The 72,089-nt window shown below is 44.1% G+C and overlaps 1 pseudogene; it reads left to right on the top strand.

The window, feature by feature from the left end:
* Positions 1-42,670: 42,670 nt before the first annotated feature.
* LOC124717456 lies at positions 42,671-42,788 on the top strand (annotated as a pseudogene).
* The last annotated feature ends 29,301 nt before the right edge of the window (positions 42,789-72,089 follow it).

Raw genomic sequence — 72,089 nt, 5'->3', positions numbered from 1 at the left:
TAAAATTCTGATCATAAAATGTTTTGATAGTGGAAAATAGTAAAACACCCTGAAGCTAATTTGGTAAATAAGAATACAGTATACTGTGAATTTGTTTACCAGTAATAATTAAACTCAGATAAATTTGCATCTAATTATGAATGAATGGAAATATGACGTTAAGTGGCATGTAAACAAAGATCGCGTACTTTGACAGCTGTTAGATTCAATGTTCCCTCTAATACGTTTACTTGAACCCATGGCGAGTAAGCTCCTTCTTTGTAATTGGTCGGTGTAAATAATGGCGGGTCTCTCAACTTAAACGTCTGGACACATTTTACAGTACAACACACAAATTCTCCTATCTAAACGACTGCATATACACGTGGAAGCACACCCCTCCAAAAGTCACACACAACGCATGCAAATACTAGTACAAATACACTGAAAAGCAAAATAAATAAATGATCTAAATAAAACTGTTAGTGGTGGAGTCGACAATCGCTGAAGGTGAACAGTATTTGCAATACACTACTTTTAAGCGTATTTACGGACAGAAACATTAAGAGACAGTCTGTTACAAAGCAGAAAGAGAGGAAGTACTAGCAGAATTGAAGCTGTGAAGACGTGCTTGGGTAGCTCAGATGGTAGAGCACTTGCCAGCAAAAGGCAAAAGTCTCGAGTTCGAGTCTCGGTCCCGCACACAGTTTTAATCTGCATGGAAGTTTCATATCAGCGCACACTCAGCTACAGAGTGAAAATTTAATTCCGGAAAGATCCCCCATGCTGAGGCTACGCCATGTCTCCGCAATATCCTTTCTTCCAGGAATGCTAGTTCTGCAAGGTTCGCAGAAGAGCTTCTGCGAAGTTTGGAAGGTAGGAGACGAGGTACTGGCAGAAGTGAAGCTGTGAGGACGGGTCGTGAGTCGTGCTTGGGTAGGTCATATGGCAGAGCACTTGCCCGCGAAAGGCAAAGGTCCAGAGTTCGAGTCTCGGTCCGGCACACAGTTTTCATCTGCCAGGAAGTTTCATATCAGCGCACACTCCACTGCAGAGTGAAATCTTATTCTAGAAAGAAATTAAACTGGTTATAATATTGTGAGTTTCTCCAAAGGAGGAATTGCTTTTTATCCGCTCTGGGTTGGCGTGATGTGGCGACGGCGGTAGAAGCAGTTTGAAGTTGATGATATCTACATCATACTCCGCAAGCCACCTAATGGTGTGTGACGGAGAGCACTTTCGGTACCACCATCTGATCCATTCAACCATGTTCCACTCGCGTATAGTGCGTGGGAAGAATGATTGTCGGCAATCTTTTGTATTGGCTCTAATTTCTCGAATTTTCTCGTCGTGGTCAATACTCGAGATGTATGTGGGAGGAAGTAATGTGCTGTCTGACTCTTCGTGAAAAGTGCTGTCCCGTAATTTCAGTAGTAAATCTCTCTGTGATGCATATCGCCTATCTTGTAACGTCTGCCAGTGGAGTTTATTTAGCATATCCGTAGCGCTCTCTCGCCAGCTAAACGATCCCGTGACAAAACGCGCCGCTCTTCGTTGGATCTTCTCTATCTCGTCTATCAGTCTTACCTGATAGGGATCCCAGACAGATGAACAATACTCAAGAAACGGGCGAACGAGCGCCTTATAAGCCACTTCTTTCATCAATGATTTACATTTCCTTAAGATTCTTCCGATGAATCTGAGTCTTGTGTCTCCTTTTCTTACTATCTGCTTCATATGGTCATTCAACTTAAGGTCGCTCTGAGTAGTTACGCCTAGATATTTTACGGCAGACGCTCTCTCGAGCTGTTTGTCACCAATAGTGTAGCTGTACAGTAGTGGATTTCTTTTCTATGAATGCCCAATATGTTACATTTAATCCTATAGGTTCATCCAGTCGCGTCTTGACATTAATATATCTTCTTCCCTTACATCCTATTGCGGATGGCGGTGGTAGTAATTTGCGGAGCATCCATTTGTCGTAGGCCGGAACAAATAATTGTTTATGCACCACTTGAAGGTAGTATTAGATCAGGTGAAACTTTCAGACACAGTAGTTTGGGACTGTCCATAGATCGTGTTAAAATTAACATTATTCCATTTGGTATAATTTGCTAATTGCTGAGTTAGACAATCCATCTGCTTTTAACATTCATGCTTCACGATAACACTGTTCCCGCGAAAACAGTCACTTACGTAGCAACACAGTTCACAGTTTATGCATTGGCGCTTAGTGTTTTAGCACACGTCATGTTTCGTTGTCAAGCAAAATGAGCAATATTAAATTCACAGTTTAATGCGGCTCAGCTCTAAACCGACGGCAATACTGTCTCTTAACGAATGCATTGTCACTGCCGCAAGCATCATTCTGCAAAAACCAACAACGCTCGCGTAATATAACGACCGTTTAGAATGCCCATCATAAAGTCAAATTTTAAACCGTGTCCAACACACGAAATTCATGTATTAATATCGCGTTAAACGTACACCATTACTGCACACATTACTAGCTTCCGTACCGCCACGCTCAAGCACCATCCGCGACTGTCTGCCACACTGTTGGCCCCGACAACTATCGATACCTCTGTCGCTCCACATGTTCTTACTTGACTACTTACAGCCCTTTGCATTCCGTCTCACACAATACATTTAATAAAACTTTTTGAAAGATTATCAGAAAAAAATCTGAAACTTTACACAAGGAACTCGCATAGAAAACACCAAAGTAAACATTGTCACATTTCGTGTTCTACACTATATAACCAAATGAAAAATATTGTACTTCATCAGAAATGTATCTGTGAAGTACAAGGTAACAAAAGAAAGGAATAAAATTATATCTCGTTATTAGTCATGACATCACAACTTCAAATGTTTGAGAGCGGTTCTCATTGGCCAATGTATTGTATCAACGTGACTTCTTTTCTTCCCTTACCAAGTGTAAATTTACAACAGTCTTTTCGGTGGCTTCACCATTCCCGGAGCCAAATATCCCCTCATCTGACATATTCTCCTTACTACGACTGCTGTCCACAAAGTACATTACGTTTTGGAATTAAAAATAAATAAAGTATTGGAATTTTTTTAAATTATATACAGATGAAATGCACACTTAAATACTACTTTTCTACATAGTTGCCACTTAAATTAAGGCACTTCTCGTAGCGATGGACGAGCTTGGAAATTCCTTCGTCGTAAAGTTCGGCCGCCTGCGTCTTCAACCACGAGGTTACCTCTTCTTGAAGCTGTGCGTCGTCATCAAAACGCTGCACAGCCAACCACTTCTTCATCGTTGGGAATAAGTGGAAATCGCTCGGTGCCAGGTCGGGACTGTACGGCGGATGAGGAAACAACTCCCACTTAAAAGGTTCGAGAACTTCACAAGTGGCATTTGCCGTGCGGGCCCGGGCGTTGTCGTGAATCAGCAAGATCTTTGAGCCCAACTTTCCCCTACGCTTGTTTTGTATTGCTCTTCTGAGGTTGTGCAGAGTTTGGCAATACCTTTGAGAGTTTATTGTAGTGCCTCTTTCCAGGAAATCCACAAAAGTCACACCTTTTCTGTCCCAAAAGAGGTAACCACGTGGTTGAAGGCGCAGGCGGTCGAATATTACGACGAAGAAATTTCCAAGCTCGTCCATCGCCACGATAAGTGTCTTAATGTAAATGGCAACTACGTAGAAAAGTAGTATTTAAGTGTGGCTTTCATCTTTATATAATAAAAAAAAATTTCCAATATTTTATTTATTTTTAATTCCAAAACGTAATGTACTTTGTGGATAGCCCTCGTATGTTACATTGTTCTGGTTAACACATGAGCTGTGAAGATCGTTTCTCTTGTCCCATAGGCTGTACGCACCAACTTGCTGAGTTGTTTAAACTTCTCCCGCACAGGTGATGAGACCCCAAAGGTACCGACTGGCTGCCGTGTCTTCCTCAGCCCACAGGTGTCACTGGATGCGGACACGGAGGGGCATGTGGCCAGCACACAGCTTTCCCGGCCGTATGTCAGTTTCCGAGACCGGAGCCTCTACTTCTCAATCAAGTAGCTCCTCAGTTCGCCTCACAAGGGCTGAGTACACCCCGCTCGCCAACAGCGCTCGGCAGACCAGATGGTCACCCATCCAAGTGCTAACCCAGCCCGACACCGCTGAAGTTTGGTGATCTGACGGGAAGCGGTGTTACCACGGCAGTAAGGCCGTTGGCGCTCACTTGTTTGACTGCCCCACTACCCAGCCACAAGTTATCCAAGATTATTACAGAATATTTCCATGCTTTTGCCTTTTGTCCAACTAATAGTAAGCCAGTATCGTACGTTTTTTACCTTTGCGGAAATTCAACTGTAGTTATCTTCCTACTTCGTGTCGAGGAACCGTGATTTACTGGAATGCGGCAGAAGAGGAAGATTCAGATGGAAGAACTCCCATGTATGAAACAGATTCAAACATCTGATTACTTTACAAATCAGGTAATGCGTTGAATATAAGAAGTTAAGATGGATCGAGAAAATGTAGTTCAGGTTTGATATTATGTTTAAAATTTGTCGTAAGTCACTAAGTGGTCTCATTATCAAACACTGGATGTTTATAGTCTAGGAAATTTGTGCTAGGTTTTCACACTTCTCAATGTTTACGTTGTCCTATGTTGCGAACTGTAGGTCTTAGAGCGATATAATTTTGCAGGCACATTCAGTGGTATATTTGAAAGCTGTCTACAAAATGCGTTGCGAATTTGCGAATATATTTTGTAGTAATGAAGAGATAAATCAAAAACACCGTGACTGATGCTGAAGTCTTATTGCTTAAACAGTGAAAATGTAGTAGGTGTAAGTGATAATTTGTTTTCCGTTCGCCGGCCGGTGTGCCGTGGGGTTCTAGGCGCTATACTCTGGAACCGCGCGACCGCTACGGTCGCAGGATCGAATCCTGCCTCGGGCACGGATGTGTGTGATGTCCTTAGGTTAGTTTGGTTTAAGTAGTTCTAAGTTCTAGGGGACTGATGACCTCAGATGTTAAGTCCCATAGTGCTCAGATCCATTTGTTTCCCGTTCATTGTTTTGTGGGATGACGTCGGCAAGGAAAGGTTTCGAAAAGATTTTAAATTATGTGTAAAATTTGTTAGAAGCTATTACGTACTCTCGTTGTCAAATACCGAATGAATATAGTCCGCGTAATTTGGCGCCGTTAGATGGGCTGCATCAAGATTTACGCACAGTTTCTGACTTTAATATTTGACTGATTGTCTTAAATCATTAACGCACTACTATACCTCATAATGAGATAGGTTATAATTGTATTTTGATCAATAATTATTTGAAATACCTAAAATCAAATTTTTGTTGCCCCTGGAGGCCGTTAGATAGGCATCCGGCAACTAGGAGGTGCTGACTGTTTTGGCCGTTTCACAGTTGTGACTTCAGTGCCATATTATGATAAAAAGTGGTACACAGTACGAAGTGTACAAGTGTGAAACCGGATTTTCCCTATAGATGGGGCTAGTCGTCAGTGTAGGGCCCGTGAGACCGCGTCTGCAGCGCCGTCTGCTTCCTGTAACGGCTGTCGACGAATGTCAACACACTGTAACCCAACTTCCATAAATCGATATCTGTTTCAGACCTGTAAACGTACTGAGTTTTGTGCCTACGACCTATTATTTGCAGATCGCATTGGTTTTCTGTTATAATTAGAAGAAAACTGCTGCAGAATCGCATCGAATTTCCTTGTCAAAGCTTTCGGTGAACATGTTCTTGGGAAAACAGTGTTTCGAGTGGTTGAAATAATTCAAAAGTGATGATTCTGGCGTGAGAAACGACGAGTGCGGGAGACCACCGAAAAAGTTCGATGACAACGAATTGCAGGCGTCATTGGAGCCGGCCGCTGTGGCCGAGATGTTCTAGGCGCTTCAGTCTGGAACCGCGCGATTGCTACTGTCGCAGGTACGAATCCTGCCTCGGCCATGGATTTGTGTGATGTCCTAAGTTTAGTTAGGTTTACGTAATTCTAACTCTAGGGAACTGATGACCTCAGATGTTAAGTTCCATAATGCTTAGAACCATTTGAACCATTTGAGCATTATTGGATGAATACGATACTCAAATTCAACAGGAACTCGCGGAACAATTGAATGTGACGCAGAAAGTCGCTTCTCTTCGGCTGAAAGCTATAGGAAAGGTGCATAAAGTGAAAAAACGGGTTCCGCATGAACTGAACGAAAGACAGCATGCAACTCAAAGGACCACTTGTGAAATGCTGCTCACGAAGAGGGGGAAAAAACTCGTTTCTCCATCAAATAGTAACAGGTGGTGAAAAATGGATATATTTTGAGAATCCCAAGCGTCTTAAATCATGGATGAATCCAGGAAATCCATCAACATCCACTGCAAGACCAAATCATTTTGGAAAGAAGACAATGTTCTGCATTTGGTGGGATCAGAAGGGTGTCATCTATTACGAGCTGCTAAAACCTGTTGAAAGCGTTAACACTGATCGCTACTAACAGCAAATCATCGATTTAAATCGAGTATTACGTGGAAAACGACCGGAGTATGGAAAAAGGCAACACAAAGTTATATTGTTCCATGATAATGCCCCATCACACACAGAAGAACGGGTCAGGGAAACGATCGAGGCGTTCGGTTGGAGAATTGTAGTTGGGTTGGGTTGTTTGGGGGAAGAGACCAAACTGTGAGGTCATCGGTCTCATCGGGGTAGGGAAGGACGGAGAAGTAGGCCGTCCGTGCCCTTTCAAAGGAACCATCCCAGCATTTGCCAGGAGCGATTTAGGGAAATCACGGGAAACCTAAAGCAGGATAACCGGATGCGGGATTCAACCGTCGTCCTCCAGAATGCGAGTCCAGTGTGCTAACCACTGCGCCACCTCGCTCGGTGGAGGATTCTAGGGCATGCGGCTTATTCTCCAGCTCTGGTCGATTATCATCTGTTTGCTTCACTGGGACACGCTCTCGCTGAACAACGCTTCAATTCGTATGAAAATGATTCGCTGGGTGATTCGCTTCACAAGTACAAGTGTTTGTTTGGCGTGGCATTCATAGTCTGCCGGAGAGGGGGGAGAAATGTATAAATAGGAATGGAGATTAGTTTGAATAAAGTGTTGTTTATCGCTTTCAAAGAACAGATGTGTAATTATCGCAACCAAATTCCGGGTTTCATACTTCCACAACTGGTCACTAGTTTGTAGTGACATGAAGGTTAAGAGAGACAACTGGCTAGATTCAATAAGAGAACAATGTGAAGATGGTGGTGATGATTCACATGGAAGATTAATTTTCCATCTAGTCGAGGCCACTGGAGAACGAAGTAGGCCGGCCGTTGTGGCCGAGCGGTTCTAGGCGCTTCAGTCCGGAACCGCGCTGCTGCTACGGTCGCAGGTTCGAATCCTGACTCGGGGATGGATGTGTGTGATGTCCTTAGGTTACTTAGGTTTAAGTAGTTCCAAGTATAGGGACTGATGACCTCAGATGTTAAGTCCCACAGTGCTTAGAGCCATTTGACCCATTTTTGAATGAAGTAGAAATGGGCAAGGTCTGGAAGAATATCTGCCCTCTCCTTTTAGAGGAACGATTGCTTTATTTATAGCAAGTGACTGTGAAACCTCGGGAAAGTTAAATATGGACAGTCTCACAGAGATTTCAACCAACACCCTCTCGAATCCGAGCCGAATGCCTTACCACTATCTTAAGCACCTCTCTCTTTAATTATAATTGGGAACTTCGAGTGTTTACGTTTGTACAAACGATGTTCCCTGGATGTATTTTCTCGTTGTATGAAACTTTGCACAAGGTAACCCGATGGAAAAAATTACATAAAGAAGCGAGACGGAAGAAAGTAAGAGAAAAGAGTATAAAACTCTTTTACGGGCTCTGTATTTCCGTGTAATAAGTCCATTTTCGCGCGGCGAAACAAGGAGCGTTGTTGGCCTGTTTCTTGTTTAACGTCCTCTCCCATAAAGGGGAATGCCCATCTGTTGTAATAAACCCCTCCCCCCCCCCAGCCATACGCAGCGTGGCCACGTCTAGATTAAGGTAATGGAAATGTATGTTTACTTTCTCATAAAAACCTGTACTTATTCGGGATGGAACGATATCAGCTTTACGAGAGCGTCGCTGAATATTACCCCGCGTGAGAGTGTGCGGACAAACTGTCGTCTGAGGCCGTGACGGGGGAGGAAGGTGGCAGTTTGTGCGGAGCATCACGACCGCGGCTTTTAGTAAATGCGTTTGTGGTGGTTACACGACAAGTAAATATGTGAAATACAGATCATAAGGTCGTTTAAGTGAGCGATTTCTGAGTTACGTATTGCATCTAATAGCTCGGCAGAGATTTGCCTGTGGAAAAACAAACCACGTCCTGGCGTGAGTACTGCCCCGTTAAGAGAAGTCGGAAGTCTAAGAAATGGGACCTTCCGCTGTCTAGTATGACGCCTACTGAGAGCTGAAAGTGGCGGACTATGATTTAGGTTTCCACAACTACAGTGACTCTAGAGGCGATAAAAGGAAGTAAATATGCTACATTGCGATTTATGTGTAGTTAAATAAGAAATATTCGTGCAATTTTAACATACCACTTCCTGTATGATCTGCATTCGAGGTTTTTTTCTGTGAAAGAGTGTGGCTGCTCATTGAGGAATGGGCATACACTCAAGGTTTTAATGGAAATTCTAATGTGCCTCTCCATGTTTCAGAGAAACTATACCTGCCAAAGACGAGACGAATTTAAAATCGATAAGCAGGTTGCAAATCTAAAATCACAGGATGGCATTAATGAAAGGGTCGAGATAATAATGATGATGATGAAGATAAATCTTCAGTTCCAGTGCTGCTAATGAAGGAAATCAGCGATTTCTCAAATGTCTAGCTATGCCTTCTATACAAGGGATTTTTTTAAAAAATGCTTTCAATAAATGGGTAGGATGTGTAAATGGTACAGTTCTCCTTAAAATCCCATCTTTGTACGAGGAAAGCCCATACTTTTTTTTAGAGGTATTATAATGCAAAACTCGTACCTCCAAATTTTGTAATGCTGATTTTATTCTGACAAATTTATTAGAACGATGTTTTTGTGTAAGCTAATGGATTGTCTGTAACAGACAGGGAAAATTAAGTTAGAGAGTTTTTTCAATTCGCAATAAGCGTTCTTCTGCCTGAAGTAGTACAGGGTGGCCATAAAGTCTCGTTATATTTTAAAAAATTAGAACGTGGAAAGTATCAACTTAAGAGGATCGTGGCTTGTGTTTCCTATTGATGTGATGTATATTGGAAGCTTATTCTAGGAAAAAGAGTGGCAGCTGACTAAGGAATAGGCGTGCAGGCAAGGTTTTAATGGAGATTTTAATCAATCTTTCCATTTTCCAAAGAAACGATAGTTATCACACATGAGATGAATTTAAAATCTGTAAATAGGTTGCAAATCAAAAATCACAGGGTGGCATTAATGAATATAATAATTATACTTGCAATAAATATGTATGACATGTAGATGGTACAGTTTTCCTGAAAATCCAAGCACTACATAATAAATGTCAATACCTTTTTCAAGTAGTATGAAGCAAATCTCATTGTAGCTTTAAATTTTGTACCGATAATTTTATCATAAATTTATTAAAGCTATGTTTACGAGCATGATAATGGAGTATTAGTAACAAAAAGGGAAAACTACATGAGCGCGATATTTTTAAAGTCTGATTATGCGTCCATATGCTTGAAGTACTACAGGGCGTACATAAAGTTCCGCTATCATTTCAAAAAAATCATAAGGTGGGACGTAGTAAAAAGTTTAGCAGCTTGTAATCTCCCCACGGAAAATAAGGTGGGACGTAGTAAAAAGTTTAGCAGCTTGTAATCTCCCCACGGAAAATTACCCTCTACCACGCAATAATTAATAATGGTCAATCAAATCATCCACATTTATTCACTTTTGAAAAGTATCTGATCGGAATTTCTAGTAATATATGCGCCGACAGCTCGTCGACGCCAAGGTATTTTCAAAAACGGCTCTGAGCACTATGGGACTCAACATCGTAGGTCATAAGTCCCCTAGAACTTAGAACTACTTAAACCTAACTAACCTAAGGACATCACACACACCCATGCCCGAGGCAGGATTCGAACCTGCGACCGTAGCAGTCCTGCGGTTCCGGACTGCAGCGCCAGAACCGCTAGACCACCGCGGCCGGCAAGGTATTTTTCTAGTACGTTTATTCTTTGGAATAACAGAGATACATATATGTATTCTCCATGGTTATTATAGAATGGTAACGAGGACAGCTTCGGAAGTATCTGTTGGAAGATTGTCGGGTTGCTAAAAGAGACATATTTGCTCTTCTTCTCGCTAAAGCGAGCTATTAACGTTTGTGCCACTAGCGGGTTATTTGAAGAGAGAGAAAAACTGTAAACGCAAATTAAGTAAGACTGGGAATCAACAGAAAATGGAACATGTAATGGAGATGGATTGAATATACAATTTTCCTCAGAAATAAGGTTTGTGACCCTTTTATTCTAGAGTGAATGACGAATGAGTTCTCTGTCTGAATCATTGATGATTGTCTTGGCCCTGTAATTAGTGGCGAAGTTTCAGTTGTGACGAAGAGAGCCTGCAATCACCGAGATTTTAAAAAATCGTCCAAAAAGGCTTCGGACACATCTGAAATTCTAAATCTGTCGTAAAATGAACGAATTGTTCAAACGATCGATTTTCCCAACTGAATGCAGCGCTTAACAATAATAATAGATATAAAGATCTTTTACAGCAAGCCAGCCGCTGAATATTAAGACGAAGGGCTCCACCAGAGATTCTATTGGGCTGAGTTCACGCAATGAAATATTATATTTAAAACTGTATATAGATAAAGGACAGAGAGAGAGAGAGAGAGAGAAAGAGAGCGAATGAAATTAGAGAAAATACGCAGAATCCTCCATTAGTATAATTGTTTGCCTGTCTTATCACGAATCAGCCTACAAGATAAAACAGGAGGCCCTTACTTTACTGTACAGGTTTATGTGTGAGAGACATATTACACCAAGTTAGCGGCAAGCTGCGTTCACATACTTTCATCATTTACAGTATAATCCATTATAAGCTCTCAAAGTATTTTTCCTGTTATGCCAGAATTTTAGTGTATGGCCCAATCAACTGCTGTAGAACATCGAGCCGATATTCGAATTCTGCCAATGCAATGGTCAGTATTGCAGCATCAACAGTCCTGACAGCTTTGCGGATTCGTGCACGAAGGCTACCAACGTCATCGACTGTCGTGTGTACACGCGATCCTGGACGTGACCCCAGAAAGGGAACTGTGCTGACGTGACGTCGGGAGAGCGAGGGGCCTTTCGATGGTACCACCATGACCCATCCACATCTCAGGAAACGTTTTACTCAACACATCCCGGACGTTCGAACTCCAACGTGAGGATGGACCATCAGGCAGGTAGATGATGGACGACTGAAGATCTTTGATCTGCGGTTGTAGGAGCTGTTAGACCATATGCATAGTAGCAGGAACTGTGTCCAAGTAAACATTCACGTTTACGACGATTTCTTCTGCGAAGATAAATGAGCCTATGACTTGTCGCGCAGTGGCCACACCAAACATTAACCTTCGCGTGTCTGGGATGAGTTTACGTGTGCTGTGTGGGGTTTCAAAACCTCATAGTCTGACGTCACGGGGCTTCACAGGTCTAGAAATGAGAAATGTCGCTTCAGCTGAAAACATGCAGTTTCTCAAGTAGCGATTGTCAGCACATATCGCCATATGTGCAACACGCGAATGCATATTGCAGAAGACTGTAGTATGTCTGCAGTGTTTGGACCACTAGGAGGATGTACGCAAAAAGGCACAACCTCTTAAGTAACGCTTTCTAGACAGCTGCTGCTAGCTATTCATCTGATGCATGACAAATTGACTTCAGGGGGCAGCACTGAGATACATCTAGGGCTCTCACAGCGCGTTCTTGAGATACAGGTGGGCGTCCACTTCGATGTAGATGTCTGACGCTGCCTAGCTGATTACGTTTTTGAACCACCTCATTTTGCTTGTTTTTTCCGGTGGTGCTCTCCCATACCGGCGTCGATTACTCCACATCGCTGTCACTGATTTGGATTCTGCATACAAAATGATTCACTGCAGGTTCCCCTGAGCTGTCGTTATTTCGACGAACTCTTAGTCAAAACTGCAACAAAAAAATGGTTCAAATGGCTCTGAGCACTATGCGACTCAACTGCTGAGGTCATCAGTCGCCTAGAACTTAGAACTACTTAAACCTAACTAACCTACGGACATCACACACGTCCATGCCCGAGGCAGGATTCGAACCTGCGACCGTAGCGGTCGCTCGGTTCCAGACTGTAGCCCCTTTAACCGCACGGCCACTCTGGCCGGCAACGGCAACAAAGAACTAAGGAAAAAAATGTTTGTGAGCTACTGAACTTTTTTATAATGAACCACGATTCTGTGTCCCTAATAGGTTCCATACCATGATTTTTTCAATTGATACATGGAATTTATTGAGGCCCTGTATTTTTGTCGTAAGAATGAGCCATTGTAGCATGATGCGCTATTTACTACTCAGGATGACAAAATGTTCAAATGTGTGTGAAATCTTATGGTCATCAGTCCCTAAGCTTACACACAACTTAACCTAAATTATGCTAAGGACACACACACACACACTCACACACACACACACACACACACACACACACACACACACACACACACACACAACACACACACACACACACGCCCATGCCCGAGGGAGGACGACTCGAACCTCCGCCGAGACCAGCCGCGTCTCAGGATGACCGTAACGGTGTTAGATGTTGGTGGGGGGGGGGGGGGGGGGCGTCCAGAACAAGCATTCGGGGGGTACCGAGTTCTAATATTATTTATTTCTTTATTTACACGTCAAGTTCCGTAGGCCCAAATAAGGAGCAAATCTCCGAGGTCATGGAACGTGTCAGTACACGAAATTACAACATAAAAGTAATAACAGATAAAAATAAGATGTTTATGGACCCGAAAAAAGTCGGTCCTTAAATTTAAGTAAACGCAATCAACAATACAACAAGAATCAGCTTAATTTTTCAAGGATCTCCTCGACAGAATAGAAGGAGTGACCCATGAGGAAACTCTTCAGTTTGTATTTGAAAGCGCGTGGATTAGTGCTAAGTGTTTTTAATTCTTGTGGTAGTTTAACGAAAATCGATGCAGCAGTATACTGCACACCTATCTGCGCAAGAGTTAACGAAGTCCGATCCAAAACCAGGTTTGATTTCTGCCGAGTATTAATCGAGTGAAAGCTGCTTATTCTTTTTTGGAAAAAAAATTATATATATATATATATATATATATATATATATATATATATATATATATATATATATGTATATGTATATATATATATATATATATAGAGAGAGAGAGAGAGAGAGAGAGAGAGAGAGAGAGAGGGAGAGAGAGAAAGAAAGAGAGGCCAATGTCAAAATACTCAGACTCGTGAACAAGAAGTTCGTGAACTTAAACCCCTTATTGCCCGAACCGCCCGTTTCTGAGCCAAAAATATATATTTAGAATGAGAAGAGTCACCCGAAAATATAATACCACACGACATAAGCGAATCAAAATGAGCAAAGTGGACTAATTTTCGTGTCGAACGATCACTGACTTCCGATATCATTCGAATAGTAAAAATGGAAGCATAACGTCTTTGAACAAGATCCTGATCGTGGTCTTTCCACGACAGTTTCTATTTGAACATCTATAAATTTGGACTGTTCAGTTTCACTAATCATACGCCCATTCTGCGAAATTAAAACGTCAGGTTATGTTGAATTGTGTGTTAGAAACTCTAAACACTGAGTCTTACTGTGATTTAGCGTTAGTTTATTTTCTACAAGCCATCAAGCCATGAACGTATGCCTTGAACTGCACTATTTGAAACAGAGCCAATGTTACACACAACATCCTTTCTAACCGAGCTAGTGTCATCAGCAAACAGAAATATTTTAGAGTTACCCGTAATACTAGAGGGCATATCATTCGTATAAATGAGGAACAGAAGTGGCCCCAATACTGATCCCTGGGGCAGCCGCCCCCCCCCCCCTCCCCCACTTATCTGTACCCCACTCGGACCCCACATCACAGCCATTCTCAACACTGTAATGACCTTTTGCTGCCCGTTGCTAAAGTAAGAGGTGAACCAATTGTGAGCAACTACCCTTATTCCGTAATGGTCCAACTTCTGGAGCAATATTTTGTGATCAACACTATCAAACGCCTTAGTTAAACCAAAAAATTTGCCTAGCGTTCGAAACCTTTTGTTCAAGCTATCCAGTATCTTAAAGAGAAAAGAGAATATAGCATTTTCACTTGTTAAACGACTTCAAAAGGTGAACTGTACGTTTGATAGCAAATCGTGTGATATAAAATGATCAGTTATCCTTACACATCCAGATTTTTCAATATCCTTAGCAAACACTGATGGCATAGAAATAGGTCTAAAATTGTCTACATTAACCCTTTCTCCCTTTTTATAAAACGTCTGTAGTACCGAGTACTTTCAATCTTTCAAGAAACTGACCATTCCTAATATAAGAATTACGAATATGGCTAAATACAGGGCTAACATGTGTGGCACAGTAATATTCTGCTAGGCACTCCATCACATCCATGAGAATCCTTAGTCTTCAGTGATATAATTATTGACTCAGTCTCCGCCTTGTCTGTATCACAGAGAAGTATTTCAGATATCAATCCCGGGAAGGCATTTGCCCCGAGAGTTATATGATTCCCTATAGAAACTAAATTTTTATTCAATTCACCAGCAATGCTCAGAAAATGATTGTTAATTACTGTACATATATCTGATTTATCAGTAACGAAAATATTTTTACTACGAGCTGTCTTTATATCGTTGACCTTGTGCTACTGACCAGCCACTTCCTTCACAAGTGACCATATGGTTTTAATTTTATCCTGTGAATTGGCTGTTCTGCCCAACCGGACATTCAAGTTTTGGCTCCCTTTAGTACGCAATGCGTTGAGAACCAAATTTTTCCTAATATTTGCAATTGACTGTCTTGGTCCAGTCGCTAGTTGATGCTCATTTCATACTATAAGCAACCTTATGCATTACACAGGATGAGGATGTTACACTGGTCAGCCAGGACACTATGACCGCCTACCTAATAGCGGGCGTTTCCACCTTTGGTACGGACAACAGCGGCGACGCGTCGTGGCATGGAAGCAGTGACGCCTTGGTAGGTCGCTGGAGGGGGTTGGTATCACATCTCCACATACGATTCACGTAATTACCATAAATTCCAGGGAGGGGGGCGATTAGCTCTAACGCCAAGTTATATCACATCCTAGATGTATCGATCGGGTTCATACCCGGCGAGTTTGGGGTTAAGCACATCCGTTGGAACTCTCCACTGTGTTCCTCGAGCCGGCCGCTGTGGCCTAGCGGTTCTAGGCACTTCAGTCCGGAACCGCACTGCTGCTACGGTTGCAGGTTCGAATCCTGCTTGGGACATGGATGTGTGTGATGTCCTTAGGTTAGTTAGGCTTAAGTAGTTCTAAGTCTAGGTGACTGATGACCTCAGATGTTAAGTCCCATAGTGCTTAGAGGCATTTGAACCATCTTTTTGTTCCTCGAAGCACTCCATCAGACTCCTGGCCTTTAGACATGGCGTATTATCTTGTTGAAAAATGCCACTGCCCTCGGGCAACATGAACGTCCCAAAGAGGTGTATGTCGTCTAAAGCCAGTGTACGATGCTCCTTGGCCGCGATAGTGATTTGCTCGAGCCCCACTGGACCAATGGATGCCCACGCGAATGTTCCCCAGAGCATAATGGAGCCGCCGCCAGATTGTCTCAGTCCCGCGGTACAGGCGTCAAGCAGCTGTTCCCCTGGAAGGCGACAGATTCGAGCACTCCCATCGGCGTTATGAAGAAGGTATCGTAGTTCATCGGGCCATGCAACGCTCTGCCACTGCGCCAACGTCCATTACTGATGGTCACGTATCCATTGCACTCGCAGTTGCCAATGCCGTGAACATTGGCACACGCGTGGGTCGTCGGCTATGGTGGCCCATCGTTGAGAGTGTGTTGAGAAAGACTTGTACTCTGGCCGGCATTAGTCCGATGTTAGTTAAGCCTCAGTTCGCGGCCTGTCGTGTTTTACCCGTCTGCCCAGTGTACGACGTCCGACATCTGTAATGATGTCTGGACATTGTTTTACCTTGGCTCGCCACGTGTTGAGGATACTCAGCACAGCACTCCTAGAACACCCGACAAATCTAGTGCAGTTTCCGAAATGCTCGTGCCGAGCCTCCGAGCCATCACAACCTTTCCTCGGTCAAACTCAGCCAGACCACGCGCCTTCCCCATCCTACACCCGGACGACACGCTCCCTGATACGACATGCGCGGCGCGTGTGTCTGACTAACAGCCATTTCTCGCCTGGTGATGTTGCTGTCGCCTGGAAGAGTTCACATCGACAGTAGGTTGGTGGCCATAGCGTTCTGGCTGGCCAGTGTATTGTACAAAATTATTGCACAATGTTATTGACAATCTATTTGGCTCCCTACACGCCGTTTCGTGTAGTTGCAGTTTGAATATAGGAGTGTTCGTCAGTAACGACGTAGTATTGTCTCGGGTTTGACACAGATTCAGAGAATACATCCCGGCTTTCGACTTAATCACTGTCAATGAAGAGAGGTCAATTACAGGAAGCGTAGAAAACCAATATGTGGGTGATCGGCCGGGGATTTAAACCGCCGTCCCGAAAGCGGGTCACCTGTCTGTGAACTGTGCCACTTCGTTCGGTGCGTAGCTTTTCTGCTGACTCGTTCACTCGTTAGAAAGAACGTGGCTGGAACACTGTTAGGGCTATTATTAGAGGCGAGTTGGGTGCCGCCAACCGGCTTTGTGAGCAATATACTGAGACGAAAGTAATCTGTGATGTTGACCGATCAGATAATTTAACTAATAATCGTGGCCGCGAACTGTTCGCTTCGACTCCATTAAATCGGGACCGATCAAACCTTCATTCACCTTCTTAGCATTAGCTCATTATCTATCAGGCTACGTTTCGAAAAACTATAGTATGCCCCAAAAGAATGTATTCTTACGCTGAGTGACATGAAATTGTTTATCAACATTTAAAGCGAATTATGGGAAAACAGGATGTTCGGAAATTTCAGTTACAAACTTCTAGGTCTTATCGAGCGGAGTGAATACATAATATTTTGAATAGGAACCCATGTTCGGAGACTTACCGAGTCCTTGTTCAAAAATGTTTCAAATGGTTCTAAGCACTATGGGACTTAACATCTGAGGTCATTAGTCCCCTAGACGTAGAACTACTTAAACCTAACTAACCTAAGGACATCACACACATCTATACCCGAGGCAGGATTCGAACCTGCGACCGTAGCAGCAGCGAGGTTGAGAAATGAAGCGCCTAGAACAGCTCGGCCACAGAGGCCGGCTCGAGTCCTTGTTACAGCCGTTTGAAAACATGTTTGAGAGATATGTTTGCAACAGGGTCCTCATTGCTTGGGGGGGGGGTGATTACGTAGGATTGGCTGATGTCATTTGACGTCTATCCTACCTGTCTGACATGGCTCGAGCCTCATTCACAAGTCTGTGAGTGTTAGAGGTGGTACAGGGTTGGATGTGGTGTGGATGTAGCTGTTGGTCATCGATAATATACCAGACGGTGGTTGGAGCAACATTCAATGCACACGCAATTGCTCGTGCATTCTTTGATAGGTTCTCTTCAACGTGATGCAGTACGGCCTCTTCCAAACCGGGTCTGCGGTGGCTCCTTGGCGCAAGACAATCACGACCGCTGGCCGTGAAGGTACCTTATCTCAAAGTCGTTGCGTAATCCTGTCGAAAAGTATACGCGATGGAGTCGCATGTAGTGTATAACTATCTTGATAATGTCGACGAGCCGCTCTCCCATTACTGCGGGCTTCGCCAAACCGAAGGATCACGTCGGTGTATTCAGCAAACCTGTACTCAGCCACGTTGCTCCAGCTCTCTCACACACACACGGATGTGGCTCAGACCAGGTCAGGGAGGCAGGAGGGACGTCAAGCGGCATCGGTCAATCCGACGAAAGCACCCTCCACCATGACTACTGTTTTAGTTGGCAGAAGAGCCAACACCATGTTACAACTGGAGGCCGAAATGCACGCGTTTTAGCTCACGCAGGCGGGCGTGAGGAGGGAAGAACTATACTGACGTGAGGTCTGGAACATGACAAGGAATTAGAATTCAGAAAGTGGAATTAATTACTTTCATACTTAACTTTAATCCATTATGATGAACGTCGCTCTTGACGGGACATGATTCATAATATTATCTGTTCAGAAGACGTAGTAACCGAATATGGCGCCTTGCTAGGTCGTAGCAAATGACGCAGCTGAAGGCTATGCTAAACTGTCGTCTCTGCAAATGAGAGCGTATGTAGTCAGTGAACCATCGCTAGCAAAGTCGGCTGTACAACTGGGGCGAGTGCTAGGAAGTCTCTCTAGACTAGACCTGCCGTGTGGCGGCGCTCGGTCTGCAATCACTGATAGTGGCGACACGCGAGTCCGACGTATACTAACGGACCGCGGCCGATTTAAAGGCTATCACCTAGCAAGTGTGGTGTCTGGCGGTGACACCACAACCACCCTGTTGCAAACCTACCTAGCAAACATGTTTTCAAATGGCTGTAGTGCAGAAACGGTACGTTTCCAGACATAGGTTCCTATTCAAAATCTTACGTTCTCACTCCCCTCTACTAGTCCCACAAGTATGTAACAGGAATCTCTGAACAGCCTGTATACAAAATGTATATGACGTAATTGATACCTGTTATCTGCAGTTGTGCTGAAATGTAAATCGGAGACTTAACAATGTTCTATACCAATTTGGCCTTCCTTAAGCGGTACCAAGACTGTCAGTAATATTGTCCAATGAAACTTCCAGGCAGATTAAAACTGTGCCAGACCGAGACTCGAACTCGCGACCTTTGCCTTCCGCGGGCAAGTGCTCTACCAACTGAGCTACCCAAGCACCACTCATGCCCCGTCCTCACAGCTTTACTTCGGCCATTATCTCGCCTCCTACCTTCGAAACTTTACAGAAGCTCTCATATTGGAAGGTAGGAGGCGAGGTACTGGCAGAAGTAAAGCTGTGAGGACGGGGCGTAAGTCGTACTTGGGTAGCTCAGTTGGTAGAGCACTTGCCCGCGGAAGGCAAAGGCCCCGAGTTCGAGTCTCGCTCCGGCACACAGTTTTAATCTGCCAGGAAGTTTCATATCAGCGCACACTCCGCTGCAGAGTGAAAATATCATTCTGGAATATTGTCCAATATTTCATTTTATGCAATAACATCGACCATCTGCAGATAAGCCTGAATACCGCCCATTATATTCATGATCCTCGTCTTCGCTTGAAGGAGTATGCTACACAGCCTGTTCCAGAAAGCTTCTTATTCTCAGAGATCTGACACTTGGCTGACCAGAGGGCTTGAACGTCACGCCGATTCTAGGCAGACGACTTTGCTGCATTCCTTCGAAATGTTAACTTCGGTTGGTTTTAGATCCTTTGCTTTATTTTTTCTTTCCAAGACTAGGAAATGTAGCTGTTGTCTTAATTCCATGCATCGCATTTTCTCCATTAGCGTGCACCCTTGAGAAATCGCATCTTAACTAACATCATTACTTTTCTTTCCCTGGTTCTGTATAATACTGACGGAACTGCCATAGTCTTATAGAGCTTTAGTCTAGTTTCGTTTCTGGATTTATATTTCAGACTTCTATGATTGTTCTACATATATGTAGAAATTTTCAAAGTCTTGTTTCCATGTCGCGATCTATTGTTGCGGACATTAATTTCCATCGTAGTTAAAGGGGGATACCTGCTCCAAAATTTGCCATTTATCTCAATTTTGAATCGTACAATGTTCTTCCCCAAATACTGTATTGCATTTGATAATATGTGGAAATATTATTAGTCGATATTCTGCTGCTATGAATCTTAAGAAATATAGCCCCCTTTGTAAATTATCTTGTGTCCACTGCACAACACCACCATGTTGTCCTGAGATTGGTTTGATGCAGCTCTCCATGCTAATCTATCCTGTGCAAGTTTCATCTCCCAGTACCTACTACAACCTACATCCTTCTGAATCTGCTTAGTGTATTCATCTCTTGTTCTCCCTCTACGATTTTGACCCTCCACGCTGCCCTCCAATACTAAATTGGTGATCCCTTGAAGCCTCAGAACATGTCTTACCAACCGATCCCTTCTTCTAGTCAAGTTGTACCACAAACTTCTCCCCAATCCTTTTCAATACTTCCTCATTAGTTATGTGATCTACCCATCAAATCTTCAGCATTCTTCTGTAGCACCACATTTCGAAAGCTTCTATTCTCTTCATGTCCAAACTATTTATCGTCCATGTTTCACTTCCATACATGGCTGCACTCCATACAAATACTTTCAGAAACGACTTCCTGGCACTTAAATCTACACTCGATGTTAACAGATTTCTCTTCTTCAGAAATGTTTCCTTGCCATTGCCAGTCTACATTTTATATACTCTCTACTTCGAACATCATCATTTATTTTGCTGCCCGCATCTCGTGGTCGTGCGGTAGCGTTCTAGCTTCCCACGCCCGGGTTCCCGGGTTCGCTTCCCGGCGGGGTCAGGGATTTTCTCTGCCTCGTGATGGCTGGGTATTGTGTGCTGTCCTTAGGTTAGTTAGGTTTAAGTAGTTCTAAGTTCTAGGGGACTGATGACCATAGATGTTAAGTCCCATAGTGCTCAGAGCCATTTGGGCCATTTATTTTGCTCCTCAAATAGCAAAACTCATTTACTACTTTAAGCGTCTCATTTCCTAATCTAATTCCCTCAGCATCACCCGAGTTAATCTGACTACATTCCATTATCCTCGTTTTGTTTTCGTTGATGTTCATCTTATATCCTCCTTTCAAGACACTATCCATTCAGTTCAACTGCTCTTCCAAGTCCTTTGCTTTCTCTGACAGAATTACGATGTCATCGGCGAACCGCAAAGTTTTTATTTCTTCTCCATGGATTTTAATACCTACTCCGAACTTTTTTTTTGTTTCCTTCATTTCTTGCTTGATATACAGATTGAATAACATCGGGGATAGGCTACAACCCTGTCTTATTCCCTTCCCAGCCACTGCTTCCCTTTCATGCCCCTCGACTCTTATAACTGCCATCTGCTTTCTGTACAAATTGCAAATAGCCTTTCGCTCTCTGTATTTTCCCCTGCCACCTTCAGAATTTGATAGAATTCCAATCAACACTGTCAAAAGCTTTCTCTAAGTCTACAAATGCTAGTAACGTAGGTTTGCCTTTCCTTAATCTTTCTTCTAAGATAAGTCGTAGGGTCAGTATTGCCTCACGTGTTCCGACATTTCTACGGAATCCAAACTGATCTTCCCCGAGGTCGGCTTCTATCAGTTTTTCCATTCGTCTGTAAAGAATTAGCGGTAGTATTTTGTAGCTGTGACTTATTAAACTGATAGTTCGGTAATTTTTCACATCTGTCAACACCTGCTTTATTTGGGATTGGAATTATTATATTCTTCTTGAAGTCTGAGGGTATTTCGCCTGTCTCATACACGTTGCTCACCAGATGGTAGAGTTCTGTCAGGACTGGCTCTCCCAAGGCTGTCAGTAGTTCTAATGGAATGTTGTCTACTCCGGGGGCCTTGTTTCGACTCAGGTTTTTCAGTGCTCTGTCAAACTCTTCACGCAATGTCATATCTCCCATTTCATCTTCATCTACATCCTCTTTCATTTCCATAAAATTGTCCTCAAGTACATCGCCCTTGTATAGACCCTCTGTATACTCCTTCCACCTTTCTGCTTTCCCCTCTTTGCTTAGAACTGGGTTTCCATCTGAGCTCTTGATATTCATACAAGTGGCTCTCTTTTCTCCAAAGGTTTCTTTAATTTTCCTGTAGGCAGTATCTATCTTACCCCTAGTGAGATAAGCCTCTACATCCTTACATTTGTCCTCTAGCCATCCCTGCTTAGCCATTTTGCACTTCTTGTCGATCTCATTCTTGAGACGTTTGTATTTCTTTTTGCCTGTTTCATTTACTGGATTTTTGTATTTTCTCCTTTCATCAATTAAATTCAATATTTCTTCTGTTACCCAAGGGTTGCTACTAACCCTCGTCTTTTTACCTATTATATCCTCTACTGCCTTCACTATTTCATCCCTCAAAGCTACCCATTCTTCTTCTACTGTATTTCTTTCCGCCGTTATTGTCAATTGTTCCCTTATGCTCTCCCTGAAACTCTGTACAACCTCTAGTTCTTTCAGTTTATCCAGGTCCCATCTCCTTAAATTCCCACCTTTTTGCAGTTTCATCAGTTTTAATCTACAGTTCATAACCAATAGATTGTGGTCAAAGTCCACATCTGCCCCTGGAGATGTCTTACAATTTAAAACCTGGTTCCTAAATCTCTGTCTTACCATAGTATAATCTGTTTGATACCTTTTAGTATCTCCAGGGTTCTTCCATGTATACAACCTTCTTTCATGATTCTTAAATCAAGTGTTAGCTATGATTAAGTTATGCTCTGCGCAAAATTCTACCAGGCGGCTGCGTCTTTCATTTCTTAGCCCCAATCCATATTCAACTAGTATGTTTTCCATATCATAATATTTTCAAATAGACTTCTGATCGCTTTTACTAGATTATCAAGGGAGACTTTTCTGATCAAAATATATTGTAAGACATATTGACAGACATACTGAAATTATATTTTTATTTCGCAAACTAGTTGTAGTGTGTAATCTGTGGCTAATTTCGTATATCCCTGTCAGCTTAGTCCCTTCTGGGTGTACCGAACGAGGTGGCGCAGTGGCTAGCACACTAGACTCGTATTCGAGAGGACGACGGTTCGATCCCGCGTCCGGCCATCCTGATTTAGGTTTTGCGTGATTTCATTAAATCGCTCCAGGCAAATGCCGGGATGGTTCCTTTGAAAGGGCCGACTTCCTTCCCTGTCCTTCCCTTATCCGATGAGACCGATGACCCCGCTGTCTGGTCTCCTCTCCCAAACAACCCAACCCTGTGAGTGTGCGCCAAACTGTTTATTTGCGTGATTTGTTATGTTCTATAAACGTAAATATGGAAGCGGCTTCGAAATCTATGAATAGCACAATATTTTAGAATTATTGGAAGTCCTTACTGATTTTTCAGCCTTATTGTGTGTAAAATGGAATGATTATATTAACCGTCAGAAGAAAACCGAACAATAGTATCAACTGTTGTCGCATTATATGAAGATATAACTGGGAACAAAGATAGCTTCAATTGCCAAAGAATTTAAATTCGCTGACGACTAATTACTGGAAATGCAATGACAAGCACAGATAGATCCAACAACCTACAGGAGACAACATTTTTGCACTTTCGTGGTCGTGAGCATTTTCAAAGGCAAGATATGCCTTGTAAATGAAAAATTTATATCCACAACTGCAGCATTAAATAAGTGTATACACCTCTCCATGCTGTTATCTAATGTTTCAAGCTTTTTTGTAATAGTTGTACACTTTTCCATGTCGTTTAGGCATGACTGTGGTGATATTGCACTTCTTAAATAAACCTACCCAAAGGATACACTTCTATTTTGATCGCCTTTTTATATGTTGTAGTGTAGAGCAAATTAAGAGAGACATATATTTTTACACATCCCCAGAAGGCCATTAAGAGGGTGAAAAGCACGCTTGAAAAAACTGAGATTAATATTTCTGAATGAATACAGCTGAAACGGGAACAGATATAAAGAAAACTTCAGACAAAAGTTCTATGATTTTTAATGTGCGTTACAACGGTGACGCAGATTTTTCGATAAAGTCATTTTTTTGGAATCCTTCATTTTTTTCATTTTGACATTGAACTAATTTCAAAAGCTATAGCATCGTTCATACCAAACTCAATCATACATGATTATTTCAAAGACGCATTTGTAAGAAAAAAAAACAAACAAATAAAAAAACAAGAGAAATCTCTATATCACTGAATGCACTTCAGTGCCAATTGTCACGTTCGACTGTTTAATAAGTCGTTCCTACGTGACAGTGATATACGTTTTGCCATGACTCAAATGTTGAAATAAAAAACAAAATAGCGAGGAGGAGGGGATTTCGAAAAAAAACGAGTTTTTCGACAACTCTTGTTGCACCGTTGTCTCGCACATCAAAAATCCTACAACTTGTATTTGAAGATCTTTTATATCTGTTAGCGTTTCAACGGTATATATTCATAAATATTAAAATCAGGTTGTTTTTCCTTTTTCGATGTGTTGTTTCACCCTATTAACCTTATTGGTGATGTTGGCATGTAGTGCAGAGCAAAATAAGACACACATATTTGTTATACAACATACACAAAGCCGATAAAATTGAAGTGTAACCTTGGACAGATTTACTAGTAAGTTTATGTCTCCAAAAGAATTTCCTGTAGACCAACAGAGTAAGGAAATTCAGAGGCGCTGAGCTACAAGAATAGCTTCTCGCAAATGAGTGTCTTTTTTCTCAGTTATGCGTGTAACCATTTGCAAAACTACATCAAATGGGCGAGCGTTCATCCTCATAAAGCTCCGAGACTCATTTTGCTCGCCTGTCCTCAAGTTCCTCAGTAAATTTTCATGCGTCAGTCTTCTCTCTTCTTATACCACTCCTTCATCCATCTTCTCTTTTTCCTTCCGCGAGCGTAGTGCCTGTCCAAGGGCTGAATAACAAAAGGGGCCATACCCGGCAAGTTTGCACTTCCAAGATTTGGCATAAAGTTTGCGCATGTCACTTTGCTGTCTGGAGCCAACCGTCACTATATTGTACAATATCATTTCCCAGTATTGTTCGCCTCTGTACAGATCGTCTTCGTGGGGTTGCAGTTTGAATGTAGGAGTGTAGATCATTAAAGACCGATAATAAGCTCGGTTTCACAAAAATTCGGAGTGTACCACTCGGCTACGATATAATTGCGGGCAATGGACAGAGGTCAACAACAGGAAGCGCAGAAAACCAATATGTGGGTGGTCGGACGTGAATTTAAACTGCCCTCCGTAATGCGGGTCAACTGTCTGCGAACTGTGCCTCTTTGTTCGGTGCAAAGCCTTTCTGCTGACTCGCTAGCTCGTTAAAAGGCACTTGCCTGGAATACTGGTAGGGTCATTACCAGAGGCGAATTGGGCGCCGTCGTGCCAGCTTTGTGAGCAATGTAGTGAGACGAGAGAAATCGGTGAAGTTGACTAGTCGGATAATTTAACTAATAATTTTGGACCTTGAACTGTTAGCTTCGATTCCATTACACCGTGAACGATCAAACCTTCATTCACCTTCTTAGCATTAGCTCATTACCCATCAGGCTGTGGTTGGAAAAAGTACAGTATGCCCCAAACGAATGTGCACTCACACTGAGTAGCACGAAATGAAGTGTTTATTAACATATGAAGTGAATTACGGGAAGCACGTATCTTAAACACGGTTATACTGTATATACCAGATGGTTGTAATTAAACTGACGCTATTCCGAGTCCTGCAGTACCCCCTGCATACATCACAGGATGCTGATACATCGTAGGTATGTTCATTAATAGGTGCACACGCAGACTATGCTGAAAAAAATAATAGTTAGCTTTCAGCCACCAGTTAAAAATATGGCACTGTTAACTGTCAGAGTGTGGTGTGGGTGCAGGAAAAGGGGAGGAACTATCACACACGAGGTAACAGTTATTCTGCCCACGTTTATTATGGTCACAAGGTACAACATGTGTTCAGTATTGTCTTCCCAGTTCAGCAACGTGCTGCATCTGTAACACGGCGTGGCCGCCAGTTGCTGGTAGCATATTCGCTGGAATCAGAGCGATGTGTCGTCATATGATATTCTTCAGATAAGGATGAGTGCTGATACAACCCTGATAGGAATGATATTTCAGATACGCCGACAGCGAGAAGTCATTGGCTATTCTGTTTGCAAAGGGTGAGTGTCCAGTAATTTCTTCAGGAAGAAACGAAGCAAACGTCAAGTAAAATTGAACACTTGACTCCGGGCATGATCTACATGCACATCTACATCTACATCGACACTCTGCAAATCACATTTAAGCGACTGGCAGAGGGTTCATCGAACCACCTTCACAGTTCTCTATTATTTCAACCTCATATAACGCGCGGAAAAAACGAACACCTATATCTTTCCGTACGAGCTCTCATTTACCTTATTTTATCATGGTGATCGTTTCTCCCTATGTAGGTACGCGTCAACACAGTATATTCACATTCGGAGGAGAAAGCTGGTGATTGGAATTTCGTAAGAAGATTCCGCCGCAACGAAAAACGACTTTGTTTTAATAATGTCTACGCCAAATCCTGTATCATTTCAGTGACACTCTCTCCCATATTTCGCCATAATACAAAACGTGATGCTCTTCTTTGAACTTTTTCGATGTACTCCGTCACTCCCATCTGGTAAGGATCCCACAAGGCGCAGGAGTATTCTAAAAGAGGACGGACAAGCGTAGTGTAGGCAGTCTCTTTAGTAGATCTGTTACACTTTCTAAGTGTCCTGCCAATAATACGCAATGTTTGGTTAGCCTTCCCCACAGCATTTTCTGTGTGTTCCTTACAATTTAAGTTGTTCGTAACTGTAATTTACAGGTATTTAGTTGAATTTACGGCCTGACTGGTTTATCGTGTAACCGAAGTTTAATGGATTCCTTTTGTCAGTCATGTGAATGACTTCACACTTTTCGTTATTTAGGGTCATTGCCAATTTTCACACCATACAGATATCTTTTCTAAATCGTTTCGCCATTTGATCTTCTGATGATATTAGTAGTCGATAAAAGACAGCGTCATCAACAAACAACCTAAAACGGCTGCTCATATTGTCTCCAAAATCCTTTATATAGATAAACAACAGCAAAGGCCCTATAACACTACCTTGGGGAACGCTAGAGATCACTTCTATTCTACTCGAAGGCTTTCCGTAAATTACTACGAACTGTGACCTATCTGACAGGAAATCACAAATCCAGTCACACAACTGAGACGATATTCCATAAGCGCGCAATTTCACTACAAGCCGCTTGTGTGATACAGTGTCAAAAGCGTTCCAGATATCGAGAAATAAGGAATCGATATGAAATACCTTGTCAATAGTACTCAACACTTCATGCGAATGAAGAGCTAGTTGTGTTTCACAGGAACGATGTTTTATAAACCCATGTTGACTGTATGTCAATAGACTGTTTCCTTCAAGGTAATTCAAAGTGTTCGAACACAATATATGTTCCAAAATCCTGCTGCATATCGACGTTAATGATATAGGCCTGTAATTTACTGGATTATGTGTTTGAGTGGGTGCCCACATTGAACACAAGTATATGGATTCGAATCCCAGCGAAGCAAATGTTTCAATTTCCATCAGAGTTTCACAGTTCATGTCCAGATCGTATGAACCAAAATCATTGATAGCGTTACGATTTGTGGCCTTACGTACTATTCACCATGGAAACGACGAAAATTTAGATGAAACACTGTACATGAACTTAGTTTATTGTTATTCACTTGAGCCCTGGAGCACAATTTCCTTCGCAGCTTTTGTACCAACCTTCTCATACGTGTTACAAATGAACAATCTCGCTTGGAAACTTCGTACCCATTGCGGCAGCATAACTAATACACCACTATATCACTCTAAGACTCATAGTTCATGAGATATGCTGCCATAAACTTGGAGATTTGGGAAAAAGTTGCTTTTCCTAAGACGTGTGCAAATTATCCAGACTATACGCAATCAGTGTTTGATAATAAGAGCACTTAATGATTTACAGTAAAGTTTAAACATAATTCCAATCGTTTTCTACAACTTTTTCCGCTTACAGCTCCACAAAATAATCAATCGACAATAGTTTATCGCTTGCTGAATGTTCGTTGGTCATGCGACGAAACGTGAGCATGAAGCACGAAGTTTTAATTTATTATTTCTTTACTACAAACTATATGCGGTACCCATTTTGCAGACAGTATACACATACACCAACGATTTGTAAGGCAAGCAGATTTCTACTGTGAAAAAAAATTAGGTTTCTAGTTCTTTGCTATCCGACGTGACGTAAGTCCTCGTCCTGTCTTATTGCACTCCTTTCAAACAACCCACTGACATGGAAACAAATGCACACTTGAATCAAAACCCTCGAACTGACGCTATTAATGGCTGCTGTAGATGTGAATGCGAATGACAGAAATGCGTGAGCGAGCGAGCTGTATTGTGAAACACGGCAGTAATCGTTGACCTGTAAACATTTAGATGGATTCAGTCACAGAAGTATTGTAGTTGTGAATGAGCTCGTCAAGTACGAGCGACGTAAGCATATCATATCGTCCCACCTCTTCAGGGTACAAATACTTGTGGAATGGCGCCAGTCAAATTCTCCCTTTGTCTCTACATGCAATGTGTACTTTCATTCTTTCTTTCGCTTACGCCATAGTCCCACAGCTATCTCAGGGTCGGCGTGGTTACAACGGATTTGGCAATGTTAGTGTTAGGGATGGCCGGATGCCCTTCCTGCCGCCACCCTGTACCCCCCCCCCCCCCCCCAGGACGGAATCAGTGTAACCCAACTGTCTGCGTCTAGTTTAAATCGTGAAATAGTACGGACGTGTGTAAATGTCTGCGACGCGTGTAACTGAGGTTGGACGTGGATACCAGCCCAGTATTCACCTAGCGGGATGTGGAAAACCGCCTAAAAACCACATCCAGGCTGGCCAGCACACCGGCCCTCGTCAATAATCCACCGGGCGGATTCGAACCGGGACCGGCGCACCTACTCAAGTACAGGAAGCAGCGCGTTAGCGCTCTCGGGTACCCTGGCGAGTTCTACACGCAAAGTGTACATGCTGTCTAAATAGTCTGTCTGTACTGCTACTGCCGGCCGGGGTGGCCGAGCGGTTCTAGGAGCTACAGTTTGGAACCGCACGACCGCTACGGTCGCAGGTTCGAATCCTGCCTCGAGCATGGATGTGTGTGATGTCCTTAGGTTAGTTAGGTTTAAGTAGATCTAACAAGGGGAGGCTGCCAATTGTGAAATTCAGATTCGATTCATACTGCGCATAATAAAAGCTCACGGCCAGAGGTGTAACGTTCCAAAGCACCAAGATGCACTTCTCAGCCGTTGTCGAGAAAATCGACAGTTAAAAGAAACCGTTGCGGTGAAATACTCTCAACGATTTACAACTTCCTACAGCGTCGTGGCGCAGCGGTAGCTCGGGTTCGTAATCCGAAGGTCGCCGGATCGAATCTGGCGCCACGCAACCTTCTTTTTTATAGTATTTATTTTTTGTAATTAATATATATATATATATATATATATCGTGGGGTCTCTGCTCTAATTCGAACGTTTGACTTACACTATACGTATTCGTTTCGGAATATCGTTTCTGCGTCTTCTGTTAACTACACGTGTAAACATTACGAAGACAATAACATTTGTGAAATACAACTTTGTTTGCGGAAAACATAATCATGTTCGAAGTCGCTAGTTTTTCCACGACAAATGACATTCAACAACTTATTATATGCATAATTGTTGCAACTGATTGCCGGGAATTTTATATATATATATATATATATATATATATATATATATATATATATATCGCTTACCGCTGCGCCACGACGCTTTAGGAAATTGTAAATCGTAGAGAGTATTTCACCGCAACAGTTTCTTTTAACTGTCGATTTTCTCGACAATGGCTGAGAAGTGCATCTTGGTACTTTGCCACATTACACCTCTGGCCATGAGCTTTTATTTTGCGCAGTATGAATCGAATCTGAATTTCACAATTGGCGACCTCCCCTTGTAAGTTCTAGGGGCTGATGACCTTAGAAGTTCAGTCCCACAGTGCTCAGAGCCATTTTTTTGTACTGCTACTGTGTGTGCGTCTACTGAACTGTGGTAAAATTGGAGGCCTTAAATACGAAGTAATGGAGGACAACAAGGCAGACAATGAAGTCTGCTGGTAAGACAGTTTTCCATACGACCAGTAACACAGATAGTAGTAGTTATTTTCTTCTAGTATTGGTCCACATCTTCTGTAAATGTTTCAAAGAATTTCATCTCCCTTTCAGCTGTTAGCATTTTATTTTTCGATTGCAGTTTCGGCATTAAGCTCTTTTCAAACGCAGTACTTCCAAATTCAATCGTTAAATAAAGTTCTGACAGCTGAAAACAAGATCAAATGTTTCAAGAAACAGACGGTAATAGTTACAAATGTCAAAACGAATTTTCCAGCACGTTTCATACGTAGCGTCCGCAGAGCAGCGAGCTCCGTGTCTCTCGCCTTGCGGAGGCGTACGGTTGGCAGCAAATGCTGGTTAAGAATGGTGACAATCGATTATCGCATACAACTGTCCATTGTTGTAGCTGTGTGCGCCATTTTGGAAATCGAAATATTGCATTTGCCATTCAGAAGGGAGGTGGGCTACTTTTATCTCCCCCACACTCTATTCTGTTGTTGTGGTCTTCAGTCCTGAGACTGGTTTGATGCAGCTCTCCATGCTACTCTATCCTGTGCAAGCTTCTTCATCTCCCAATACCTACCGCAACCTACATCCTTCTGAATCTGCTTAGTGTATTCATCCACCTCTTTCAAATAACTTCCGGGAATTCAGTTAGGTAACACTTTCAGCGACCGCCGATATTTCGGCGGAGGAACACCCCGCCGAAATATCGGCGGTCGCTGAAAGTGTTAACTTCCCCGAATTCAGCCAGGTATTTGAAAGTTGTATATGCCAGGAGATACTCAGGTCTCATATTCATCTCTTGGTCTCCCTTTACGATTTTTACCCTCCACGCTGCCCTCAAATACTAAATTGGTGATCCCTTGATGCCTCAGAACATGTCGTACCAACCGATCCCTTCTTCTAGTCAAGTAGTGCCACAAACTCCTCTTCTGCCCAATCCTATTCAATACTTCCTCATTAGTTATGTGATCTACCCATCTAATCTTCAGCATTCTTCTGTAGCCCCACATTTCAAAAGCTTCTATTCTGTTCTTGTCCAAACTGTTTATTGTCCATGTTTCACTTCCATACATGGCTACACTCCATACAAATACTTTCACAAACGACATCCTGACACTTAAATCTATACTCGATGTTAACAAATTTCTCTTCTTCAGAAACGCTTTCCTCGGCATTGCCAGTCTACATTTTATATCCTGTCTACTTCGACCATCATCATTTATTTTGCTCCCCAAATAGCAAAACTCCTTTACTACTTTAAGTGTCTCATTTCCTAATCTAATTCCCTCAGCATCACCCGACTTAATTCAACTACATTCCATTATCCCCATTTTGCTTTTGTTGATGTTCATCTTATATCCTCCTTTGAAGACGCTATCCATTCCGTTCAACTGCTCTTCTAAGTCGGTTGCTGTCTCTGACAGAATTACAATGTCGTCGGCGTACCTCGAAGTTTTTATTTCTTTTCCATGGATTTTAATACCTACTCCGAACTTTTCTATTGTTTCCTTTATTGCTTGCTCAATATACAGATTGAATAACATCGGGGAGAGGCTACAACCCTATCTCAATCCCTTCCCAACCACTGCTTCCCTTTCATGCCCCTCGACTATTATAACTGCCATCTGGTTTCTCTACAAATTGTAAATATCCTTTCGCTCCCTGTGTGGTGTCACCGCCAGACACCACACTTGCTAGATGGTAGCCTTTAAATCGGCCGCGGTCCATTAGTATACGTCGGACCCGCGTGTCGCCACTATCAGTGATTGCAGACCGAGCGCCGCCGCACGGCAGGTCTAGAGAGACTTCCTAGTACTCGCCCCAGTTGTACAGCCGACTTTGCTAGCGATGGTTCACTGACAAAATACGCTCTCATTTGCCGAGACGATAGTTAGCATAGCCTTCAGCTACGTCATTTGCTACGACCTAGCAAGGCGCCATTACCAGTTACTATTGATGCTGTAAAACATGTACCGTCAAGAGCGATGTTCACCAATTATGGATTAAAGTGAAGTATTCCAGCAGCTACGTACGTTTTTTATTAGTCTCATTTCCTTGACCTGTTCCAGACCTCACGCCAGCCTGCGTGAGCTAAAACGCGTACCTTTCGGCTTCCTCTCATAGTGGGTTGTCTGTCTTGCCAATCCACAACGCCCTGTATTTTACCCCTGCCACCCTCAGAATTTGAAAGAGAGTATTCCAGTCAACATTGTCAAAAGCTTTCTCTAAGTCTACAAATTCTAGAAACGTAGGCTTGCCTGTCCTTAATCTAGCTTCTAAGATAGGTCTTAGAGTCAGTATTGCCTCACATGTTCCGATATTTCTACGGAATCCAAACTGATCTTCCCCGAGGTCGGCTTCTACTAGTTTTTCCATTCATCTGTAAAGAATTCGCGTTAGTATTTTGCAGCCGTGACTTATTAAACTGATAGTTCGGTAATTTTCACATCTGTCATCACCTGCCTTCTTTGGCATTGGAATTATTATATTCTTCTTGAAGTCTGAGGGTATTTCACCTGTCTCATACATGTTGCTCACCAGATGGTAGAGTTTTGTCAGGACTGGCTCTTCCAAGGCTGTCAGTGGTTCTAATGGAAGCTTGTCTACTCCGGGGGTCTTGTTTCGACTCAGGTCTTTCAGTGCTCTGTCAAACTCTTCACGCAGTATCATATCTCCCATTTCATCTTCATCTACATCCTCTTCCATTTCCATAATATTGTCCTCAAGTACATCGGCCTTGTATAGACCCTCTATATACTACTTCCACCTTTTTGCTTTCCCTTCTTCGCTTAGAACTGGGTTTCCATCTGAGCGCTTGATATTCATACAAGTGGTTCTCTTTTCTCCAATGGTCTCTTTGATTTTCCTGTAGGCAGTATCTATCATACCCCCTAGTGAGATAAGCCTCTACATCCTTACATTGGCCCTATAGCCATCCCTGCTTAGCCATTTTGCACTTCCTGTCGAACTGATTTTTGAGACGTTTGTATTCCTTTTTGCCAGCTTCACTTACTGCATTTTTGTATTTTCTCCTTTCATCAATTAAATTCAGTATCTCTTCTGTTACCCAAGGATTTCTACTAGCCCTCATCTTTTTACCTACTCGATCCTCCGCTGCCTTCACGATTTCATCTCTCAAAGCTACCCATTCTTCTTCTACTGTATTTCATTTCCCTGTTCTTGTCAATCGTTCGCTAATGCTCTCCCTGAAGTTCGCTACAACCTCTGATTCTTTCAGTTTATCCAGGTCCCATCTCCTCAATTTCCCACCTTATTCTAGCCATAGCAAATACAACACATGACGTCTTGAGCTGTGAGGTAATGAGCGGTGATGCCACCACCGTCCCCAGTGCCTCTCTCTCTCTCTCTCTCTCTCTCTCTCTCTCTCTCTCTCTCTCTCTCTCTACGCCTCTACACAGGCTCCCGGAACGTAGCCGGTCCCTCATTTCCCCGGCCGCATGTCGCGAATCTGGTGCACGGCCGGCGGCAGACGTCGCAGCCGCTGACGACGCCATCGGCGACTCACTCCTTAATTTAACGCTCCGCGTTCCAGGGCGGCCGCGCCCTGGAATGCTCCAGCATTCTCCAGGCCGCTCCAGCCGCAGGCCGCGCGTGCCGCCCGTTCCTAGTCTGGAAGCCGCAAAAATCCAGCGGCATGGCGCCGAAACTGGCGGCCGACACGGAGCGTGCGCCGCCGACAGAGGGATACTTAGCAACCAGTGTCTCCGCTCGTAAGCGTCAGCTTTCTGTACCGGGGAAAGTGCGTTGGCTGAGGTTCGAGGGGGGACGGGCGTAACTGGAGTGTGTGTCTCTTGTGGCACAGTCTTGTGGTAGGTGGGAGAAGAAAAATAAGAACAAGCGAATCGGAGGCCCTTGTAGTCTGATTTCAATTACTAGCATCCAGCCGTCTCGAATACATACACTACTGGCCATTAAAAGTGCTACACCTCGAAGGTCACGTGCTACAGACGCGAAATTTAACAGACATGAAGACGATGCTGTGATATGCAAATGATCAGCTTTCCAGAGTATTCACACAAGGTTGGCGCCGACGGCGACACCTACAACGTGCTGACATAAGGAAAGTTTCCAACCAATTTCTCAAACAGCAGTTGACCGGCGTTGCCTGGTGAAACGTTGCTGTGATGTCTCGTGTAAGGAGGAGAAATGCGTATCACCACATTTCCGACTTTGATAAAGATCGGATTGTAGCCTATCGCGATTGCGGTTTATCGTATCGCGACATTCCAGCTCGCGTTGGTCGAGATCCAACGACTGTTAGCAGAATATGGAATCGGTGGGTTCAGGAGGGTAATACGGAACGCCGTGCTGGATCCCAACGGCCTCGTATCACTAGCAGTCGAGATTACAGGCATCTTATCCGCATGGCTGTAACGGATCGTGCAGCCACGTCTGGATCCCTGAGTCAACAGATGGGGACATTTGCAAGACAACGACAATCTGCTCGAACAGTTCGATGACGTTCGCAGCAGCATGGACTATCGGCTCCGAGACCATGGCTGAGGTTACCCTTGACGCTGCATCACAGACAGGAACGCCTGCGATCGTGTACTCATCGGCGAACCTGGGTGCATGAAAGGCAAAACCCGCATTTTTTCGCATGAATCCAGGTTTTGTGTACACCATCAAGATGGTCGCATCCTTGTTTGGCTACATCGCGGTGAACGCACATTGGAAGTGTGAATTCGTCATCACCATACTGGCGTATCACCCGGCGTGATGCTATGGGGTGCCATTGGTTACACGTCTCGTTCACCTCTTGTCCGCATTGACGGCACTTTGAACAGTGGACGCTACATTTCTGATGTATTACGACCCGTGGCTCTACCCTTCATTCGATCCCTGCGAAACCCTACATTTCAGCGGGATAATGCACGACCGTAGATTTCAGGTCCTGTACGGGCCTTTCTGGCAACAGAAAATATTCGACTGCTGCCCTGGCCAGCACATTCACCAGATATCTCACCAATTGAAAACGTCTGGTCAATGGTGGCCGAGCAACTGGCTCGTCAGAATACGCCAGTCACTACTCTTGATGAACTGTGGTATCGTGTTGAAGCTGCACGAGCAGCTGTACCTGTACGCGCCATCCAAGCTCTGTTTGACTCAATGCCCAGGCGTATCAAGGCCATTATTACGGCCGGAGGTGATTGTTCTGGGTATTGATTTCTCAGGATCTATGCACCCAAACTGCGTGAAAATGTACTGATATGTCAGTTCTAGTATAATATATTTGTCCAATGAATACCCGTTTATCATCTGCATTTCTTCTTTGTGTAGCAATTTTAAAGGCCAGTGGTGTATTATTACAATTACACTGCATAGCAGAGAATGCCGAACACCAAGAGGATGCGGTCGTGTGTCAGTGTAACGTCGTTGATCAGAGTTTCAATTCTCTGTGTGACATACACTGACTGCTAGAGTGCATTTGTATTGTTCGTGTTTAATGTTGTTACTTGGCCTGGCGGCGTACACAGCGTGTTCCTCCTAAGAGTCGACAGACATTTTTTCTCTGGTTTTTCGACAGATATTTGCAATTAAATACTTGCACTTGCTGGAGTGACCCCATGCAAATACTGCTAATCATGTCTCTCAGGCGGCTCCCATTGCCGATGGAAATCGCCAGTTTGTTTCCCGTTGCAGTCCCAGACTAATCCAATGCTATATATGTTTCATCGATATCCATTAAGAGGGACGTAAAAATACGAAAAATAAGTAGTACTCCACCAGCGAAAGCACCAGATTGATCCGCGTTGACTGCTGCCGCTGTGATGCAGCAGTAGCGCTGTTGAGTCACTGCTGGAGTACTCGCTTATTCTTCGTGTTTTTCTGTACGTGTTAACATATATTGACAACACGAATATCGCACTAGACTACATTTGGACCGTTCTAGCGAATGGCCACGAGTAATCCCGGTTTAAAAATCATGTTGTTTGTAGCAGGAAACAAAACAAAGACGTGCTGAGCAGTATTCGTGTGAGCTGAATCCAGTTACACTCTGAAAGACGGGAGAGACATCCTGTATAAGGAGTGTGAAGAGCGTCACATATTGAGTGACCTCTGTGAAGACCATTCAGCGGCCTCGCCACAGTGGTAACACCAGTTGCAGTCAGATCATTAAGCTAAGTGCTGAAGAGCTTGGCTAGAACTAGGATGGGTCACCATCTGGGTCTGCCGATTGCTGTTGGCAAGCGGGGTGCACTCGGTCCTTGTGAGGCCAATTCAGGAACCACTTGAGTGAGAAGTAGTGGCTCCAGTCACGAAAACTGACAACAGCCGAGAGAGTGGTGTGCTCATCACACCTAACGACGCGTAAAGGCTCAGGATGACATGGCGGCCGGTCGGTAACGTTGGGTCTTTAAGGCCTTTCTGACGGTGTTTTCTTTTTCCTGTGGCTGCTAGCGACATTCCGCGAACTTGTGTGGGACGAAAGGGGCCTTATTGTCGGTCTCCATTTGTCGCTTACTCGAATCGTGCAATATCTATATTTCTGGGGCATTCAGAAGTGACAAATGCTCCGTGTTGGACTGTGTGGAAACTTGACACCACGCATAGTTATAGTCAAGTTTCCAGTCGACAGGATCTGAACAACATGTAAGGGGCGTTCAAAAAGAAACGAGCCGGAGCCATAATTACAGAAACCAGTACCTGCATGTTAGAAGTATTGACCCTGCCTGTTGAGACACTTGTCCCACTGTGACACAAGGCGGTGAATAGCTGTCTCATAAAATTCCCGGAGCTGCGATGTTAGCCAGTCGTCCGAGGTGAATCGTTTGCCCCTCATTTAGCTTGACCAAGATGGCCCCCTTCTGATTCACTTCCTGCAGCTCGTGACAACAGTGAAGGCCCAGAGTTACCCACAAACCTTAACCACCCGTCTCCAAGCGATCAAATCAGAACGACGAGGCAATGTCACCCATGGGGTCATTCTGCTCCACGACAATGCAAAGCCTCATATGGCCAACACGGTAGCGTTCTCGGCTACCCTCCATACAGTCGGGACCTCTCTACCAGCGACTACGCCGTTTTTGGTCCCCTTAAAAATGCTCTGAGGAGCAAACGATTCACCTCGGAACTGGTTAACATCGCAGCCCTGGGAATTTTATGAGACAGCCGTTCACCGCCTTGTGTCACAGTGGAAGTACTGTCTCAACAGCCAGGGTAAATACCTCTAACATACAGGTACTGGTTTCTGTAATTATGCCTCCGGCTCGGTTTTTTTTCTTTTTTTTTTCTTTTAACCCCCCTTATAAGCTGGGATAGCCATATTGCACGGAGGCGCCTGCTGGCCGAGAATAAGTAATGGACTGCTTGCACACTCTGTGACAATACCGCACTTTTGGGGGTGGGGGCTACCAGCAGCCAGACTAGGAAATTACTACCACATGAATAGGCTGCCGTTAATACCAGAACAGGTAACGACTACGTTTGGAATGGTGCTGTAGCCGGAAAACACGGACAGCTGACGAATGGCGTCGTATTGCGATGAGTAATGAGTCGCCGTACTGTACTACCCTGGAGCATGACGGCGAGCTGAGGGAAGTTCCATGGTCCCAATATTTCGGAGATGCACTACACCATCGCGTATGAGTTAAGATCTCGGCTAGTAGTTATTGACGGAACAGCGTTGCTCCTCGGAGTATGAGATATCATCATCATCATCATCATCATCATCGTACGTTACCATGTTTACGGCAGTATGGTGGTGGCATTTTCTAACAGGACAATGTGAAGTCTGCAGCTCGTGGTCTAGTGGCTAGCTTTGCTGCCTCTGGATTACGGAGTTCCGGGTTCGATTCCTGGCGGAGTCGAGGATTTTCTCCGCCCGGAGCTGAGTGTTTGTGTTGTCCTCATCATCATTCGGGAAGTGCCGAGACTGGAAATGGAAAGATTTGGAACTTGTACGGGCGCTGATGACTCCGCTGTTGAACGCCCCACAAATCATCATCATCATTAATAGGACAATGTGAAGTATCCTGAACTTTGAACAATTCTGCAAGAAACACACAAGGACGTAGTACAGCCTCTACATTTAAAAACACAATTAATTCAACATAAATAGTCATCGTTGACCGTCAAAGAAACATGAAACCAGCTTTGTAACTCTTTTTTAACAGGAAAATAATCTGACAACTAAACACAAGTATTTGGAACAACAAAGGGAAGGCTTTCGCAGTCAGAGTTCGTTCTCCACTAGTTGAATACCAAATATTTAAAACCTCGCTCTCCTTTAGCGGAAAGCATTAGAACAGATTAACACTTACAGGGTGAGCACAGTCTTTCCCTGATTATAAAAATTTATAAATTTATAACAGAATAACCGTTTGACATAATAAGTTACGTAGGTTAGTGTTACTAGCTGTTGTGAGCAGTAGATGGCGCTAGTTCTCCAAAACACCGACGCGGTCTGTTAGGTCACGTTAGTTGCTGGCGAATGGGGTCGAACCAGGAGAAAGCGCAATGTCTGCTTTGGTTTTAAGAAACGAAATGGCCCATCATGGTTCAGCGTAAATTTCGGGCTTCTTATCGACGCAGCCCTCATGATGTTAAAACAGTAAAGCAATGGTATGCGAAGTTTAACGAAACAGGCAACGTTGAAGATCGTCTCGAAGTGGCAGGCCTCATGTGAGTGATGGAACTGTTGATCGTGTTCGCCAATCGTTTCAACGGAGTCCGTCTAAATCAACTGGTCAAGCATCATGTGAACTTCAAATACCGCAAGCAAGTGTGGTGTGTTAGAAGAATATCATGATTGAGATCCCCCCCCCCCCCCCCCCGATTGGGCTTTGATAGCGCGTGATTTCCTGGATGAAACATTTCCGGATCGGTGGATTTTGAAGGAACGGTCCAACACACTGGCCACCCCGTTCTCCAGATATTGCGCCCCCTTGACTTTTTTCCTGGCGTTATATCCAGGACAGAGTCTTCGCCACACTATTTGCTGACGTCGACGAACTGAAGGCTAGGATACAAGCTGCTGTGGTACTGTGACAGAACACATGTTGCGAAACACCTGGTGGTAACTGGACTACCAGCTCGACATTCTCCGAGCTACCAAGGGAGCGCACGTTGACGTTTACTAACGTAAGTGGTCCTAAAAATAACCTAGTAACACAAACCTATGTAACGGCATCGGATGTAACTTATCATGTGAAACGGTTATTCTGTTATAAATTTTTATAATTCAGGGCAAGACTTTGTGCTCATCCTGTATGTTACGGCCTGTACGAGTTGGTCTCTACAGGTTTGCCACTTGAGACTGATACAATATCAACAGACACCTGAGTCCGTCACCGGTAATGGATCCGGAGCAGACTTTCTCTCCTGGCTGGCTGCGCCTAACTGCCGTGATCTTTTTTTTTTCTTTCCTTTACTGAATTTCGATTCCCCCCCCCCCCCCCCCCCCCCCGAAGGGGGCGGGCTGGCAGCAGCTTAGTATGCCGCTCTTCAGCCTACAGACTTTGTTAAAAAGATGAAGAGAATAAATAATGAAAACAGGCGATAATATCGGAGAATTAAATAGTAACATGGCGAAAAAATCGTGGGACTTGAAACATAGAACAAAGGGATGCTGATGCTAATAAAATACATACGAAGCAGACAGGTACAACAACAGACAGACAATTAAAAAAACTCGGCGACAGTCTGGTTTCTGTTCGCAAAAGACATAAAATTCACACCCAGCGACAGCATGGTTTCTGTTCGCAACACGAGAAAGACGAACAACACGAACATTCACTGGAACACTGCACTAAAAAGTTAGCAAATGTGACATACCACAGCCGAGAGCAGGTGGGGGGAAACTTGGCAGATTATGGGAAAATAAAAAAGGGGGGAAGGAGAGGAAAAGCGAAGGGGGGGAGGGGAGATGGGAAAGGAGCCGATGGAGGATGAGGACACATAAGAGGGGTGGGGGGCGCTGGGCAGACGCGACAGGGAGTGGGGAAGGCAGAGGAGGGGAATACAAAAGGACTCGGAGGGTGGGGGGGGGGAGAAGGGAGGTAGGGAGAGGTTTGGTGAGGAGAAAACAGGATGGAAGGGGGGGGGGGGGAAGAGGGAGCCCAGGGAAAGGACAGAGGCGCCGTGATCGTTGCGGACGCCGTCCTAAATACCAGCACGGCGGAGATACGCTTCCTCCTTATTGGCTGCCCGTAGCATTGGCGGATGCAGTAAAAGGTTCATGGTATGAGCGATCTCTTGCTGATGTATAAAGCCTCAGTACTGTGGTCCGATGTACGCGAAGGCCCTCTGCACGTCGCGCAGCAAATGACGGAGTCGGAACGTCGTGTAGGCGCAGGGGCGAACTGGCAACCAACCCGACGGCGGTGTGTTACCGTGAAGCGTCAGCGCCTCACGACTACTGCGACACGCTACAATGCTTGTTGACATGTGGCAGGCGTTTCTACAGAGTGCCTGTGTCATGTTTAGGTACTCTCGCGGCCGATAATTCCATAGATGGGAGCACTGGAACGTAGCCGCAGTGCCAGTATGCAGGAGAGGAAACAACGCCTTGATGACATCTTTCCCAAGCGAATCAGTGCGTGCATACAGGCCACAGGTGGTGCAGCGACGTACATAATAGTGGCCTCTTTGTAAATTTGATTCGATTTTGCAACCTGTGAAGTATGTTTTAGTGTCTCTCTTCCATTGTGGGTGATTCACCTTCTTTAGCGGGTATGGGATCCTGCGTTCGATTCCCGGCCAGGTTGAATATTTTCTCTGTCCGGGGTTGGTTGTGTTGTCCTCATCATTCCATCATCTTTCGTGAACGTGGCTAGATTGGACTGTGTACGGATTGGGAATTTGTACGGGATCTGGTGACCGCGTAGTTGAGCGCCCTACAAACCAAACATCGTCTTCAGAGGGCATTGTATAGTTGGAAGTAACAGCAACAGACAGAATGCAGTGCAGACTGCTTGCTAACGCAGCTTGTTGTCTTCATGGCAGGTGTCCCCTAGATGAATAAGTAAACATGCTTCAGAAGATTAAAAAAATTGCAAAACGATGTAGAAAAGATATCAGTATGATGTGAAAATTGGCAACTGACCTTAAATAATGAGAAGTGTGACGGCATCCACATGACTGCTAAAAGGAATCCGTTGAACTTCGGTTGCACGATAAATTAGTCAAATCTGAAGGCCATAAATTCAACTAAATACCTATGAATTTCAATTACGAACACCTTATATTGGAAACAACATATAGAAAATGTAGTGGGGAAGAGAAAACGAAACTGCGTTTTATTGGTAAACACCTAGGAAATGTAACAGATCAATTAAAGAGACTGCCTACACTACACTTGTCCGTCCTCTTTTGGAGTACCGCTGTGCGTTCTGGGATCCTCACCGGCTAGGAGTAACGGAGTACTTCGAGGAAGTTCAAAGAAGAGCAGCACATTTTGTATTACCGCGAAATGTGGGACAGAGTGTCACTGACTTGATACAGAATTTGTGGCGGACATCATTAAAACACAGGTGTTTTTGGTTGCGGCGGAATCTACTCACGGATTTTAAATCTCCGATTTTCTCCTCCGAATGCAAAAATATTTTACTGACGCCGATTTACATAGGGAGAAATGACCATCACAATGAAATAAGGAAAATCAGAGCTCGCACACAAACATTTAAGTTTTCGTTTTTTTCCACGCGCTATTGGAATGATATAGAATTATCGTGAAGGTGGTTCGATGAACCCTCATCCAGGCACTTAAGTGTGATTTGCAGAGTATCCACGTAGATGTAGATCTACATCAACGATTGGTCCTTTTCGGCCGATCCGTCTCATTCAAAATTAGCCAAGGCTTCTCTTCATTCGTCTTTCTAATTTCCACTTTGTTTTCTAGCTTTAGTGATTCTTTATCTGGCGTACTGTCTATATGTTCTTTCCGTCTTAACTGATCGTGTTTTATTATCTTAATTATGTCTTGCAATTTCAAATTAGCTCCGATGTCATCATTTCTCTTTTTATCCATTATAGTCAACCGCGTGCCTAAGGAAATTCATTTCATATGGTTCTTTTCTCTTTTAATCATTCGTCTTAAGAGTCCAGTTTTAGCATCCATAGAGCAACGCTGCGGCACCTGTAACGTTATAGAAGTTTGGTGGAGAATCTCTGTGGACATTCTTTCCAAATGTTCTGCGTAACGTTCCACAGAGTTAGTTAAATAGGTCTAACTTTGTGTTTCACTGTTTCCTTTGTATGTAATACTGTACGTTAAATATTTAAGTGTGTTAACTTGCTCTATGATTTCATTGTCAATTTCAATCTTAATTCGCATGGGTTTGTGTCCTAAAAATGCAATTGCTTTTGTCTATGTGATGCAGAACTTACATATTGTATTCTCTGTCTATTTTACTTAACCACCGCTTCTCGTAAGTCATTTTCATTCTCACCAATAATTACTTGGTCGCCAGCTGAGAGTAGTATTTTAATATTTACATCGTTAATATTAAAATGTTTTACCGTCTCTAACCAAGCTCTGGTTACATCGTCGATATACATATTAGAAGGAGTGGATTAGAGGGGACATCCTTGTCTAACTCTTTAGTTTATTTCAGTCATATTATGCCTGCTAGGCAACGGCCTTTCCGCAGTGGATAAACCGGTTCCCATCAGATCACCGATGTTAAGCGCTGTCGGGCGTGGCCGGCACTTGGATGGGTGACCATCCAGGCCGCCATGCGCTGTTGCCATTTTTCTGGGTGTACTCAGCCTCGTGATGCCAACTTAGGAGCTACTCGACCGAATAGTAGCGGCTCCAGTCAAAGAAAACCATCATAACGGTCGGGAGAACAGTGTGCTGACCACACGCCCCTCCTATCCGCATCCTCAGCTGAGGATGACACGGCGGTCGGATGGTCCCGATGGGCCACTTGTGGCCTGACGACGGAGTGCTTTTTTGCCTGCTATTTTGGTATATTGTTATTCATATATGGACCCTGTACAGTTCTTACGAGATGAGATGCCATCCCTCTGTTTCTAAAAAATTTCCGTAGTTTCTTTAGATTTGCTTTATCAAACGCCTTTTCGTAGTCAGTGAAGGCAAGAAAAGTTGGTCAATTTAATTCATGGTGTTTTTCTATTAGATGTGTCATGGCGATAGATTCCGAACATGATCTCCCTTTTGCGAAAACCATGTTGGGCATCACATAATACAAGTTCAGCGATTGGCGATGGCTTTTTTTTCAAATTCTAGAATGCAATTTATAGCAGAAAATAAGGACGGCAATACTTCAAAAAAATTGTTCAAATGACTGAGCACTATGGGACTTAACTTCTGAGGTCACCACTCCCCTAGAACTTAGAATTACTTAAACCTAACTAACCTAAGGACATCACACACATCCATGCCCGAGGCAGGATTCGAACCTGCGACCGTAACGGTCGCGCAGCTGCAGAGTGTAGTGCCTAGAATCGCTGGGACACTCCGGCCTGCGGCAATACTTCGCGAGCACATACACTCCTGGAAATTGAAATAAGAACACCGTGAATTCATTGTCCCAGGAAGGGGAAACTTTATTGACCCATTCCTGGGGTCAGATACATCACATGATCACACTGACAGAACCACAGACACATAGACACAGGCAACAGAGCATGCACAATGTCGGCACTAGTACAGTGTATATCCACCTTTCGCAGCAATGCAGGCTGCTATTCTCCCATGGAGACGATCGTAGAGATGCTGGATGTAGTCCTGTAAACCGGCTTGCAATGCCATTTCCACCTGGCGCCTCAGTTGGACCAGCGTTCGTGCTGGACGTGCAGACCGCATGAGACGACGCTTCATCCAGTCCCAAACATGCCGGTCTAGGAATGGTAGAACGATGGGTTCGATGACGGTTTGGATGTACCGTGCACTATTCAGTGTCCCCTCGACGATCACCAGTGGTGTACGGCCAGTGTAGGAGACCGCTCCCCACACCATGATGTTGGGTGTTGGCCCTGTGTGCCTCGGTCGTATGCAGTCTTGATTGTGGCGCTCACCTGCACGGCGCCAAACACGCATACGACCATCATTGGCACCAAGGCAGAAGCGACTCTCATCGCTGAAGACGACACGTCTCCATTCGTCCCTCCATTCACGCCTGTCGCGACACCACTGGAGGCGGGCTGCACGATGTTGGGGCGTGAGCGGAAGACGGCCTAACGGTGTGCGGGACCGTGGCCCAGCTTCATGGAGACGGTTGCGAATGGTCCTCGCCGATACCCCAGGAGCAACAGTGTCCCTAATTTGCTGGGAAGTGGCGGTGCGGTCCCCTACGGCACTGCGTAGGATCCTACGGTCTTGGCGTGCATCCGTGCGTCGCTGCGGTCCGGTCCCAGGTCGACGGGCACGTGCACCTTCCGCCGACCACTGGCGACAACATCGATGTACTGTGGAGACCTCACGCCCCACGTGTTGAGCAATTCGGCGGTACGTCCACCCGGCCTCCCGCATGCCCACTATACGCCCTCGCTCAAAGTCCGTCAACTGCACATTCGGTTCACGTCCACGCTGTCGCGGCATGCTACCAGTGTTAAAGACTGCGATGGAGCTCCGTATGCCACGGCAAACTGGCTAACACTGACGGCGGCGGTGCACAAATGCTGCGCAGCTAGCGCCATTCGACGGCCAACACCGCGGTTCCTGGTGTGTCCGCTGTGCCGTGCGTGTGATCATTGCTTGTTCAGCCCTCTCGCAGTGTCCGGAGCAAGTATGGTGGGTCTGACACACCGGTGTCAATGTGTTCTTTTTTCCATTTCCAGGAGTGTATTTACAAGATGGAGTATGCATATTTTATCAGTTCTGTAAGTAAATAAGTAAGAGTGCTATTTCGTATGCTTGCAGTTACGTGTGTGACCTCCTGTTCTAGAACGAAGTCTCGTCGCCACATTACCGTAGCACGCCGCTAGAGGACCCAAAAAAAAATGAGGCACCCCCTTTCCGACTCCAGCAACTGGTTCATTCTGGAACTGGTTCCGTAACCTTATTTTATTGAGTCGATAACTAAAACTTTGACTACAGCTCGTCTCAACGTAAGCGATTGTTTAACTCTTAATACGGCTAGCAGGTGGATAATGTTATCATAGTGGTGTCTCCACGGTCGTGTATCTCTGTAGTTTCTCTGGAGGCAGAATAGCCGTCCCCCTACTTTCGCCACAGGGCTCATTCTCCTAATCGCAGGCGGACAAACAGCGACCGACCACGCTTGGGGATTAGTCGCCCGCTGCCACGGCGAGGGAAGCAAAAAACGAGAAAAAGCCGAGCCGGCTGCCATGTCGATGGGTGTTGTGTCGGCGCTGCCACCACAGCGGCGCAACTTTTCCCCGCAGCCGCACTCGGCACAGATTAAAATTGCTCTCCGCTACGTGACTGCGCACGCCGCGACCTACTTCGACCGCCGCGCGGCTCGTATTGCCGCGTGCAGATAAGGGGGAATCCCCCCGTAATGTATGCCAGGACCGCCAACATACCAGCTGCTTCGTTTAAAGTTTGCGCTGCAAGTGGTCTCGGCTATACCAGACCGCTACGTTGGCCACACCGCTGATCAGAATACGTGGCCCGCTAAGCGTAATTTACATGCGAGACGAAAGTAGGAGGAAAAGTCGAAAGGCAACCATTGAAAGAAAATTACCAGAAACGTAATTGGAGTTTCTTTGCGTGTCGCTTGATGTATATCGTAATACATGATTGACTGACCAATTCATAAAGGACAACATATGTTTAAGGACAGGTGTTAAAACTACACTCATGCTCGTAAATTAAGGATACTGCTGATACATGGTGAAACAACGCTGTGGTGGGCGGTTTGCGGGTTTAAATCACCTCGGGGTATGACCATGCTGTGCATTTGACCTGCGGTCGTCGCACGGTGGCGCTGGCAGCAGTCCACATACGCAGAGGTGTGTTGGCGCATGTCAGAGTACGGTGCAGCGAGTAAGTGTGCAGACGTGCTAATGGTGACTGTGTGTTGAAAATGGCTCAAAGAACACATATTGACGACGTTATGTAGGGTAGAATACTAGGCGGAGTGGAGGCTTGTCAACACAGCAGGTCGTAGCACGGGCCCTCCGTGTGCCACGAAGTGTGATCTCAAGATTACGGCAACGATTCCAGCAAACAGAAAACGTGTCAGGGCGCTACAGTACGGGACGTCCACAGTGTACAATACCACAAGAAGACCGATATTTCACCGTCAGTGAACGCAGACGGCCACAGAGTACAGTAGGTAGCCCTGCTCGGGACTTTACCGCAGTCACGGGAACAGTTGTCTCCAGACACTCAGTCTACAGACGACTGAACAGACATGGTTTATTCGCCCGGAGACCTGCAAGGTACATTCCACTGACCCCTTGGCACAGGAGAGCCCATAAATCCTGGTGTCAAGAACACAGTACATGGTCACTGGAACAGTGGTCCCACGTTATGCTCACGGACGAGTCCAGGTATAGTCCGAATAGTGATTCTCGCCGAGTTATCATCTGGAGTGAAACAGGAACCAGATACTAACCCCTTAGTCCTTGAAAGGGACCTTTATGGAAGTCGTGGTTGATGGTGTGGGGTGGGATTGGTGCACGTACACCCCTGCATCTCTTTGACAGAGGAACTGTAACAGGTCAGGTGTATCGGGACGTCATTTTGCACCAGTATGTCCGAGTTTTCAGGAGTGCAGTGGGTCCCACCTTCCTGCTGATGTATGATGACGCACAGCCCCACTGAGCCGCCGTCATGGAGGAGTACCTTCAAACATCTCAGGCGAATGGACTGCCTGCTCTCCAGACCTAAACCCCATCGAGCACGTCTGAGATGCTCTCGGTTGACGTATCGCTTCACATCTTCAAATCCCTACGACACTTTAGGAGCTCCGAGGCAGTGGTGCAAGAATGGGAGGCTGTACCCCAGCAGATGCTCCACCACCTGATCTAGAGTATGCTAACCCGTTGTGTGGCCTATGTACGTGGGCATTGTGATCATATCCCATATTGATGTCGGTGTACAGTGGCGTTTTGTAGCACATGTGTTTCGGGACGGTTTTCTCAACTTATCACCAATATCGTGGACTTACAGATCTGTGTCGTGTGTATTCCATATGTGCCTATGCTATTAGCGCCAGTTACGTGTAGTGCCACGTTGTGTGACACCACATTCTGCAATTATCCTTAATTTATGAGCATGAGTGTATTAAAATCATTAATATATGAAACTGAATGAAAAGGCCAATATCCGCTGAAGCTGTATTTATTGAAGTCGGTTATAGACACACAAAACTGGTTTCCCGACTTTTAAGTTGCATGTTCTAGTAGATATAAATGCTATGTCATACGGTATAAGGAGTTGTTACAGAATTCCGCACAGTAACAGCTGGCGTGGTTACGCAAAGTTCTCAGCCGTCCTCAGCTGGTGAAAACCATCATCAGTGATCAATGTCCAAATCACAGACTGTCATCATTTTACCGATTGAAATGTTCCAACGGCCCTGTGTCATCGTCTGTTGCTTGATGTCTCGTGCTGTTAGTGAAGGTACTCGCGTCGGTCGTCTGCTGCCATAGCCCTGTAACGCCAAATTTCGTAGCACTGCCCTAACGGATGCATCGTCGTACGTCGCATATTGACTTCTGCTGTTGTTTCACGCAGTGTTGCTTGTCTGTGAGCACTGACAACTCCACGCATACGTTTCTGCCCTCGGTTGTTGAGTGAAGGTCGTAGGCCATGGCGTTATCTGTGGTGAGAAGAAATGCTGGAATTAGGTATTTTCTGCACACTATTGATACTGGAGATCTCGCAATACTGAAATTCCTAACAATTTCCGAAATAGAATGACCCATGCGTCTAGCTCCAACTAACTTCCACGTCCAAAGTCTGTTAATAACCGTGGTGCTTCCATAATCAAGTAATTTGACATAAACCAGCTCAGTACAAGTGACAGCTCAGCTCCACCAATGCACTGCTTTTTAATACCTTGTGTACGCGACGCTAACGACATTATATGTGCCTACCACTAAGCCGTGACTTTCGTCAACTCAATGTAACACAGGGCACAGAAACTTAAGATTTATGAAATCTTTGTTCGAAAGAACACAATGGTCCTGACGTTAGTGGATTGAAATAGTACGTACTTTCCACGTCTCATTGTCAGTAACTGAGCATATTAATAACCCACGGTAGCTGAAAGCATGTATAGGGTGCCCGTAGACTCACTTTAAAAAGTCAGCTTGAAATCTGTTGGACAATCGGCGTAACACATGCCACTTTTCCTTTTTTTTTCTTTTTTTTTTAACTGTGGAAATTTTCTTTAAGATTCCTACTTGTAAGTGTCTGCATGGCATATGCGTTTCCTACAATTTGTTTGTGGTCATTCCACTTGTAACGGGATATCCTCCTCTAGCATTACTTTTCCTCAAAGGTAGTTGTCGATACCAGTAGTATTTTTCGAATTTTGGACAGGTCAGTATTATCTCAGTTGCTTTTCTGAAAACCTTCATATAATGTTACACACAGTATGTTATCTTCAAGGTAAAATTTATGAAAATGAATCACTTTACAGAGTACTTTAGCTTCGATGTTATAATCGATAAGTACTAGTTCTAAATGTACAGTTAAAATTATTTTTTAGGAATATTTTTAATTACCAATTATTGGTGCATTTAAAATTTATGTTAGTAATTACTACGTTTATTTCTGGATTCATTCATGAAATAATGATCTAAATTAATACTGCAACGGAAAGTAGTAGAAATTGTTTTGTTAAGAAAATTTGCAACCCTTTGGAAAATTGTCATTTCCTCAGACTGTAGGAGTCGTAAACGTGCCTATGATACCATCGGATGCATTTTTGTATTTTTGTGCGAACAATGTAATTTCGGCTTTGTTAATGAGAAAAATCAAAATACTGTGTGACATACTGAAATGTGAGAAAATACATTTACGTAAAAAGAAAACTGCTGCAACCGCAATCTTCAGATGTATCTAGATCAAATCAACTGTCAGGAGGTGATGTGTGATTTTCAACTTCAAGAATCAGACCCCTAGACAAGAAAAACTGGAGCCATGTCAACATGACAAGCTAAGTAAGCTAGAAAGGTTATTGTAATCTTTGCTCCTCTCAAATCTTCGTAAAAGACTTTGCTTATTAATTACTTGGAATGTTGAATGTGGACAATAGATGGAAGTAGGAAGGAGGGGGCAGTTTACACACATCGGTTACTCCTTATTTTTAGATGGCGATTGCTGTTTCTAATGATTTATCACTGGTATTTCAAACGATTGGCAGTGGAGCTCTTCACCTGCCTGTATCCAGTGCGTTACATTCGTTTTCGTTCAAGGTGAACTGCAGTCCCTGCACATGTTGACGACTGCCTGTAGATCTTTCTGAATTTCGCTGCAGTATTACAGTCTTCGTATACGCAACAGCCTCACTTCTATAACCGTGCTGTCGAGCCTAACCATCTTCGAGTATACCGCCTATTACATTGTCACCTTTAGGAGACGAACTTTTCAGATTGGCCATTACACTGCTCGATGTCAGTGGTGGGAGGATGACGGCGCATACGTCATTCACTTCTGGAAAAAATAATGGTTCAAATGGATCTGAGCACTACGCGACTTAACTTCTGAGGTCCTCAGTCGCCTAGAACTTAGAACTAATTAAACCTAACTACCCTAAGGACATCACACACATCCATGCCCGAGGTAGGATTCGAATCTGCGACGTTGCGGTCGCTCGACTCCAGACTGTAGCGCCTAGAACCGCACGGTCACTCCGGCCGGCTCACTTCTGGACTGTCCTCCGTTTCAGTAGGAATGGAACAGCGGACGACGTATTATCGCATGTGTGTGATGTACACTACCCTAGTCCTAAGTGCGAGTCTCTCGTTGCAACACGGCGGATATATCGTCGCCATTACGACAGCACAGCTCCAAGTCATGAGACCATCCTACGATGGTTATAGCTTTCACAATATCAAGAAACATTCTTAGAAACAAGATAACTTCGCCGTTGTGAGAGGGGCTATCTTCAAGAGTGCGAGAGGATCAACACCTGAACGTGCACACTGTCTACGGGTGAGTCTGTTTGGAATTAAAACTTCACCAGTATAAAATGCAGTTGGTGCAACGGGTGAAAGACAGGGACAACGAGAGGTCTTTGCTGTGCGTAAGATAGTGATGTCTGAAAACGACCCAAATTTGGTAGCGTTTGTGAGCGATGAGGCTCATTTTCACTTAAGCGTGTCAGTTACGTACCATACATATCGCTTTTGGGCCCCTGAACAGCTGTGTGATGCTTATCCGAGATCAGTTCATACCCCTCTAACTGCTGTCCAAGATGCCGGGCGTTATTTTTCGAAAACGACGGCGTGATACCGACGGAGCGCTGCGAATGTTGCGTGCACAGGGTGAACACGTTGTTTCTCTCAGAATTGCGGAGACGACGGCAAACGCGAGGAGTGTTGTTTCTGAAGAAGGTGGAGCAACGTCGCACGTGGCCAGTGTCACGTGTGGCAGCTTTGAGGCACATATTCCCTGGACGCCTCATTTGTGGTTCCGGTGGTGAGATAAGCGCATTTGTCCGTTAGTGAGTTTCTCTTGTGAGGGTATCTGAAAAAGCGTGTCTGTGTTAGAAAGTCTCTCGTGTAACGGAGCTGAAAGCTACCATTAACATATCATCTTATTTACATACCTTACTGGTTGCTGTGAAATCAGTTTTAAGACATATCAGGTAATATTACTGTTTTATGTATGAGCTAGTCTGATTGTTGGGTATGATAGATAGCAAAACAGTCTTCTAAATGTGGAGAAACGCCACACTTTTTACACTGGCGTGCACTTCGTCTTCGTTTTTCTCTTGAGTAGTGCACAATACAGATTTTTGGACATTCTTTTCCTTTTCGCTTGAGGGTCTGTGGGCTGGGAAATGAGCCTGAAGTGTCATAAACGGTGGTGTAGGTGATGGTTGCAAACCAGCTTGACCATCACTACGAACTACTCCGTTCGCCATGTTGGTTGTTTCCTAAGATCGGCTACAATATGACACACATGTCCTGTTCTTGGTTTTAGAATATATTTATGGCCTGTCGATTAGCTGGAGATTTAAGTCCGTGCATTCTTATAATGACTCACACTTTTGCGAGTTGAGCTCCTCTTACGGCTTTAATGGCGCAGTAGCTCCATGAGACTACTGGTTCGCATATTATGCGAGTAGTAGGGTCGATTGACCAACCCCAGTCATCCCGACTTATGAGTAACTTCTGGCGGAGAAAAATAAATTGTATTCGAGAGAATAGTAGCCATGTGGATGATACGTAGCCAGGTAAATTAATGTACATCATTCTGTGAAAATCAAAAACCTGTTCCTTAAAAATCCACATGCTATTGTTTATTTGAAAACCGTCTGTTTCCAGTAGGCTATTTTTGGCTGAGGTGTAGGTAACCCTTTGATGTGATGTAGCTGCGTTTTACTTTTCTAATAGACGCTGATAAGGACACGTGTTTGTGGACTCGCAATCCGTAGGACGACGGTTCAAACCTGCGTCGCCCATCCCGATTTACATTTTTCCTGATTTCCCTAAATCTTTCCAGGCAAATACCGGGATGGTTCCTTTGAAAGGGCACGGCCAATTTCCTTACCCATACTTCCCTAATCCGATAGCACCGATGAACTCGCTGTTTGGGGGGGAGGGGGGGAGAGAGAGAGAGAGAGAGACAGAGAGACAGAGAGAGTGAGAGAGAGAGAGAGAGAGAGAGAGAGAGAAATGGGTTCAGCTCTAAAACTGTGCTTTTATGGTGTGTGCGTGTGTGTGTGTGTGTGTGTGTGTGTGTGTGTGTGTGTGTGTGTGTGTGTGTGATAGATGGAAAAAGAGTAGAGGATAATGGAATGTAGCCGAATTAAATCGGGTCATGCTCAGGGAATTAGATAAGGAAATGAGACACTTGAAGTAGTAAATGAGTTTTGTTATTTAGGAAGCAAAATAAATGATGATGGTCGAAGTAGAGAGGATATAAAATGTACACTGGCAATGGCAAGGAAGATGTTTCTGAAGAAGAGAAATTTGTTAACATTTAAGTGTCAGGAAGTTCAAAAATGTTCAACCGCTAAGGTCATCAGACCCTAAGCTTACACACTACTTAACCTAAATTATCCTAAGGACAAACACACCCACCCATGCCCGAGGGAGGACTCGAACCTCCGCCAGGACCAGCCGCACAGGTCAGGAAGTCGTTTCTGAAAGCATTTGTATGGAGTGTATCCACGTATGGAAGTGAAACGTGGACGATAAGTAGTTTAGAAAAGAAGAGAATAGAAGCTTTCGAAATGTGGTGCTACAGAAGAATGCTGAAGACTAGATGGGTAGATCACATAACTAATGAAGAGGTATTGAATGGAATTGGGGGAAGAGAAATTTGCGGCACAACTTGACTAGAAGAAGGGATCGGTTGGTAGAACATGTTCTGAGATATCAAGGTATCACGAATTTAGTATTGGAGGGCAGCGTGGAGGGTAAAAATCGTAGAGGGAGACCAAGAAATGAATACACTAAGCAGATTCTGAAGGATGTAGGCTGCAGTAGGTACCGGGAGGTAATGAAGCTTGCACAGGATAGAGTAGCACGGAGACCTGCATCAAAGCAGTCTCTGGACTGAAGACCACAACAACAAGCTATTTATTATTCAAGAGCAGTCTCCATTAGAGTTCAAACATTTATCCTACGGTGAGATACGACGATCAATGCCTTCATGGGAAAATGTCTGCCGTTGCCTACGGAACCAAAATTGTGCCTTGGCATGCAGACTTTCGCCCGAAGAAAGTAGACGGCCATAAATATCTTTCTTCAAAGTTCTAAAAATGTGGAAATTGAATGGGGAGGGATCGCGACTGTATGGGCGATGTGTAAGGGCTTCCTGGAGAAACTTCTACAGGGTAGTCGAAATAACAGTGGCAACACGTGTGGCTGGGCTCACATCCTCCTCAGTGTCCCGATCTCTGTCCGTGCGTTTCCGTATTTCTGGAGTCCTGAAGAAGAGGTGGGTAGAGTCTCGCTTCCGTAAGCAACTGCGTACCTTTTTCCATGAAGGCATTGACCATTTTGTATCACACGGGAACAGCCGTATAAACAGTTACGGTTATTCTTGGTTTTTATTTTATTGCCCCGTATATATTAGTTGTCCGCCCCAATAAGTGAGTGGTCAGCGCGGCGGTCTGTCACGCCAAGGGGCCCGGGTTCGATTCCCGGCTCGGTTGTAGATTTTCTCCGCTCAGGAACTGGGTGTTGTGTTGTCTTCATAATAACTTCATCATCATCACTGGAAGGTAACGGGAAACCACCAATGGAATAACTTCCCTAGACGCTCATGCGGTGGACCTCTCAGACGAGACTTCCCCAATGACAAGATCTGCCGTAAGACAGAACACAAAGTTTATATATTAGTTGCAGTATACGGCATGTTAGGTATGTAAGTGCAGATATTGTGATAACTGGCACGTTAGTATGTACCCACATCAGTGTGTTAGTGTGATTTTCTCCATGTAACAGTCTTCCTAAAAACGGATTACGTAATTTACCACTTGTTGCTTTGTGCACAATCGTAACTGCACTACGGGGAACAGTATGTCGTCCAGAACGGGGTAACTTCAACAGAAACAAGAGTAACTTCAGGTGTGCCCCAGGGCAACGTAATAGGTCCTCTGCTTTTTACGATTTACATAAACGATTTGGTTGATGGTATTGACAGCGGCCTTAGACTGTTTGCCGATGATGCTGTAGTCTTCGGCAATGGATGTGTGTCATGTCCTTAGGTTAGTTAGGTTTAAGTAGTTCTAAGTTCTAGGGGACTGATGATCTCAGATGTTAAGTACCGTAGTGAACGATTTTGCTGTAGTCTACAGGAAAGTAGTATCACATGGAAGTTATGAACAAATCAGTGAGGATTTGCAGAAAATAAGTGCTTGGTGTAAGGACTGGCAGTTATCCCTCAATATTAGTAAGTGTAACCTACTGCGTATAACAAGGCAGAAATCCCCATTAATGTATGAGTACAAAATAAATTATCAGCCGTAACATCAGTCAAGTATCTGGGTGTGACTGTTCGAAATGATCTCAAATGGAATGATCAGATTACACAAGTAACGGGTAAGGCGAACTCTAGATTGCGGTTTATTGGTAGAATCCTGAAGCGATGCAATCCTTCAGCAAAGGAAATAGCTTACAATACGTTAGATCGTCCGGTCTTAGAGTATTGTTCGTCTATATATGGGACCCTTACCAGTTGAGTCTGATTCAGGAGATTGAGAGGGTCAAAGGAAGAGCGACAAGATTCGTGACTGGTACATGTAGCCATCGCGAGAGCGTTACAAATCTCATAGAAAGTTTAATGTGGGACACACTTGCAGATAGACGACGCACTAAAGAGAAGGGGCAGCGCACTAAATTCCAAAATCCAATCTTCACCGAGGACGTAGAACATATACTATTACCACCAACTTTCAAATCACGTAATGATCATCATTCAAAGATAAGGGAAATAAGAGCTTCAGACAGTCGTTTTTCCCTCGCACGATCCGCGAGTGGAACAGAAGGGGAGGGGGGGGGGAATATGACTTTGGCGCGAATAGTGCCCTCCGCCACACACCGCTTGGTGGCTAGCGGAGTGTATATGTAGATGTAGATGTACTAAATGGACTATGGCTGACTTTATAGACCACCCGTTTTGCCTTGATGTGTCCACACTTCCATACCTGACCTGCTGTCCAGGAGGAAATAAGCATTAATGGGTTGCTTTTGGAGATACTAGAAAACTACAAACATACCACTCATATTAGCTATGATTATTAGTCTGAAAATAAATCCTGTAGAAATGCAGTTCATTACTGTGTCCTCAGTCACCAACAAAAATATTCCTGTATGTTTTGTGGTGGTGTATGAGTCGCTTGTAGTACGACAAACAATAGATGAGCAGATAAGGTTTGGAATCGGCCCGCGCTGTCGGCAGTGTTATTCAGTTTGGAAACGCTGCCTAAAGTAACTCATTCTGCGAATACAATATTGCGTTTTGTCTCTGAGGCCGAGCAGTAAACAGACAACGTAGCTTTACAACCGTTTGTTCCAATTTATATGCAAATCAGACGAGGTAGCTTCTGAATGGAAGAATACGCAGAGAGATTGTTTCGAAATGGCTCTGTGCCCTAAATTTACTTTCCTTCCCTAAAGCTGACTCAGTGTTTACGCCGTGTACGTTCCGCCGAGTTCGGTGCCCTACGAGCGCTGCAGGTGGTATTGGTGAAGGCGCTGTTCCATAATCGCAGAGAAATTCAGTAGGCTCGTCACGATTCAACATCTGACGACATTACAGATAGAGCAATAGGTCACGTTGTATAAGGGAAGGGAAAGAAATAGCCTGTTTACTTATCAAAGAGTCGATCCTGGCATTTACTTTGCTTGATTCAGAGAAACCATGGACAATGTCATTCAAATTGGAGATATGTCCCTGGTTATGAAATGTGTAAATAAATACATTTGCTATAATATACTATTTACGTACTAGTCACAGCATCTTTTTCATTACTTGTAACACATTGAAAGCTACCATTAACAATACCACGTAAAGCCCTAGTACACATTCCACATTTACGACTTCCCATATGCGATCCATCATGTCACATATTTTGTTAATTTTCTCGTTGTACACACGCTCATTGACCATTTACCACAATCAGCCATCACAAGATGTCAAGACTGGTGGATGAGGTGACCAGCCCTTGGGTCCATTACGACCGATTCATGTATCGTCTGTCGGGATATGCACGATTAGTGCGCCCATAATGCGGTGGTGGACCGCCTTGTTGGAAGAAACAGACACGTCGCTTTTGTTGCGAAATTTTATCAGTACATACTCTTTCAGCATCGTTATTTACGTGTCTGCTGTCACTGTAGGGTGAGGCATAGCTCCGTGTATCGGGTCTGTGTAGTTAGGACGGCAGCGAGCTGGTAGATACAGTCAATGAGTAGCGGTTCTATCGTAACAGATGTGTATTCTGATCCAACGGCAGTTCAAAGTAGTAACATCTGTGCCCGAAAGGTGGCAGCGTCTTACGGACTTACATCAAACATACATGGTAAAAACAGTATATTTTGAAAACAAAACTGTATCTTCTGTGACTACGAGGGTTAGTCGGAAAATAAGGAACGGTACGTTGCGAAATGGAAAATGGTTCAAATGGCTCTGAGCACTATGGGACTTAACTTCTGAGGTCATCAGTCCCCTAGAACTTAGAACTACTTAAACCTAACTAACCTACGCACATCACACACATCCATGCCCGAGGCAGGATTCGAACCTGCGACCGTAGCGTTCGCGCGGTTCCAGACTGTAGCGCCTAGAACCGATCGGCCACACTGGCTGGCTCGAAATGGAAACCACAGTGAAAATCAAAACTGTTTTATTTGCAACAGTTAGCTACAACTTCCAGCTACTTATATCCGAAGTCGCAGATCCGACTTAGACGTTTGTCGTACCGCTATAAAAACGTCCCAATACCCTCGTTATAGAAGGCAGCTACCAGTGCTTTCCGCCAATTCTCTACGCGGGCCAACAGCTTGTTGTCTGTGCCAAATTGTTGTCTTAATAGCCAGCGGTTGATTTGAGCAGAGATGAAAATCAGAGGGAGACACTTACGGGCTGTATTGTGGGTAATCAAACATTTCCAATTGAAAACGATGCAGGAGCATCTTCATTGCCCCTGCAGAATGCTGTGTCCTGAAGAAGAAAATGCACAACAGCTATGTAGTGTTGGCTGCACAGCTTCAGGCGAAATATCTCACCAGGCCCTCGTACTTGGCGGGAGACACTATTGTTCTAGGTATCTTTATGTGCTCCCTATGCGCTCAGAACGAAACAGAACGCGATCGACGGGCATAGCGGAGACACTGCCCAAAACGTCTGTGCAAAACTTCATCGGAGTTTCAATGTGGTTTCCATTTCGCGATCGATCGTTCCTTACTTTCCGAACAACCCTCGTAATACATCTTCTATTAGTTATCGTTCATTTAACACGTTTCATTATTAGTGTAAATCATCATCGATGAAAGGTGGAACTTTGCAGAGCACATAGAAACCGTAACCCAGAAAGCACTACAACTACTAAATAACCTGATTTCCATTGGACATAAGAGATTCCACCTCCCACCTCATTTAATCAAGCTCTATCATAACAATATACTGAGGTCAATAGTGGGTTACGGCTCGGCAGTCTGGGCTCACAGGCTCACGAGGGTGGTGCCTGCCGTGACGGTGAGAAGAGTACAAAGGAACATGATACTAAGGTCCGTGGGAGCATGTAGAACATCTCCAGGAGGAGCCCTGTTAATCATAATGGGGCTCTGTCCCCTAGATATAAAGATTAGGGAACAGGCTGCATGGTACTGGGCCAAAAAGGACATTATCACCAAGGTAGAGGAAATTATGGGGGCACCAGTCAGGGAAAAAGGGGAGATACGGGGAAAGGGGGGTAGATCTATGGCAGGAGATATGGAAGGCAGATGAAACTGGTAGAAGAACCTTTCAGTTCCTACCAGATGTTAAGGAAAGATTGAAAATGACATACATTGTTCCACTTTCTCACCGGTCATGGCCCCTATCCGACTTATTTATGTCGGTTTGGGAAAAGGGCGACGCCCGCGTGCGACTGTGGCGCACCGGAGGGAACTCCTGACCATGTGGTTTACGAGTGCCCCCTTTTCGATGATGTAGCCGGGACATTGAGACGACAACTACCAAGTACGAACACCTATGACCTTCTAAGACAAGAGGAGACCTTTCAGAGACCGAATACGCTAGCAAACGAGGTATCACAAAAAGTTTTGAAAACTTTTTTCAGAGACCTTCATGCCTAGATAAATAGAAATCACCGATTGTGACCACTGCCCCAATCCCGTACCGTCTGTTCGTGGATAGGTCGACTTTACAGTTGCAATCCGCCACGTCCAGGACCAGGGGGACTGGGGTGAACCCGAAATAGACAACGCACCTATTTTGACGTAGAATAGGAAGTAGATTTAGTTAATTAGATTAGGATAGTAAGTTAGGAACCTGCAGCGATAAGTTACCATTTGCCTGCCCTGTGCCAGGGATATGCTCATAGGGATTAGCTCTATGAGCGAGGCATCTAAGTAGGTTTATATAGTAACACTGGCACAACTGTAACGCTGCAGGCAGTTAATACTAACCTTTCGTAGTAACCAGAAAGTATGCTAACATTAGTTAAATAAGAATTAGTCTGCCTAGTAATAATCATAGTACTGTCTGCAGTCAAGTAAATGTAGAAGCTGCTATTGTAAAGTTAGAAATATAGGACCCACTAATCACTAAGGTGGTGGATCATTTTTGTATAATTATTATGTTATGAAATAAAGAAATTTTCTTTAAAAAAAAATGATGGTGTGAGCCCAAGGTAATACACGAGGGGCACCCAAAAAACCGGAATTATTTTTTAAAAGCTATCTATCTTCAAACTGTTTACAAAACAACCTTATCCCCTTCAAAATACTCTCCATTACAACTAATATATCTGTCCCACTTTTTGTAGTCATCTTTGGAAATGATTGACAGCTCCTTGCTCATGTTTTTCTTGACTTCTACAATGTTGTCAAATCGGTGCCCTTTCATGCCGCTTTTCATGTGTGAAAGTCACACAGATCCAGATCAGGCGAGAATGGTGCTTGGAGCAGCGGAACCACGCCGTTGGTAGCCAAATCTGTCCAAACCAGATGTTTGTGTGGTGGAAGAACCAGTCTTTTGATTCCCAAATATATCGTCAAAATTCGCTGAACCGGGCCCCAATATAAGCCACTTCTCTCTGACAGTTAATCAATTGTCTGCCGTCTGTGAGCACAAGCTATCGAATTTTTTCAATATTTTCGTCTATTCGCGCAGTTGATGGACGTCCAGAACGAGGTTTTTCATCAACCGACATGTCGCCATTTTTAAATGGAGCAAACCAATCGTACACTTCAGTTTCTTCCATAGCGTCGTTTTGGTAAGCTACACTGAAACAGTTTCAGCAGCATTTGTACCGAGTAGAAAACAAAATATCGCAGCTGTACGTTGTTCACTTAAACTTGGTATCATAAAAAACCGAAACAAGAACGAAGCAGCGCTAGCAAAAACAATCACTACAGACGAACAGAACTATGCAGATCGACGACGCAGGCGGCACTGAACTGGCAATGAGTTGCGCTACACGTCTGCTTAGCGGCAGAAATGCGTACTACACAAACTCCACCGACTGCAACGTTATTCCGTCTATTTTTTCTTTTTCTTCTGTGGGTACCCCTTGTAATAAATGAAAATTTCTATGTCCATTAACCGAGTAAATGGTTCCATGGGGATTGTGTCAGTAGAAAGAGACTGAATCATACTGTGAATGGAAATTTGTAAAATTCACGTAGCTACTTTGTGGTACTAGGAAGACAAGAAATATTTTACGATAATTCCTTTACTTGAAGAGGAATTAATTTTGATATTTGAGGATTTTCTAAATGTGTTCATTTAATAACCTGCTGATAGAGATTGTTAAGTTGTGATTGGTCGAATGTGAAAGACGTAGGATCGCTCAGTTTAATACTGATATCGGATTGGCTACAAGTACAGGGCTATTACAAATGATTGAAGCGATTTCATAAATTCACTGTAGCTCCATTCATTGACATATGGTCACGACACACTACAGATACGTAGAAAAACTCATACGGTTTTGTTCGGCTGAAGTCGCACTTCAGGTTTCTGCCGCCAGAGCGCTCGAGAGCGCAGTGAGACAAAATGGCGACAAGAGCCGAGAAAGCGTATGTCGTGCTTGAAATGCACTCACATCAATCAGTCATAACAGTGCAACGACACTTCAGGATGAACTTCAACAAAGATCCACCAACTGCTAACTCCATTCGGCGATGGTATGCGCAGTTTAAAGCTTCTGGATGCCTCTGTAAGGGGAAATCAACGGGTCGGCCTGCAGTGAGCGAAGAAACGGTTGAACGCGTGCGGGCAAGTTTCACGCGTAGCCCGCGGAAGTCGACGAATAAAGCAAGCAGGGAGCTAAACGTACCACAGCCGACGGTTTGGAAAATCTTACGGAAAAGGCTAAAGCAGAAGCCTTACCGTTTACAATTGCTACAAGCCCTGACACCCGATGACAAAGTCAAACGCTTTGAATTTTCGGCGCGGTTGCAACAGCTCATGGAAGAGGAAGCTTTCAGTGCGAAACTTGTTTTCAGTGACGAAGTAACATTTTTTCTTAATCGTGAAGTGAACAGACACAATGTGCGAATCTGGGATAGAAATTCAACCTTTTAATCCTATACAAATTCCATTACTTAATACAGCTATTCTTTTGGCATTTGAGAATCCTCACGCATTCGTGCAGCAAATTCGCAATTCACCAAAAGTTAACGTGTTTTGCGCAATCTCACGGTTTAAAGTTTATGGCCCCTTTTTGTTCTGCGACAAGAATGTTACAGGGCACTTGTATCTGGACATGCTGGAAAATTGGCTCATGCCACAACTGGAGACCGACAGCGTCGACTTCATCTTTCAACAGGATGGTGCTCCACCGCACTTCCATCATGATGTTCGGCATTTCTTAAACAGGAGATTGGAAAACCGATGGATCGGTCGTGGTGGAGATCATGATCAGCAATTCATGTCATGGCCTCCACGCTCTCCCGACTTAACCCCATGCGATTTCTTTCTGTGGGGTTATGTGAAAGATTCAGTGTTTAAACCTCCTCTACCAAGAAACGTGCCAGAACTGCGAGCTCGCATCAACGATGCTTTCGAACTCATTGATGGGGACATGCTGCGACGAGTGTGGGAGGAACTTGATTATCGGCTTGATGTCTGCCGAATCACTAAAGGGGCACATATCGAACATTTGTAAATGCCTAAAAAAACTTTTTGAGTTTCTGTATGTGTGTGCAAAGCATTGTGAAAATATCTCAAATAATAAAGTTATTGTAGAGCTGTGAAATCGCTTCAATCGTTTGTATTAACCCTGTATACCAACCAATCAGCGGCCGAAAGAATTGCTTTGTGAAGTCTAACGAAGTTCGTAGCTCAACGTTCATCATGTTTGGACACGGGTATTAGGAGATGTAACAGTTTTGTGGAATTATAAATCGAATTTGACCATGGAGCGCTGCAAGGTGAACGTGAATGACTGAGAAAGATGAACACGCGAAATTCTGGTTTTTATGTATAAACTGCGACTTTTGAACAAATAAGATCCGCGTGGCGTATTGTGCAAGACGCGACCGAGAACTAAACGTTGAAAGGGATCAAGTTCTCCAGCATTTGAGCGAGTATTTTGTGACAGTTTTTGTAATGTTTCCGGTAACAGATTCGGTTAGCTATCATAAGCTGGCTAATTACGAGTATGATTGCGTGTGAATAGAGAACCTGTAACTTCTGATTAACACCGACTTGACGCTTGTTCTGCACAAAAGGCATGGTCATATATCGAAGTTTTCACTCACAAACTACCCATCCTTTAGTAGCTCAGTAACCGTGAAACTAGAAAGCATTTGTTGCACCCTCTAGACACGGACAGTGCGACGGGTACCACTACAGCTTTCTCAGTCTTCATACACTTCTCGTTTGCTAATAACACAGGTGCATGGACCGGATTGCAGAACAAGAAAGCACCGAAGGTGAGTGGACACTTCTGTAAAAAAAACTTAAAAAAGACCGCACCTTTGAAAGAGCTATCAAAAAAGCAGGGCCACATTACACTTGTGCCGTCACTTAGGGGAATAGCATTCATGTTCCACAATTTCCTGAAGATTTTCGCTGCCCCGATAAATGGCGCTATGTCGGTTAACAAATCCTGTTGTGTGAAAGGTATCCTCGTTGCCGAATGCCAGTACCTTCCAAAATCTCGTTACGGATATTCGTTAGTCTAGATAAAATCTGACAGCATTTGGCCCTAATACGTTTTTATTCGATTGTTAGAGACTGGACGATTTGAATTTGCTATCATCGCATCGCAAGGTCGTGATTCCAGATACGCTACACAGTTGATTGGGGAGACCCGTCTGATTGAAATGAAAATGAGAGTTTGGCGTCATAGGCCGGGAGGCCCCTTGCGGTGCAGGTCCGGCCGCCTCGGTGCAGGTCTTATTACGTTCGACGCCACATTGGGCGCACTGCGCGCCGGATGGGGATGAAATGATGGTGAAGACAATACAACACCCAGTACCTGAGTAGGGAATATTCCCGACCCATCCGGGAATCGAACTTGGTCCCGTAGGACGGCAGTCCGTCACGCTGACCAGTCAGCTATCGGGGCGGGCACCCGTCTGATTGATTTCCAAAGACTGTGCACTACACCTTGCTGCACAGCAGTAACGTTGATTTCAAATCTCCCTGATCTTGGACGTCCTGCATTTCGTTGAAAGTTCTGCGTCTACATCTACACAGATACTCCACAAGCCACCGTACGGTGCGTGGCGGAGGGTACCCTGTTCCGCTCACAAACAGAGCGGGGCAGAAACGACTGTCTGTATGCCTCGGTATGAGCCCTAATTTCTCGTACCTTATCTTCGTAGTCCTTACGCCCAGTGTGTGTCGGCGCCAGTAAAACCGTTCTGCAGTCAGTTCCAAATCCGATTCTACAAATATTCTCAGTGGTGTTTCTCGAAAAGAACTTCGCCTTCCCACCAGGAATCCCCAAGTGAGGTCGCGAAGCATCTCCGTGTTGTTCGAAGCTACCGGTAACAAATCTATCAGCGCCCTTCAGAATTGCTTCAGTCCGACCTGGTACGGATCTCGAACACTCGAGTAGTACTCAAGAATAGGTCGCACCAGCACCTTCCGTACCGAAGTTCTCACGTGCTCGTTGCATCTCATATCGCTTTGCAACGTTACGCCCAGATGTTTAAACGACTTGACCGTGTCAACCAGGACACTTGTAATACTGCATCCGAACATTACAGGTTTGATCCTCCTACTCATCCGCATTAATTTGCGATTTTCCACATTTAGAGCTAGCTGACATTCATCACATCACCTGGAAGTTTTCGCTAAGTCGTCTTGTATCACTCAACTTGGACATGTTACCGTACACCACGGCATCATCAGCCAACAAACATTGCTGCCCACTCCGTCTACCAAATCAGTTACGTAATGTAACATTATGTGATTGCCTTACCATTTTAAATCATTCACTAATCGAGCAGTCGCTCGGCAACAGCTACAGTTAGCAAATAATGTTGCGAGAATGTAACAGGTGAACGACCTATGACGTAACTTGTTTATTGTCGAAGCGCCGTCAGAGATGCAGTGAGTTATTGACTTTGAAAACCGCGGCGCGAAAAACGGACAGAAGAAGAACACTTTTACACATTCTTTTTTTGAGGTATGAAATATTCTCGATGAACAGTTACTCATTCTTCTCTTGTCTCCTGTAACGTGTGTCGGACGCGCATGTCTTGCCGCCGTATTATTATTGTTAAAAATAATATTGTTCTAGTGTAAAGTAAATGTGTAATACTAAAAGTGCCTAGCAGTAGATTTATTGTGCGACGTGTATGTGAAAACGTCAAAGGAATTGTTTTCATTACGAGAAGTGCCAGTCAAAACGGCATCAATGTTAAATCCTTCATTGCAGTGTAAGTTCGTCTATTAATTGCCATAAATTCAGATTTAAATGGAACTGGTGTATGGACTATTTATTTAATATAGAATCTATGTCTCACTCCTTCATGAAGTTATTTAATTTTCTTTATGTTTCTTCCAAATAGAGAGTTCACATTCACGAATTCTTTCGTCGAGTTCGGACGGAAGTTCCATGCGGCGAAATATTTTCTCCGCGCCATATTCTACTGGTAAATGCATGATAAACTACGGTCCCTTAGGAAATTCATGTTGAGCTATCCAAAAATAATTATATTTTGAATAGGCATTTACTCTCTTCCGCAATGCATCTTCCGACTGATCAGACGATCCAACAAGAAACAGCCGCACACGGTCGGCGTTCGCAAATATGTTTCCACCGCTGATTATAGCTATATGTTACAGCACAAAAGTAAACATATTGTTATAATTAGCGGCTACGAACGGGGACATTTATAACTGTATGTTTATGTATACACATTATGTAAACATATCGTTATAGTATACAGATAACAAGAGCGGTCCTATCACACTTCCCTGGGGCGCTGCAGACGATACCCTTGTCTCTGATGTACACTCGCTGTGGAGGACAAGGTACTGGGGTCTGGAAAAATTGGAAATTTGTGGTAAGTTCTGTGGGACCAAACTGCTGAGGTCATCGGTCCCTGGGCTTACACACTACTTAATCTAATTTAAACTTACGCTAAGGACAATTCACACACCCATGTCCGAGGGAGGACTCGAACCTCCGACCGAGGGAGCCGCGCGAACCGTGGCAAGGCTCCTAGACCGCGCGACTAACCCACGCGGAACTGTCTGTTATTTAAGAAGTCTGTGAACTTATTCCACATGCTCAGCTACTGATTCACTTTCCACAAACTTTTGATAAATGCGGCTTTTTAAACGGCCTGATGCATCACGTGCAAATCGATCTTAAAATATTCCTAGGACTACAGTCGACGACCGACACACTACAAATGGTTCAAATGGCTCTAAGCGCTATGGGACATCTGAGCTCATCAGTCAAATGGTTCAAATGGCTCTGAGCACTATGGGACTTAACAGCTATGGTCATCAGTCCCCTAGAACTTAGAACTACTTAAACCTAACTAACCTAAGGACATCACACAACACCCAGCCATCACGAGGCAGAGAAAATCCCTGACCCTGCCGGGAATCGAACCCGGGAACCCGGGCGTGGGAAGCGAGAACGCTACCGCACGACCACGAGATGCGGGCGATCATCAGTCCCGTAGACTTAGAGCTACTTAAACCTAACTAGCCTAAGGACATCACACACACCCATGCTTGAGGCAGGATTCGAAAGTGGGACCGTAGCAGCTGCGCGGTACCGGACTGGAGCGCGTAGAACAGCTCGGCCACAGCGGCCGGCCACCCACTATAACAACTCACCTTTGGTCAAAAGTAAATTGCTCACCAGTTATGGAACATCACCCTTAATATGCACAGAGTCTCATTTTCATTTACAAGTTCTTCATCCAGACCGTGACGCCCGATGGATACTGATTGGTCGCCGTGTCATCCTTTGTCTTGCGGCGTCATGGACATGTGGTATAGAAGGTAATGTTGGCAGCACGCCACTGTCTCGGCCATTTTGCTGGTTTTCTAGACCGTGGACTCAGGTAGCTCCTCAGTTGCCATTACGATGCTGAGAGCACCCTGCACCTGATCCTTCTCAGTACCGCGGACCAAACCCAAGGTAGCCATGGACTGGACAGCTATGTTGTTGCTACCACAATAGTCCATGAGGAGGTTGCAATACTTCTGCGAATTCAGTGTTCCCTCTAAGATCAAAGGACCTATGCGGTAAAGAGTTTTATCCGTTTGACGTCATGTGCATGGGGTTCAGCATAAAATGAACATGTTTTACTACAAAAAAGTCCGCCCCAGTAGCTGAGTGGTCAGAGTGACGGATTGCCGTCCTCTGGGCCCGGGTTCGATTCCCGGCTGGGTCGGAGATTTTCTCCGCTCAGGGACTGGGTGTTGTGTTGTGTTCATCATCATTTCATCCCCATCCGGCGTGCAGGTCGCCCACTGTGGCGCCGAATGTAATAAGACCTGCGATATGGCGGCCGGACCTGCCCCGCGAGGGGCCTCCCGGCCAATGACGCCAAACGCTCATTTCATTTCCACTACAAAAAAAAGTTTAAGACCTGAAGATGACAGCTAAGACTGTAGAAACCGGTTTTCTTGAATATGTTGTGCGATCTTGGTGTTTGAATGGTTTTTAACAACGGCGCTTTCGTAAACGTCTCAAAATCTGTATGTTGGCTGCAAATACGCGTCATCGCCTACAATTCAATTTTGTGAAAACCGCATATCGATACCGCCTTCCAAGTATTGGATGACTCGCCCTGTATGTGCTAAGTCTTGTTCGGCCATTATGCCAAACTTGAATATCTTTCATGTTTGGTGTATGGTTAATTTTAGAAACAAAATAAGTCGTGGTGGGTAGTTACCTGCAGTTGGAGAGCTACAACTGATTTAGTCGCAGCGCTTAAGTAAGAGGCAACGTTAATCAGTCTGGAAATTATTCTTGCGACTAAAAAACAACAGATTCAAATAAGAGGAGCTTACCGAAGGACTGTTGAAACGCCTAATTAAATGTTCATACGCAATTTCTTCACTCATCAGTCTTCAGTCTGAGTTGATGTCCGCCCCCAGTAGCTGAGTGGTCAGCGCGACAGAACGTCAATCCTAAGGGCCCGGGTTCGATTTCCGGCTTGGTCGGAGGTTTTCTCCTCTCAGGGACCGGGTCTTGTGTTGTCCTACTCATCATCATTTCATCCCCATCGACACGCAATTCGCCGAAGTGGCGTCAAATTGAAAGACTTGCACCCGACGAACGGTGCACACACAGGCCCTAGTCACTCGACAGTCTGAGCTGATGCGACTCGTCACGAATTTCTGTTGTGTGGCATATTCTTCATGTCATGGTAGCACTTGCATCCGAAGGCCCCAATTATTTTTTTGGGGTGTAGTTCGATCTCTGTCTTCCCGTACAGGTCGCCGCCACACACACAGATGATGTTCGCAGGGCAGAACGACGATTCATTGGTGGACACAGTACAACGCTATTCATTAGCAGTTCACGTTTCCCTTTCGCGACATCGCTGCAAACGCAGCCGTTTCTGTTGTAGTGTTAACGGCAGGATATACTTGGGATGGTTAATCCTTAATCCTAATGACAAAAAAAACTATTGCAGCGAGTCCGTTACTCGTTCGCAGAAGCTGTTGTCAAGGTATTTCCGTGTGCTCGCTTGTGATGATCAGAAGTGGTCACTGGAACCGTGACGTCGACGATGCGTCCCCTGACTTTCTCACGCTGTCCAGTGTGGGGCCGCTGTCACATCCGAATACCCAACAAATCTGGATACTGCAGTCGTTAACGTAAGACAGTGCTGTCTGCTGTTTTTGTGTTTGATGATACATGATTAGAAATTCTTCCAATCCATCTGTGGCATGAATCAGCAAACCAGTGTTTAGGAATATCAGTTGAAAACAGTCTTGATTGCAATTTTAAAAAGTGTTCAAATGTGTGTGAAATCTTATTGGACTTAACTGCTAAGGTCATCAGTCCCTAAGCTTACACACTACTTAACCTAAATTATCCTAAGGACAAACACACACACCCATACCCAAGGGAGGACTCGAACCTCCGCCGGGACCAACCACACAGTCCACAACTGCAGCGCCTGAGACCGCTCGCCTAATCCCGCGCGGCTTGCAATTTTGGCTTTTTATTTTTCAACTACGCGTTTCACCTTATTTAGGCATCTTCAAGTTGATCTTACTTTGGTATTTCTTAGGACATCCGTGTAGGAAGTATGTACTGAGGTTAACGATGGCGATGTTGGCCTGACGTATTCGACGATGCCCCTAAGCTACACTGTCTAATGGATCGTACTAAGAAATACCAAATTAAAATCATCCTGAAGATGCCAAAATAAGGTGAAACGCGTAGTTGATATATACAAAAACTAAATTTGCAAACAAGACTGTTTTCAACTAATAATACATGATTACAGTAGGCTTCAAATTCACATTTTTGCACTATTCATATACGTATTTTGTAACAAGTTCCTAGTTATTGATAATGTCTTTGAGGTTTTTTTGATTCATTCACTTGGGGAGGCGAATTAGCACAGACGTTGATCAGAAACGGTCTGAGAAGCGCGTAACGGTTTTGCAGGGAAAGTTGCAGTGAGAAATAATCGTAGGAAAAAAATTCGATACGTTGCGCTGTTTCCGAGTTATTTAGCACTGATGTTTACCAGTCGGGTTGTAGCGCGCGCATATTCAAGCAGCTTGCCAGACACAGTGTCACCAAACGGGTTCTTCATCTGGTTTTCTCAAACGGAGCTTTTGCTCACCTAGATTAAATACATCCCTTCATAAAAAGGCTAACTTTAGCCGGTAATTACCATTTGAAAAGGTGGTAACTCTCGGACCCACAGATGTCTGGTTATTATCGCATTGTAGCGCGTGCAAGTGCTCGGATGTGGGCGTGCAACGGCTGCCTTTGCTGACTTAAATGCTAATTAACTCGGGAGCAGCACAACTTACTGATTTTTTTCTTAATAATTATTTATCATCGCAACGTCTCCTCCAACACCATTACAAGCTTTCCAGACTGTTTCTGATCACCCTGTTAAATTTTTTGACGACGAAATTTAAGATGCTGTCCACAAATGTGGTAAGGAGGGAATGATATTGCAAATTACGGACGACTTATTCCACCCACCGCCTTCTACTGAAGACAGTTAAGTATCTCTCTCTCTCTCTCTCTCTCTCTCTCTCTCTCTCTCTCTCTCTCTCTCTCTTCCTCGTGGCATATCGTGCAATCCTTCTGACTTTTCAGTTCACCCTTCGTCAAGCTAACTTTTAAGAATCCTGGACACACGAATATTGCTCAAGTATTGGTCGTACGAGGTCTTTAGCAAGTACTTGTTCAGTGGATCAATTACACATCCTTAGTATGCTTCCAATGAATCTCACTGTCGCACATACCATCTTGGATTGTTATGGAAATAAACAGTTTAGGATGGATGCGCTTAGATAATTCACGTTTATGGCCGATCGGCGACTACGTAATCCAGCAGCGTCAGGTCTGTTCACTAGGGCACACACATAAGAAATCCGTGGAATAGCTACATAGCAACTCCAAATTACAGAGGACTGCATTTACTCGGGGACTAAAATCAGTTGGAATTCAAGAAGTTCGTGTATTCTTCAAGTTCGCCTTTGCCAGCTTGGTGGGATGAGAAGTTCCTTATACACTTTTCAGAGTGCGGTATTACCTGGCAAAAAGTGAACACGGGATAGACCGTAGACTGCTGGACTTGAATCTGAAAGTAGGAGGCTATTACAACAGCGATTCGGTCTTTGAACGAATTTTTTTCCAATTTATATGTAAATAAGGCGAGATGAAGGAAGAACGAGAAGATTGATTGGGAATCAATCTGAGTTCCGAATTCATTCTCACTTAATGTGGGTGAGACAGCGTTTGGAAGAGCTGAAAATAACTAAAGGAAATGTTTCTCATGGTTGCTTAAAGATTTAGTAAATATTGGTTGCGAATGTCATTTTTAGTAATGATGGGAATAGGCTACTTTCCGATGTTAAAAATATGGTTCGGATCGTTGTTATTCTGATTGATTGTAACATTCATATAATATTTACGGTCAACATGCTCACAAAATATCCGTGATTTCTATGCAATTAAAGCTTAAAAATGAAATATCTGTTATTTCTATGTAATTAAAGCTTAAAAAGCATCAGATATCAAGATTTCGTCAGGTGATCGAAAACGCTCTGTTAGTGGCAGAAGCTCTAGTGACGTCACAGACTAGGAGTAAGAGAAAGCTTAATGTGTGTTATAGAAGTATTAGCCGAAGTTACAAGTTTCTTACGTGTTTTTTCTGCAAGGAGTTTAGCTATAGAGTGACAGAAAACGCAGTTGCAACTTTTAATTAACAACAGCAAGGAGTTTTGTGAACTTTGATAGCAGAAACCTTGCGAAAGTTGGTGCGTTTATGCTGTACTCTTCTAGGGCAGCGATAAGTGAAACGACGGACATTCTGTTTCCTGCTCCCTGCAACTGCATTAAAATCGCTTAAAACTAAGGAATTGTAGAGCTTTTGCGAATGGGCAGATGTTAGTCATGGGCTACGACCCCAAGTTTTGTGCTGAATTCCCCTATGGAAGACACTGCGAAGTCACTATCTACAGAACGCGTTCGGTGGCGCAACTGATAGCGCAACTGAGTGTACACAAAGAGGTTACATTTAGCGCAACTGATTGTGGATAAAGATGTCACATTTTCGACTCCTCGAAGGGTCATAAATTTTTAAAAGTTTCACGCGAAATACTTACATAGCGTCAGCAAGAGAAGATTGTAGCAGTTGTTTTGATGGTGTATGTATTGTATGTAGCATCACATTAATCTTAATTTTAAGAAATGGACAGTGGAGTATAAATGCATTTACTTCGCGAACAAACAATTCACTTTTTTGGAAAGCGTGGCTATTAGTGTAGATGTCACCACACGCCTACAAAACAACGAGGTGCAGGCTGATGAACTTTTCTATAAGGAGAGATATAAAGCCTGTACAACCTGCAGGTAACACAAACGTAATGGCTGTGATATTTGTGATTGTAAACTAACGTCAGTGTCTGAAGCAAACTTAACATGATGAACTTCAAAAGTTAAAACAATAAGGATCCTAGCTGGTCAGTAAGAAGATAAAAAAAGAAACGTTGTTTATGATAGAGTAGAAAGTGTGTGGTCACATTAACTAAGAGGCTTATTCGAAAAGTAAAGAACGATAGGTCGCGAAACCACAGTAAAAATCAAAACTGTTTTATTGGCAACAGTTAGCTAGAACTTCCAGCTACTTATCTCCATAGTCCTCGATCCGACTTCCGCATTTGTCGTAGCGTTGTACCAACTTTCCAATACCCTCCTTACAGAAGGCAGCCGCCAGTGCTTTCCGCCAATTCAGCTCGTTGTCTGTGCCAAAATGTTGTCATCATATACAGCGCTTCATGTGAGCAGAGACAATTACGGGCTGTATTGTGTGTAATCAAACATTTCCAATTGAAAACGATGCAGGAGCATCTTCATTGCCCCTGCAGAATGCAGCTGAGAATTGTCTTGAAGAAGAAAACGCACGACAGTTATGTAAAGTTGGCTGCATAGCTTCAGGCAAAATTTCTCACTAGGCCCCCGTACTTGGCGGGAGACATTGTTGTTCTAGGTATCTTTGTGTGCTCCCTGTGTGCTCAGAACTAAAGAGGACGACGTAACGCGATCGACCGGCAGACCAGAGACACTGCCCAACACGTCTGTGCAAAAATTCATCGGATTTTCATCGTGGCTTCCATTCCGCGGCCGATCGTTCCTTACTTTCCGAATAACCCTCGGACAAAACAAATTTTTTAACGTGACGTGTGCGAACAGCGACTGCAAATGTAAGCGCATGTAAACAGCAATTAAAATAAAATACTGTTCTGTTTCAGATCGGTGTAGCGAAGTTTTGTAAGTGTGATTTGGTTTTTCACCTGAGTAGTCTGTATAGTCGTTTCACAAATACGTTAATAAAAATTTTCAGGTTGTATTCGAACCAGCGATCTATGGACAGCAACTTATAAAATTCGACTGTTTACCTCTCTAAGAACTGCACTACCTAATAATTTAAGTGAAGCTGTATAAAACGACAATTTTGACTAAGAGTTCAATTTAATGACGCTATCCTTCCTTCTAACTGTGGGAAAGCATACCTCGGAAATAAACTAACTCTAACTTCACAGTGCAACACATTTTTAATTAAGTTTGTGAAATTTTGCGTGGACGTGGTAGCAGTAGGCCGTTACAGTGCAACCTCATTTTACGCATCTTCTCATTCTGTGGAACACTCAAAAAGAACTTTTCAGGAGTTTTTATAGACGTATTTGTACAGTATGGTACTACACACGATTTGTAACCCATTTTCGGAAAAGTAAATTCCAAAACAAGACATCAGTGTGAATTAGCATTATGACAGTAGGAGCAGCGATCTAGCCGGTGACGTCACGAGCATGATATGACTCGAATTGAGCGTTTTAGCGGGGATTTCAGATTATTTAAAATTCATTTGCGTTTTTATAAAAGAGTACTGACATTCGAAAGGGAAAAAAGCATGACATAATAATTTAAGACAATTTCCAGAAACAGTCAAATACCCTATGGTGAGTACTTGACATACATTAGCACCCACTACATCCAGGTGGTCTTCTGTGGTTCTTTTGCGCGGCTGCTTGTCAGTGCTTCATGAGAAAAGAATTCGTGTGAGTT

Source organism: Schistocerca piceifrons, chromosome 9, assembly GCF_021461385.2.
Source record: "Schistocerca piceifrons isolate TAMUIC-IGC-003096 chromosome 9, iqSchPice1.1, whole genome shotgun sequence".
In the NCBI taxonomy this organism is placed as follows: Eukaryota; Metazoa; Arthropoda; class Insecta; order Orthoptera; family Acrididae; genus Schistocerca; species Schistocerca piceifrons.
The sequence above is the reverse complement of the archived record's forward strand: the minus strand, read 5'-3'. Positions and strand labels throughout refer to the sequence as shown.